The 65,929-nt window shown below is 35.9% G+C and overlaps 2 protein-coding genes and 1 pseudogene across 3 annotated transcripts; all 3 read left to right on the top strand.

Annotated features, from left to right (window-relative positions):
- The first annotated feature begins 10,889 nt into the window (after positions 1–10,889).
- On the top strand, positions 10,890–14,712 carry LOC120091934 (putative serine/threonine-protein kinase PBL23). Of its 2 annotated transcripts, XM_039050103.2 has the most exons (6): positions 10,890–11,311; positions 11,655–11,790; positions 12,627–12,808; positions 12,909–13,098; positions 13,441–13,832; positions 14,175–14,712. In XM_039050103.2, exons 2-6 carry the CDS (start codon positions 11,667–11,669, stop codon positions 14,487–14,489), a joined length of 1,203 nt encoding a protein of 400 aa, XP_038906031.1. In that variant the 5' UTR covers positions 10,890–11,311; positions 11,655–11,666; the 3' UTR covers positions 14,490–14,712. The 2 variants fall into 2 exon arrangements, with proteins under 2 accessions (XP_038906031.1, XP_038906032.1); XM_039050104.2 differs by lacking the exons at positions 11,655–11,790; positions 12,627–12,808 and having other exon boundaries at positions 10,968–11,311.
- A 9,815-nt stretch (positions 14,713–24,527) lies between these two features.
- Positions 24,528–26,636, top strand: LOC150032459 (uncharacterized; annotated as a pseudogene).
- Positions 26,637–42,576: 15,940 nt separating this feature from the next.
- On the top strand, positions 42,577–60,546 carry LOC120089848 (DNA polymerase I B, chloroplastic/mitochondrial-like). Its single transcript, XM_039047260.2, has 12 exons — positions 42,577–43,069; positions 43,823–44,663; positions 44,837–45,028; positions 45,769–46,448; positions 46,725–47,187; positions 48,372–48,467; positions 48,797–48,889; positions 49,050–49,244; positions 51,119–51,211; positions 51,284–51,496; positions 51,580–51,669; positions 59,943–60,546. The coding sequence occupies exons 1-12, from the start codon at positions 42,933–42,935 to the stop codon at positions 60,102–60,104; spliced, it is 3,255 nt and encodes a 1,084-aa protein (XP_038903188.1). The 5' UTR covers positions 42,577–42,932; the 3' UTR covers positions 60,105–60,546.
- The last annotated feature ends 5,383 nt before the right edge of the window (positions 60,547–65,929 follow it).

The raw sequence follows: 65,929 nt of genomic DNA on the forward strand, positions 1-65,929 counted from the left end.
ATATTAACTATCCTCATTTTAATTCTATTACTCTATTAATTTTCAATAAAATAATGTAAGAGTGATAATAATTTTAGTTTTGTTCATAAAAAAATTAACTTTTTAGAATAAATTAGGGTGGAAGATTTGGAACATGAACCTCTGGGTTCTTGGTACATATGGACGTCTCTTTTGGCCCTTACGATTATAAAATAACAAATTTTGAAATTTGGTTTTATAATAAATTAATAAAAAATTGTTTTACCTTTTTTTTCTTTTTAAGTAAAAAAACAAAATTAACTTTTCATTTTCAAATTTAGTTTACAATCGGATTTTAACAAATTTAGTTTTTCTTTTTCTAATTTACCCCTTTTTTTCTTTTTTTTACCATGAGATTTGTATTAAATAACATTCTTAATTAAATGATATTCTTAATTGTTTGTCCTTTTTTTTTTGCATAATTATAATTATTAGTGGAAAGCTGATTGATGCCTATTTTTTTTTTTATTAAACATTATTTTTGTTCTAATTTTAATTATCAAACTAAAAAAAATATTGTGAATGTGAGGGGCACAATAAGAATACAGATACCAATAAAATATAATATTAAAGTAAATGTAATACAATATAATATTAAAATAAATTAAATATAATATATAAATTAACAAAATATGAAGTAAAGAATTTCTCTAAAATCTCCACTTTCTCCAATTTTCAAGGAATTCGCCCAATATATGTGTCATCCAAAACCCACCAAATGCCACTATTTATAGGCAATTTGGCAAGTAGGAGATGAATTACATGAACACTAATAATGTATAATGTTGAGACACATGAAGAACACTTTGGAAAATAAGGGCATAACACATGGTCAATTGATACTAATCATGAACATCTAATGAGCATCATAATATTTATAATAAAAAAAATTTATTTAAAGAAAAAGTTTTCTTTTTCTTTTTTCTCTCATTTATTCCTTCTTTTCTTTTTGATCCTTCCATATTCTTCATTCAACATTTATGACAACCGCCAATTGGATATAGTCTTCATTCAACTCAATCGTTGATGACTAGCAGTAGGTGAGCAGCGATGGTCGTTAGGTAGTGGGCAGGGAAGAAATTTTGATGACTCACGACATGATTGATGCTACACTTTAGTGGTTGGAGCTCCGAAACAAGAGAATTTGAAATGGAGGAAGAAGAAGAAGGGAAGAGGGAGGAAAAAACCAAAAATCAATCACTAGGAAGACAATGGGTGGTCGACAGTGGGTATCAGCAGTGGGTACCAAAGCATATCTAACGATAAAATGATTTTTGTCACACTAAGCTTTTAGAATAAGAGAGTTTGTTTTTTATTGTAAAAAGGAAGAAGAGGAAAGGAAGGAGAAATCCAAGGGAATTAGGAGGATTGGATGAAAATGGAGGAAGGAGGAAAGATAAACTTTAGGGTATTCGTGAGTCGGGTTGGATTGAAACACTTTTTAGACTCAACAAAATTTTTGTGGTTATAAACTTCTTCAACCCAAATAACCTTATTAAAAAATGAATCCAACCCAATCCAACCATGAAATACTTGGTTTGAGCTAATTCAGGTTACTCAGGCCATTGATTTAAAATTTTGTTCTAAAAAGAAGTAGAATGTAAATACGTAAAGATCTGATTTAATTATTTTCATATATTGAATGAAGATTAACAATTCGATTTTAATTAATATAATGAAAGTTTTCTTTTCAAAGTGCTAAGAAACTACTTTTAAGAGTTGTTGGAGAATAAATTATTTAAACATGAAATTAAATAAAACTAAAATCAATATAGGTATAAACAATTGTATTATAAGTAACAAAAAAAATATATTTTTAAAAAAGTTATAATAAGTTCAAGTTGGTTTAGATTGGTTTGGGTTATATTAGGTGAACCTATAAACCATTTCAATCCATCAAATCTTTATTTATTTGAAGTAAACCCAACGCAAATGAGTTGATAACCCAACTCAAACCGCACGGGTTGGATTAGGTTGATCCATTTTTTTAGGTCTTTTCTGAACACCCCTAATAAAATTGAAAAAAAAATTTTAAAAGTCATCAATGGTTGTTGGTCATAGATGAGTGACCAATAGTCACTAGTGTATGGCTGGTGGCAATTATCGATAAAGGCAGTCGCTGACTAACAACAATCTTTATCGACGATCAGCTGACAGCGGGCGTCACCAACAATCATGATAGTCCTCCAACAATGGTTATCACCGATGACCAATGATAAAAGGTAGGAGTTTTTTTCTTCTTTTGTCAAATTCATGGCATTTCATTAAAAACCTTCAAATTCACAATAGGAATTTTCTTAGTTAAAAGATAGGGAAAATATCAATTTTGATCTTGAACATATTAGATTTATTAATTTGAATCATAAGCGTTCAGTATTTCATCAATTTTGACCTTAAAATTATATAATGGTTGTTATTTTAATCATAATTCAATTTTCACTAATTTTCCTATTGGTTTTTTTTAAAAAAAATATTATATATTTGAATGTATAGAGATTAAATCGTTACAAACGAAAATTCAAGGACTAAATTATTACTTCTAGGAAAAGAATTAGGAGTTATTTTTAACCAATTATTATATAATTAATTCCTTTTTCTTGAAGGAACTTGTTTCCTTACGAGTTTCCCCCATCTCCATCCTCTATTTAAAACAACTTCATTCATCACAAAAATAATACACAATTTATTTCTTAATCCTAATAATTCCTCCATTACAACTGCAACTCCTTTCTACTGCCGTCGGACTTATAATTAAAATGTCTTTAATTTCCAACGCAGAATTTGAATATCCATCAGTAGACTCTAAGCCAAAACGTGAGGTCATTGTTAAATTTGATGAGAATGAGAATTTGAATTTTTTTTTAATTTATCGAAGAACTCGAAATTCAGCTTGCTCAATTCGAGCATAAGCTTTGGTTTGATGAACATTATCCACTTCAACAACAAGAACACGAAGAATATCAAGAAGAAGATGAATATGAAGAACACTTCTCTGAAGAAAGCTTTGATGAGAACAAGAATCAGAATCAAAATTTAATTTTTTTCAAATTTATCGAAGAACTTGAAGTTTAGAATGCTCAGTTTGAGAGTAGGCTTTGATTTGATGAACATTATCCAGCTCCACAAGAATATCAAGAAGAATATGAATATGAAGAAAATTTTCCTAAAGAAAGCTCCGCCAATTGTTGAACTTTTTTTTTCCCTCTTCTTTGTTTTTTTGTTTCTTTTTTCTTTTTTCAATTTGATTTTGGATTCATCTTTCTCTTTTTACCAATTAATTGTGTATTTTGTCCCTACTTAAATAATCCATCAATATATTAGATCATTTTAAAATACGTTTACCAATTTTAAATACAACTGCTGATCATTAGTTACTAAAGTTTAAGATTTTAAATCATTACCATTAATTCTCTCTTGTTTAATTTTCTTCATAAAGTTGAACAACAAGCACCCATTATATTAAAATATAATTTTATAATATTAAAAAGGTATTAATACTATTTTAACATTTTATAAGTAATTATATAAATTTAGTCTTTATATACAAATTATTTTTAAAAAATATAGACATTAATTACATATCTTGGTCTAGAAAAAATAAAAACAAACGTAATTTACATATCTAAACATAAAGATTAGTTCTTTCAAATTTTAAATATGAAACGCTGGTTTGTTAATCATTTTATTTTATTTTATTTTTATTTTTTAAAATTAAGTATATAGACACTATTTCTAATACTAAATTTCTTCCTTTATTATTTACTTTTCACCAATTGTTTAAAAAATCAAATTTTGAGAACTAAAAAAAGTAGCTTTCAAAAAGTTTTTTTCGTTGTTAGAATTTGGCTAAAAGTTCAACCGTTGTACTTAAGAAAGATGCAAATCATTGTAAAAAACGTGGATAAAATAGGCTTAATAAAAAAATTAAAAAAAAATGGTTACCAAATTGGACATTAAATTTTTTGTATTTAATGTCTCTATTGTTAACATGAACATAGTTGACGTAACATAAAATGGTTCGATTACCTCAAGCTGCATATATTGTAATATGTTTAAATCTAGATTTTGGACAGAATTATTTGAAATTCTGAATGAATATTATTTGAAAACAACAGGTTTATGTTTTCTTTATATCTAGATTTTGGACAGAATTATTTGAAATGAAGATAAAAATATTAAGAAATATAGTGTACCATATTATAAACTGAATTCATTTTTAAAAGTATAAATATTTATTATGTAATGTATTATGGGAAAGTATGGGATTGAACCTCCAACCTCTAAGGTCGGAGTGCATGTCAATACCATTAAGTCGGGCTCACTTTGACGAGAATGAATATTTCAATGATTAATTCTATGACTATTTTTTTAAATTAAAAATATAATAATTTAAAGAAGTATTTGAATTATGCTAGGATATATAAACATAAAGATTAATTATTTCAAATCTTTAAATATTAAATGCTCATTTGGTAACCATTTTATTTTTGTTTTTGTTTTTTAAAATTAAGCCTATGAACACTATTTCTAACTCTAACTCTAAATTTATTCCTTTGTTATTTACTTTTCACCAGTTGTTTAAAAAATCAAGTCAAATTTTGAGAAGTAAAAAAAGTAGCTTTCAAAAAGTTGTTTTTGTTGTTAGAATTTGGCTAAGAATTCAACCATTATACTTAAGAAATATGCAAATCATTATAAAAAAAAAGTGGATATATAGGCTTAATAAAAAACAAAAATAAAATGGTTACCAAATTAGATATTAAATTTTTTGTATTTAATGTCTCTATTGTCAACATGAACATAGTTGACGTGACATAAAATGGTTTGATTACCTCAAGTTGCATATATTGTAATATATATGTGTATGTGAAACCTGGATTTCAATTTCCCTACTTAAGCAGGTAATTAAGAGAATTAACTAGGTATAAGTTAATCCTATGTTGAAGAGAAGAAAAATTTAAGTGTTGAATAGATTTTCCTTGAGTAGCTTTGAGATAAGCCTTAAACTAGTGAAAATTTGGCTAAGGGTAAAGCCAAAAGAAACCATGCGTTTGGTGTTAACACATAAGACGAGGCTGAGTAGAGTTTAAAGGAGTTAAGCATTGAAGCCAAGTGCAACCATGCTTTGAGCTTATCAGGTATGGATGCATGTTGGCCGAGGCATTGGCAAGAGACGTTGCCAAGGGTTACTCATGCATTGAGGCTGCATGAGCGAGAGAAGCTTGAGCTTAAGGTACTAGGCAGACGATCGTATAGCTATGGGTGGCACTGAGCGAAGCACTAGATGATCGTGTAGCTGTAGGCGGTGCTAAACTTTGTGAAGTGATGTGCTAGACGACGGAGCTATGTGATAGGCGATAAGAACTACACAATCAGCATAGGCGCTAGACGATAAGCATAGAAGCTAAACGATAGCGTTGGAAAATAGTGCTAAACGATGAAGTGGGCACTAGACGATAAGCTTAGGAGCTAGACGATGTGGGCGCTGGGCGATAGACCCAAGCGTTACATGATGGCGCTACACGATAGGCAGAGTGTTAAATGATGGGTGTTGCACAATAGACGCAGGCGCTGGGTGTTGGCGTTACACGATAAGCAGACGCATTAGACGATGGGCGTGATGCGTTACACGATAAGCGTTAGTGCTACACAATGGAACTAAACGATAGGCGCAAGAGCTATACGATAGGCTATGCGCTGAACGATGAGCGTTAGCGAGTTCGTTATCAGTGAGAGATGCATGCGATAGTAAGATCATTGAGAGCAAGATATCACTAAATGATTGAGCTATACAATTGGTCATAAGTGTTATGTGATAGGACGCAGGCACTAGACAATTGGCAATGGTGAGAGGGCTGGTTGTTAAGCAACAACGAGAGATTCATTAAATGATGGGGTTGTGCGATGAAGTTCAAGAGCTGCACGATAGACTAAACGATGGAGCGGTGCTGAAGCTTGCGTTATGAAAGGCTAATGAGCTCACCAGGACAAATGGCTATACCGAGAAAAGGTTGAGCTTAAGTTAGTAGGAGCTGGACGAATAGAGTTTCATGCAAAGAAAGTCTTATGCATGAGGAAGACAACTCATGTAGGTGAATGGAAAGGGAGTAGGTGGTGACAAAGCATGGTGCAAACAATTCAAAGTAGGAGGTGTCTTGCGTTGAGGCTTAGTAAAAATGAGAAGGATCAGTTCCTTTAACCTATAAATACCACCATAGAGTGTCTCTTCAATTCATAAGCCAAATCTTCTTCAAAGGATGTAAGGAAGAGTGTTAGAAGGTAGATTTAGATGAGACTATACGTTGATGATGAAGGCCATGCATTGGTAGCAAGACCATGTATTGGTCAAGAAATTCCAAGAGGAGGAGATGTTGTCAGACAGTGAAGTCTAGAAGTAGTATCAACTTGGGACGAGGAGTTCTCACAGAATACTCGTGCGTTTTGAATGATTCTAAAGCCACCTGAAAGCTCTGAGAGTCTGGTTTTCAAGGTAGGACTTCCGGAGAAGAAGCTTCAAGGAATCAAGCTAGAGAATTAAGAAAAGACAGAATGGTCGAGCTGTCGGATAAGCTTGAGCCAGTCTTGATGTTTTGAGAATTTCGGCCAAACCACGAGGAATTCTGAGCTAAGATTTTAAGGTAAGCTTCCTGAGACATTTTAGAGCATGTTTTTGTGGAAGGAAGTATCTTGAAATAAGCTTAGAACTATGAATAATCTAAGCTTGAAGTTGAATCTGGATTTTAGGTTTCAAAAGGGAGTTGAGGTAACCAAAGAACTTCTAGAAAGAAAGGTTCCTGCCTTATCAAGGTGAGTGGTATTTCCTTTAAGTCTTAAGCATATCTATTAGAGTAAATTGTATATGTTTATGTTATGACTGAGTAATTAACATTAGAATGAGATTATATATGATCAGGATGGTCAGGGGGTCAATAGACCTAGCTCCTAGGCCCCGAGTGGAACTTCACGGGATGGTCAAGGGACTGAAAGATCTAGTTCCTGAGACTGTGGGAGGAACCTTGTATGGAATGGTCAGAGGGCCGACAGGCCTAGCTTCTGAACCCATAAGCAGGAATCTATGTGCACATAGAAAACATGGGAAACAAAGGGAACGCAAGAGAGTAAGCGTTTATGATTAGTATCAGTTAACTATCTACCATGTGTGTAGATAGAGTTTGAGATCAAATTCATTCAAAGCTAAGGTTTGTGTATTAACCTCGTATATATGATATGCTTGTATTATTATGGCGTTGGGCGGTAGACCCAAGCATTACGTGATGGCGCTACACGATAGGCAGAGTGCTAAACGATGGGCGTTGCACGATAGACGCAGGCGCTGGGTGTTGGCGTTACACGATAAGCAGACGCATTAGACGATGGGTGTGATGCGTTACACGATAAGCGTCAGCGCTACACAATGGAACTAAACGATAGGCGCAGGAGCTATACGATAGGCTATGCGCTGAACGATGAGCATTAGCGAGTTTGTTATCAGTGAGAGACGCATGCGATAGTGAGATCATTGAGAGCGAGATATCACTAAATGATTGAGCTACACAATTGGGCATAAGTGTTATGCGATAGGACGCAGGCACTAGACAATTGGCAACGGCGAGAGGGCTGGTTGTTAAGCAACAACGAGAGATTCATTAAACGATGGGGTTGTGCGATGAAGTTCAAGAGCTGCACGATGGACTAAACGATGGAGCGGTGCTGATGCTTGCGTTATGAAAGGCTGATAAGCTCACCAGGACAAATGGCTATACCGAGAAAAGGTTGAGCTTAAGTTAGTAGGAGCTGGACGAATAGAGTTTCATGCAAAGAAAGTCTTATGCATGAGGAAGACAACTCATGTAGGTGAATGGAAAGGGAGTAGGTGGTGACAAAGCATGGTGCAAACAATTCAAAGTAGGAGGTGTCTTGCGTTGAGGCTTAATAAAGATGAGAAGGATCGGTTCCTTTAGCCTATAAATACCACCATAGAGTGTTTCTTCAATTCATAAGCCAAATATTCTTCAAAGGATGTAAGGAAGAGTGTTAGAAGGTAGATTTGGATGAGACTATACGTTAATCATGAAGGCCATGCGTTGGTAGCAAGACCATGCATTGGTCAAGAAGTTCCAAGAGGAGGAGATGTTATCAGACAGTGAAGTCTAGAAGTAGTATTAACTTGGGACGAGGAGTTCTCCTAGAATACTCATGCATTTTGAATGATTCTAAAGCCACTTGAAAGCTCCGAGAGTCTAGTTTTCAAGGTAGGACTTCCGGAGAAGAAGCTCCAAGGAATCAAGCTAGAGAATTAAGAAAAGGCAGAATGGTCGAGCTATCGGATAAGCTTGAGCCAGTTTTGATGTTTTGAGAATTCTGGCCAAACCACGAGGAATTCTGAGCTAAGATTTTAAGGTAAGCTTCCTGAGACATTTTAGAGCATGTTTTTGTGGAAGGAAGTATCTTGAAATAAGGCTTAGAACTATGAGTAATCTAAGCTTGAAGTTGAATCTAGATTTTAGGTTTCAAAAGGGTGTTGAGGTAACCAAATAACTTCTAGAAAGAAAGGTTCCTACCTTACCAAAGTGAGTGGTATTTCCTTTAAGTCTTAAGCATATCTATTAGAGTAAATTGTATATGTTTATGTTATGACTGAGTAATTAGCATGAGAATGAGATTATATATGATCGGAATGGTCAGGGGGTCAATAGACCTAGTTCCTAGGCCCCGAGTGGAACTTCACGGGATGGTCAAAGGACTAAAAGGTCTAGTTCCTGAGTCTGTGGGAGGAACCTTGTATGGAATGGTCAGAGGGCCGAAAGGCCTAGCTTCTGAACCTATAAGCAGGAATCTATATGCACATAGAAAACATGGGAAACAAAGGGAACGCAAGAGAGTAAACGTTTATGATTAGTATTAGTTAACTATCTACCATGTGTGTAGATAGAGTTTGAGATCAAATTCATTCAAAGCTAAGGTTTGTGTATTAACTTCGTATACACCATTTGAAATTCAATCTTTCAGATTTCATAACTTTATTTCTAGCATTCAATTAACTAAACTCCATTCAACGAATTTGTTCATAAACATCTTAACTTTTACTTACCTTAGAAATTGAGCATTACTCCCTATTGAGTTGATTGAAAACTTCCAATTTTTCTTCAAGCTAGCTGAGAACTCTCTCACTTTCTAAGCCTTCAAATGGTATCAATACTCCTTCTTGTAGGCGTAAGAAAAATTTTGGCAAACCATTCTCCTCCATCACTTGGCTAAATTATCTTTCAATTGACGTTTCCAAGGCTGCCACCTGGCTTACTTACCAATTAGTTAAGTTGAACTCCTCAGCTTAACTTCATCGCATGACCTTACGGCCACTTACGTCTTTTCTTGGTTGGCGCATACTTCTACGCATCTTCATATCTTATGAGCGACACCTTCAATGCATGATCTTCTGCTACCTCATTTGTCATCTTAGCCTCATTAGCATACAAGGTTGGTCGCATACTTTCTTCGTACTGCACTATCATATTTAGCCATAACGTCCCTTTCTTGGACCTTTGGCCCCATAGTTCAACAGAACTGGCCGCATGACACCTTATAACTCCAACGCATGGAGTTTTCTATTTTCTCTAAGTGTTAACTCTTTTCTACTTTACTCGTGAACTCAACATTCCATACTTAGCGTAATTCTTGCCCCTTTTTCCAGCTTGCCATTGTCTAAACTTCTCAAACTCTCTATGCATTAACGTGCTTACAACCCGAATGCATATACTCATAACACTTAGAAAATTTTTCTTCTATTAACATTTCAATCGCATCATTCATTTAGTATGTTTAGCTTACTTTTGCATTAATCTTGATACACATCTTCAATACATAATTAAGATAACTTAAACTTAATTAATTAGTAAAACAAGTTTAGGTGTTTATAGTAAGGGTATATAGATTTTGTTTTATGTTTTAGATGCCATGTATTAAGCAAATATGTGTTTGGTAGATGACTCGAATTTTGTTTCTAAAAACTTTCGGATTCGGTGGTACAAACGGTGCAAATTATGAAAACAACATTTTTATATTTTTATTGTATATCGCTTTTGAATTTTAAATTCTAAAATGAAAATTATATTAAATAAAGATAAAAACATTTAAAAGTACAATATATTATAGGGGACTTTCAAAAATAAAAAAGAAGGGAAATTATTTACACAAATAGCAAAATTTTAATTTACTTTGATAAAATTGATAAAGGCGAATAGAAGTTTATCTCTGATAGAAGCCCTTCATTAATAGACGCTGATATAAGTTTATCAGTGTCTATTAATGTTTTTTTTTCTTTTTGTTATTTTTGTAAATAGTTTGACATTTTTTCTATATGTGAAAATTTCCCTATATTAAATTATAAACTCAATTTATTTTTTAAATTATAATATGTATTATGTAATCGTATATTACAAAATAAAAATTTTATAATTTTTTAACAAAAATCATATTCATAGACTATGAAGAGATTTATAGAATAATTAGTGTTTAATTAATATTTGAGAATTAATTCGTTAATTATTTCCTTGTAAGGCTATAAATAGCCAACATAGGAATCTAAAATGAAACTTTTAATCATCCATTTCAAATGAACATCTAGTTCTTTGAGAGAGTTCTCTCTTTAGGGATAGATTTTCCTTATTTACCTCAACCCACTGCATCATAAATAAATTAATAATATATAATTTATTGTCAACTAAATATTAGTGGTTAACTACAATTAATTTTATGATTTATATATATATATATATATATATATATATAATCAAATAATTTTAAATAATTATTTAAATTATAATTCAATTTTCAAATCCGCTACAAAAGCATATCTAAAATATATGAAATTCAATTCTGTTTAAATTTTCTAAAAAGATGGGCCATGTTTTTTTTGACATACAAAGCAGGCCTTAAGTATGTATTCCTCTAATCTAAAGATGGTCAGCCCCTAGTTATCTCAGAATTCTGTGAAGGTTCTTCTTCCTCTAATTTTCTATCCAAGAATTTGTGAATACTTGTCGAACGTGAACCTCCCATTGATTTATAGTGTGGGTTGAATTTAGGGTTTTGGTGCAGCAACTGCCACCAGAAATTGGGAATCTCTGGACAGAGAAGCGTGAGAAACGCCTAATTTGGCTCAACAAGCTTTCTGAAAATGGAGGAAATCGCCACTTACACCATCCTTCTCAAATTAGCAAATTTGACTCAGTCTCTCTCAATTCCAAACTTGGGGGGTTTCCTACTCCAACAAAGAAGAAAAACAAGCTTCATGGTAAAACTTTAGCTCCTTTTTCCCGAGAGAGACCAGAAAAAAAGAGAAAATACGTCTGGTTTTTTTCTGGGAAATAGCTGTTTTTTTCTATCATATTTATCTTTTACATTGTTTTTGAAAAATTTTCCCCTTTTTTCATTTTTTGCCTTGTGGGGTTGAAGCTGAAGAGGGCATTTCTCATTGTTATGCGCTGACTTTGTTTCTTCCCCCTCCCCCCTCCCCCAATTGATCCTCGTGGTTTCTATTTCTGTATCTCTGTTGTTATGTGCTTTGATTTTTCAAGGATTTGTTCAATGCAAGATCTTGATTGTCATTTGTGACTGCTTTTGTGTTGTGAGAAAAGAGATAAAGGAAGATGAATTGCTTTCAATGTTGTATGTCAGAGGAGAAAGTCAGTAGGAAGTCTTTGAAACAGAGCATTAAGGAGTATCATGACACAAAAACTTTAGCCTCATTTGCCAACATTTCCTTTAAATCTGGTAGGTTCTGTCCCTTTGCTGCCCCACATTTGGATCCTGTGTGATATATATTTGCACTGGTTGCATGTGACTTGTTTGGGTGCAATCAATTTTAATTTCCTTGTAGGTTTTAGTAGTTGATTGGAATTCGAAAACGGGTTTTTGGGTTTGAATCTTCCTTACTCAAATGCGGCCTTTGAGCATTTAATCTTGATATTGTTTGAGGCATTTTGTGGTTTCCTTCTTAGAATGAAGTTATTTTTCTTAAGCAATAATACAGTCCAAGAATTCCCCTTGTAGTTTTTAGTAGTTCATTGGAACTCAGAATGTGTTTCCACTTTTTAGTCTTCCACACTCAAACATGATATTTGAGTTTGAGTCTCAAATCCTCGCTTTTGCAGAGGCATCTTTCTTTCTTTGAATAAATGCATATTATCATAACCCCTAAAACACACTTAGAATTTACCATGTAGTTTTTTAGTAGTTTGTTGGAATTCAGAATGTGTTTCCAGGATTGTATCTCCCTTGATTGAGTATGGTATTTGAGCTTCGAATCTTTATATGGTAGAGGCGTTTGCTAATTCTTTCTCCAAATGGATTTATATTTCTTAATCACTAATACACCTAAAATACTTCCTTATTCTCTAACTATCTTTTGGGAGTATTTATTTCGTTACTTCAAACAATACATGTATAGAGTGCTTGATGGATTGGTTCCTGAATTATTTCAGCTCTCTTCCTAGTAAACACATTCTGAACCTTGTTTAAGACTTTAATTGTTTTTATTCTTCAAAAATTAGTAGTTTAAAACCACGGATAATATGTTTAATTTGAAAAACTTGACTGTGAACTCGCAGATAGCAGTCGGCGAAGGTACATAACTGAGGAGATAAAAAAGTTAGGAAAAGGAAACATCTCTGCACAAGTTTTTACATTTTGTGAGTTAACTGCTGCTACAAATAACTTCAACCACAAAAATCTGTTGGGGGAAGGTGGTTTTGGAAGGGTTTACAAAGGCGTCTTTGAAAGCACAAAACAAGTATCATGACATAACCTTTACTTTCATATATGCCATCTATGCAAAATAGATTTGTTGTTGAGTTCTCTACTTATTTGTGTTTTGGTTTTGTCTTCCTTAGGTAACGGCCGTGAAGCAACTTGACCGAAATGGATTTCAAGGAAACAGAGAATTCCTTGTAGAGGTTTTGATGTTGAGCCTTCTTCACCATCCTAATCTTGTGAATTTGGTTGGGTATTGTGCTGATGGGGATCAGAGGATTTTGGTTTATGAGTACATGGCTAAAGGTTCCTTGGAGGATCATCTTCTTGGTATGACTTGATGATTCATTTCACATTCAGTTAGGAGCTCGAAATATGTTCGAATTATATTAGAATTCCCAATAAATGTTTAGTTTGTAGGTAGTCCTACAAAAAGATTCCATTTAACTGAATTTATCTAGATCTGGATGTATTTCATGTTACATTACAAACATAACATGTTTCCCTTCAGAAGATGGAATTCCATGATTTACAACAGCCTTTACATATATTTTTTTTAATGTGATCTTTTCATTTTAATAACCGAAATCCAATTCAAAGGTGCTCGATCTTAAGCTTGCAACAACAAACCTTTTTATACTGGGTTCTGAAGTTGGAGCCTCTTATTTTCAGATATAGCATCAGATAAGCCACCTCTGGACTGGAAGACAAGGATGAAAATTGCTGAAGGAGCGGCAAAAGGACTTGAGTACTTGCACGAATCCGCTAATCCTCCTGTGATATACCGTGATTTCAAAGCTTCAAACATATTGTTGGACGAAGAATTCAATCCAAAGCTCTCTGATTTTGGTCTTGCAAAGTTAGGTCCTACTGGGGACAAATCTCATGTTTCCACTAGGGTGATGGGAACCTATGGTTACTGTGCTCCTGAATATGCGCTTACAGGACAATTGACGACGAAATCAGATGTCTACAGTTTCGGTGTCGTGTTTCTGGAGATTATAACTGGAAGAAGGGTTATAGACAATGCAAGACCAACAGCAGAACAAAATTTAATTACTTGGGTATGCTTTTTTATGTTGTATACACTTCTCTCACCTGCATATATATTTGATCTTGATATTAATGAAGAATTGCGTTTGGTATTGTGATGTGATGTAGTTGTTGATATCTTGTTCCCAACTTTAAAGAAACTATCTTAAACTTTTCATTTTGTTGTCATTTCAACGAAGGCTTCTTCTTTTCCTAACATTCGTCGATATCGATACTTTTGTGTATGACATTGAACTTCAAATATTCTTAAACTCAACCAAAAGCTTTGTAATCCAAACTTTCTAAGCTTGAACACTGAATAATTTGTTGAAACTAAAACTTGTTAGTTCTCAACCATGTTTACTTCATTATAGGCACAACCACTTTTCAAAGACAGAAGGAAATTTACCCTAATGGCAGATCCAAAGCTAGAAGGAAATTATCCAGTGAAGGCTCTGTATCAAGCTCTGGCAGTGGCAGCCATGTGTTTACAAGAGGAAGCGAGTACTCGACCATTGATCAGCGATGTGGTTACAGCTCTTGAATATTTAGCTGCAAATAAGGATGTCGATTCAGATGTAGATGATGAATCAGATTCGGGATCGGTATCAGGATCGGGTTCAGCTTCTCCTGATAGAAGTAGTACCAATGGAGATAAAAATGTTGATGTTGAGGATGATGGGAGGTGATTTAGAATTGGACAAAACAAATAAGAAAAATGAAGATATTATGGATCTCTGGCACTTGTGATTGGGGCAGTTTGTCCCTCATTTTCCTCCCTTTGTAATATTTTCCAATATGACAAGGCCATTTTAAGGATTTTGGAGTAATGTGCAAAACGTAATTATGATAAGGGCAGAAAAGTAAAAAAAAAAAAAGTTGAAAAAATCAAAATGACATAATTATTCTTTACATATTCGTGTCTGTGAATTTTAAGAGATGAAAAAGAAGGAATCTGAGACATTTGCATTTAAAACAAAGAAACAAGGGAAGTGAAAATCTAAGGCTTAGTTTGATAACTTTTTTGTTTTGAAAATCATGCTTGATTTCACACCTTTATATATATAAGTTTTTCACAATTTTTAAAAATATATTTGAAATTTGAAGTGCATAACCGATCAATTTTTAAGATAATTTTGAATTAAACATTTACTTGATTTATTTTAAAATTAAATTTATATTAACCAAGGCTTTTGTACCTCATATTTAATTCATTTACTGTATTGCTGCTCATGATAATTATGTACGAACGGGAAGTTTTAACATTCAATAATCACAAATTTGATTGCAGTTCAATTTAAAAAAAAAAAAATGATTGTAGTTACATTAACATGAATAGTCCTAAGATTCACTCATTAATATGTATTGAATGAAAAATTTTGGACCAATCATAAATTATTACACATTTACCAAATTAATGACGAATTTACAAATCATCTAAATTAGAACTAATTAAAAAATTGACATGTGTCCTAAATTGAAATCGAAAACATAAATTGGCAAATCCCGATGATGCCACTTGTATTTATCATGACCGTTGGATAGAATCAAATAATTTAATTCAATTTGATATTATTATTTGGGCTAAAGTTCAATTGAGTCCAAAAAATAGGCTTAGTTTGACCCAAATGTCAAATATGATCCAAATGTAATCAGTTGGGCTCAGGGGCAAGGTCCATGGACCAACCAAGCCCAAACCCACAAAGTCCACCTATGAACTCTATAAATAGAGAAGTTCTCTTCATTTGCAAAGGTCAGCAATTTTACACTCCAGAGAGCCTAGAAGAAATTTTCTACGATAAAAAAAACTCCTTGACTCCTGAAGAATGAACCACTCGTTGAAACTCAAACTCTGAAGATACAAAGGTTCTTCAAGGACATCAAATTTCAAGAACACTACGTCCTTCATGTCACAATCGCACCTTCATAAGGGTCTCGAGGCGATTGTGCGGCACTTGTCCCGCCCTCGAACAAGTCAGCCAATCGAAATCCAAATAGTCAATGGCACAATGGGCATTTCAAACAACCTCCACCCCTGTTCTTCAAAAAAGGTTTTAGAAAACGGGTTTAGAGGAAAAGGTTTTTGCAAACATATGAAAGCATGTGTAAATAATGAACATTAGCCATACAGCTAGAAAGCAATAAGCAACAACAGGGCTTTATAGCATACAACTCACTGGTATGGGGATATGATGATTAGTCTTACCCCCATATAGTGCATTTTAAACAAAAATACATCTGTCACCCTTGCATATGGAAATGGTCGAGCGGTCACACACTAATAAAAGTACATAGAAAGTAAACTACTTAGCAAAAGAAAATACATAAGATAAAAGCATAGTAAAAAGAGGTGGAGGCGGACATGCGGCCATGGACAACACGTCCTGGACAAGCATGACCGTGAAATTCTCCCCCACTCAATTGGTTAACGTCCCCATCAACCGACTCGGCTCAAACTCCGCAAATTGTTGAGCAATTTCCTTGAGGTCTTCTGCGCGCTCTCAATGGACTTCTCTATCTTTGAGGCTTTTCCACCTCTCTAGGAACTCTTCCCAGCTTGTTCCTGGTCTTCCAACTCTGTCACTTCTCCCAGCAAGTCTTTCATTGACTTCTTCCTCTGTCATTCTCTTCGTCGTACCAGTCAGATGGGTCACCACACTAGATCACTCTTCGGCATGGTCAAGATGATAGGGTTTCAGTCTACTTACGTGGATGACAGGATGAATCTCCATCCACGATGGTAACTGCGCCCGATAAGAGGCTTTCTCAACCCATTCGATTACTTTCGTCCTCTAAAGCTGCTCGAGGCAACTTTCTTTTTATCCTCGACTTCGAAACTGTCCTAAGCACAAGTTTACCCAAACTCTATCCCCTGATAGGAACTCTCGGTGTCTAGGCTTCCTTCTTCTTCTTCTCCTCCTTTTTGGAGGTAGAAACTTATGTAACTTGTCCGACTCGACAACACGACACTTTTCTAAGACACATGGAAATGTCTCAAGGGATCTTCTCTTCCGTGGTTTCGACTGACTCGTGGGTAAAGTCCTTCTCCAGCTGGAGGGCCGAGATCATCCTTATCCCATTCGACTGTCTGATTCCGGCATGCACAATGGTGGGTGTAGACCCTGTGATCACTAGACACTTGGCGAGGGGTATCGATATTACTTGGTGCTCTAGCAAGAATTCCATCCTCAACACCACGTCAACATCATCCATTTTGACTATCACGAAATCGACAGGGCCACTCCAATCCCCCAACTTTACGACTACTCTCTTTACCATTCCTGTAATAAGCAAGGCTGCAGAGTTCACTACTTTCATTTTACCTGGGCCTCCTTCCTAACGGAGATTCAACCGTCTGGCTTCCGTTTCAGACATAAAGTTATGGGTGGCTCCCGAGTCGACCATGGTACTTATGGTTGATCTATGGTTGACCCAAGCATCAACATACATCAGTTCGCCTTTTTGGGATTCCTTTGGTTCTCCCATATTCTTCTAGAGGGCAGTTAAAAATCTTAGGGCCCCAACTCATGGGGTTCCATCTTCCTCGACTTGTACCTTATCGTCCTCTACCTGAACAGCTTTGCCTTTCCAATTCGAGACTAATAAGGCTTGAAAAGCGTTAAAGGTTACTCATTTCGGACATTCTCTCGCCTTGTGCTGCCTTTGCACATATTGTTAGGATTTGTGCCCTAAAGTCTCGTGTCCTGTAGTTTGTAAACAACTTTGTACGAACACTTGTGATGTATAATACATATGATATTTACTTCACCTCTTGACTTTGCACATTTAGATGTTTTTTATTTTACCACAAACCAATAAACTTAGTATCCCTGGTTGTCTTTATGTAACTTAAGTTGTATGTAGTGACATACAAGTGGATCATGTCTTAAGTGACAACTAAAATAGTCTGTAGTATATGGATAAAGGAGGGAAACCTTATCTTGATAACACTATGGATGCGACCCATTTTGTGGAATTGTTAGAAATGTTGTGACTTGTCACAGATGGTCTGATCCTGATAATTCTTGTAGTGGATATGCAAGCGGGGGCGTCCTATACAAAAAGTTTGTATAAGACCTAACCTCGAAGTATTAATGTTTTGTCATATAACTCCGTTCATGACTGAGACTTCACTTCACTAGGATGACCATAGGTAACATGACCTCAATCTTGAGTGAGTTGGGAACTCTTGCCATTGAGGGCGGTCCTTTGATTTGCATGGGTGCAAGTGGCCAGAGCACCGACTCAAACCTACCATTTTGGGGATTTGTTTGATTTGGGAGCTGGGAACTCAGCTTCACAAGATGGAGTTCACTCCTTTCCCAAAGTAGGGGTAAGTAGATAGATTGCTCTCTTAAAGACTGATCCCGGGGCTTAAACGATGTGGCGCCACACACCTTCTCATGGCCCAAGAGGTGTTCACACATAGTAGAACTATGTTGTATTATTCATTAAAGGGATCAGTGGTACTTAAGGAGGAAGATGTAATTACAGGGGCAAAACGATAAATTGGCCTGTTGTAATTACGAGCATATATGAAGGGTCATCGTATTAATGATTGGTTATATCCAATGGACATAGAAATATATCTATGGCAAGAAGAGTTCAACTATCGATCTTTAGTGGAATGCCTGGCAATTAACGAATGGTGGATATCGTGACTAAAGAGTTTAGTCAACTATTCACGTACCATTGGAGCTTCGAGCCATAGGTCCATAAGGTCCCCTTGGTAGCTTGAAAACAAGTTGAGAGTTAGTTTTTGAGTCAGATTGAAATGTTTAAATTGATAAGAGGGAGTTCGATTATATATGATATAATTGAACGAGTTAATTAAATACGATATAATTAACTTTATGTATGAGATACATTAATTTAGAGGAAAATGGATATAAATATGATTTATATCTAGTGAAGAAAAATATTATAATTAATATATGATATTAATTTATGTGTTATGAATATGATGAGATCACATTCATTGGACGGTTAAAAAGAAAATGGGACAGCATCTCTTCTGTTCTAATAACGGATGAGTGTATTGAAAGATCACTTTGAGACGCATAAATAGCTGATGGTGTGTTAAGCATGAGATGCGCGGACATTGTGTTAAAGAGTGTGTCATCGCTTAGAAAATCAGTGCCTATACGATAGTGCCTGCATGATCGCTTACATATACAATATTGCTAAGCGATCGCTTACCGATTACACCTTCACGCGCTATTAACTAAATGATCGTTTACCTTTTCCTAAGCGATCGTTTAGCTTCCGATATTTATTAAATGATCATATAGACAATCGCTTAGTTTTTCCTAAATGATCGTATAGACGATCGCTTAGTTTTTTCTACACGATCATTTAGACGATCGCTCACCCTTTCCTACATGATGGTTTAGATGATCGCTTATTTTTTTTCCTACATGATCGTATACTTCACCTAAACGATCAAGCATCCTGTCCATGTGATAGACGACCTCATCTCCCACTTGCTTGATCATTGTGTACGATCTCTCTTCCTCTTTCCTTCTACCAAATCTGAAAAAGCCTACACTTTGGATTCTCACTCCAAGAATACTGAGGGCTCTGAGTGGTGGTGTCATCTCCGTTTCCTTTTGTTCGAGTGGTGATTGTTCAAGGTAGACGGTTGGGTTTTAGACTCGCTGTGAAGAAGAAATCTTCAACTGGTATGATCTCTTGATCTCTTCAGTATTATGAATGCATATTAGTATGTTTGAATGTATATGTGGTAATTTTGTCACAATGAATTGAAAAGATCCTCTTCTGCTCATAGGTACTCTTGAATAAGAGTTCCTTTACATATAATAGGATAGAAGCCAATAGAAATTCTGCTGATTTTGCCCCGCCATGTATTTCCGGTCGTCTGCTTAAGTGGTTTCCCATCTCCACTAGTGTCCCTATCTCTCCCACTATTCCTCGGTGGGCTCGAACCATTACTCTTTCTCCCTCTATTAGGGGATCTCGACTGTTGCCTCATCTTTTGAGATTCCTCAATTAAGTCAAACAACCATTCGGTCGCCGCATATGCGGCTAGGAGATCTTGTATTCTCTGTTCATACACTTTTTCTTTGCCCACCATTTCAGCCCTTCAAAAAAATAGAAAACTTTGCATATGTAAACAATGAACATTAGTTGTACAGCTAGAAAGCAATAAGCAACAACATGGCTTTATAGCATACAACTCGCTAGTATAAGGGCATGATGATTAGTCTTACCCCCATATAGTGCATTCTAAACAAAAATACATCATCATTGCATATGGAAATGGGAGAGCGGTCACACACTAAGAAAAGTACATAGAAAGCAAACTACCTAGTAAAAGAAAATACATAAGATGAAAGCATAGTAAAAAGAGGTGGAGGTAGACATGCGGCCATGGGCAACATGCCCTAGACAAGTATAATTGTGACACTTCACTTCCTCAAGTCAAGCGTACATATTCAACCGAGAGAGAATCTAAGGATCAAGTACTAGAGATTGAACCACATCGCATTAAATCAACACAAGTTTAAGTTCAACTCCACGAAATAAATTTCTCAGAAAACCTCGTGTGAACAAATTGACACGCCTAGTGGGAAATTACTTCCTCCCATCTCTCCCTCAATGTTTAAACAAATCAATGGCACCAAAGAAAGCTGCATCCAAGGTAGCTGTTACAAGTGACTCCTACACGGGACCTATCACCCGCAGTCGTTCAAAGGAGGTTATGCAGAAGCAAGAGCAAGGTTTCGTCATCGTACATAACATCTTGAAACAGATGACAGAGTCCCCTAAAGATGGGATTGTCATCAAGAAAAATACTTTGTTTGACAACTCTACTTTTGCCTCCAACAAGTCAAAGAGGGAATCACACCGAGATGTAATGTCTGTCATGATGGCGGATGTAACGGCGGAGGTAGCCACGACAGAGATGGAAAGAAAGATAAATTTCATGATGAAAGCTGTAAAGGAGCGATATCACGAAATTGTTACCTTAGAATAGATGCAAGCTCGTGAAAACTGCTGAGTCAAGCCAAACTCTTGTTGTTAAAGCCAATGACAAAGGGAAGATCGTATTGCAAGAAAATCTGCCAAAGCAATCAACATCCATTGCTTCATTGTTGGTTCAGCAACTACAAGATATGATCACCAACTGCATCAGAGCTCAGTATGGAGGCTCATCTCAAACTTCTTATATGTACTCCAAGTCCTACACTAAGAGAATTGACAACTTAAGGATGCTTACTGGGTACTAACCACCGAAGTTCCAAAAATTCGATGGAAAGGGCAACCCAGAACAACACATTACCCACTTAATTGAAAAATATGAGAATACGAGAAACAGAGAAGATCTGCTAGTCAAGAAATTTGTCCAAACTCTGAAGGAAAATACTTTTGACTGGTACACTGATCTAGAGCTTGAGGTGATCGATAGTTGGGAGCAACATGAAAGAAAGTTCCTGAACCGCTTTTACGACACTGGGTGTACTGTTAGCATGATGGAGCTGATGAACGCTAAGCAGCAAAAGAAAGAGCTAGTCATCGACTATATCAACCGACGGAGAGCTCTAAGTCTTAACTGCAAAAACAGACTCAACGAATTGTCTGCAATGGAGATGTGCACCCAAAGCATGCACTAGGGACTTCTCTACATTTTATAGAGGATAAAACCTAGGACATTTAAAGAGTTGGTGACTCACGCTCAAGATATGGAGCTAAGCATCGCCAATAGAGGAACTAAGAATTTCCCGATCCTGAAATGAAGAAATATAAGAAGGAAGTAAAAGGCACCAAAAAAATTGGGAAGAGTGTCACAAAGGAATTGACGATTGTAAATGCGAACCCGCTGAAATTCTTTTCCAAAGGAAAGGAGAACAAAATTGAGAAGAGGGATGATGGAGGTGAAATGCGTCCCTTAACTCTAAAAGAAAGACAGAAGTAGGTCTATTCATTCCTTGATTCTGATGTTGTAGATATGCTCGAGCAACTACTAAAAAGAAACTTATTCAGCTGTCAGAATGCAAACGACCGGAACAAGTAGGAAAAATGGACAATCTTAACTAATGCAAGTATCACCAGGGTCGTTAATCATCCAGTCGAAAAATGCTTTGTGTTGAAGAAGTTCATTCTAAGGTTGGCTCGTGAGAAAAAGATTGAGTTAGATCTGGATGAAGTAGTTCAAGTAAATCACGCTACAGACGTAGTGACTCCAAGTGTTCCAACACCAAGTACACTTTATGATGAAAGATAATGCTTTTTTCAGTTTAGGACCCTCGAACCTGTAGTTATTTGGTTTCAACAATCGATCCCGATGACAGGTTCTAACAACAAAGATGAGTATGTTGACGATGATGACGACGGGGATGTATCCTTGTAACTTGCCAAAAGAAAAGAAAATCGAGTTCTACCCCAAAAGAGTCACGCTCCTATCAAAGGTATAGAAGAGTGAACAAGACTCGAAAAAGAAAGGAAAACAAAGAACGCTTGGAATCCTAAGCTTATTGAGAAGGAAGATGAGGACTTTTCTCGACTCAGAAGATAAATGACACTAGTGGATTTCTTTCCAAAGAACTTCTACAACAATTGTTCAAAGAAAACACTAGAAGTCATTGCGTGTCATGCTGTCAGTACGATAAAGAGTGAGGGAAATCCTCTGAGTTCTTTGGAGACTATGGAAGAACTGAAAGATTTACCATCGTTCAAAGTAAATGACTTGTTGTCACTTCCTCCAGGAACCAAGATGGTTCTCATTGATGTGTTGATAGGTTCAAACACATCTAGTGCTCCAACCTCTATGACGCACACATGTGCCTCTTACTGTACGTCTATAACCTTCTCAGATGAAGATCTACTATTAGGATCAGAACTTCATAATAGGCTATTGTATGTCTCAGGATACGTTTGAGAATAAAGGGTTGGTTGATTTCTCATCGATAATGGATCAATCGTCAATATAATGCCTAAGTCGGCAATGAAGAAATTAGGCATCTTGATGGAAGAACTAAAAAAAAAAAAAAAAACTAGAAATTCAAGGCTTCAATCAAGGCTGCTAATGGTCGATAGGCATGATACACTTAGAACTTATCATTAGCGGCCTGAAAGACCCACACATTATTCCATGTCATAGATATGAAAACCATATATAAGTTATTGTTGGGCCATCCTTAGAGTCACGAAAATAGAGTGATATCTTCAACACTACACCAATGTTTCAAGTTTTACCAAGATGGCATTAAGAAAGTTGAAGCATACTTCAATCCATTCTTAGAATATGAGTCTCACTTCGCAGACGTGAAGCTTTACTTGAAGAATGATGGCATCGATGAAGCAATGCCTATGGAGACCCTTTTCATAAAAGATGGAGGTGAACCCAAGCCAAGATCACAAGCAGTTGTAACGAAAGAAGCAAGTGACAAGGCAACTATCTCTCTAAAGAGAGTGAGGCCTCCACTAACACTACAAAGATTACAATTTTAAAAAATGAAAAAGCTTTGAGCCCTTCAATCTTGTATTATGTTACTTTGTCAAGACGTGGAAAGGACGAGTCGCCATTTGTGGAATGCTCGAAGGGGTTGACGGTTGGTGATATCGAAATCCTAAAAGTGAATTTTGTTACACCGTTCACAAGATAACGCAACAGGAGATCTATAAACCAAAGATAGACCTGACAAAAGTAAACCTGCCTGAAAAATGGACGAAAGATGGGTCGATCTTAAGGCTTACAAGCTGCTAGCAAAAACAGGTCATGATTTTGTAACTCACACTGAGTTTAAGAGCTTGAAGATCTATAAGCAACCTGAGCTTTCTTCGACCCAAAAGAGGCTTTTGCAGGAAGGACATGTTATACCTGCATCAAGAAAAGGACTTGGATATAAGTCATCAGAGCCAGTTCATATAACTAGAAGGTTAAGGGGGAAGGTGGTCGATAACAATCATATAACTGCATAGGAGGTCGATGATGCAAAAGAAAATGAGAGTAATAATCGAAGTACCTCAGCCTTTGACCACATTAGACCACCTGTCGCACGTGCTTTAGTCTTTGTAAGATTAAGTATGATGGCAAAAGAGAAAAGAAGTCAGCATCCAATGCCTAGCCTTGATCGGCACTCGACCTTTCGAAGGTTGACCAAGCCTTCATATAGAATCGTGTATTTAATTTATTATCTTTTGTATATTTATTTGTATCTTTATTTAGGTGTATCTAGTCAGTTGAGATAGGTTGTTATTTGTTTAGATTTTTTTCCCTAGTTTCTAATGAACCCTAGTTTAGCCTAATTATATCTTTAAAAGGCCTTATAGCTCTTTGAAGTAAATGAGAAATTATTATCTACTCAAAATTACATGGTATCAGAGCGGGAGGAAAAAAGTCTTTAAAAGATATATTTGGCGTTAGAATTTCCATCCATCCAAAAGACCCATCAAAAGATCTCTTTCTCCAGCTTGATTTCTTTCCTCTTCATCAGCGTAAATTCTTTTTCTTCCCAAGTGTGACATTTATACCCATCAAAAGAGAAACTCATGGAAAAAGTACCCATAATTATTTTTTTTTAAAAAAAAACCATCAATCTGCATAAAACTCAATTGAGTGCAACAAAATTTGAAACCCACAATTTCTTACTATGGATATATCGTCTGGGAGGAAAAAAAATCAATCAACCCCAACTAATAATATTACCACATTCGATCTAGCCTAGACCACCAAAAAAATCCCTGATCTCAATACCTCAAGTAAAATGGCAGGAGACCTTACAATTCACTCATCAATGCATATCATTGTGCATCGGTTGAATGGAAAAAATTAGCTTGAATGGGCACAATTAGTCAAGCTAGCCATTGACGATAGGGGAAAAATTGGGTTCTTAACAGGTGAATCTTGTGCTTCAAATACTGATGATGTTGCATACAAAACATGGAGGTACGAGAACTCCTTAATAACAGCTTGGTTGTTTAATTCTATGGATCCCTCAATTGTTAAACCTCACATGTTTATGGAGACAGCAAAGGTAGTATGAGATTTCGTTCGAGAGACCTACTCTGACCGTGAGAATGCTTCACAAATTTTTGAATTAAAAATTAATTTATGGCAATCAAAACAAGGAGAACGTGATTTCACAACCTATTACAATGAGAAGGCTGCATTGTGGCATGAACTAGACCAATACAGGGAGGATGTGTGGGAGAGCACAACGGATTTCACTCGTTATTAGAAGCGTGAAGAGAATAATTGTGTGTTCATGTTCCTTGCAGGTGTTAATCAGAGTCTTGATGAAGTAAAGGGTTATGTTCTTGGGCGTCGACCCTTGCCATCAATTCGAGAAGTCTTTTCTGAAGTCCGTCTAGAGGCAAGATTATGCATATAAACACTTCGATTTTTTAAAATAGTAGTAATACGATAGCCTTAATGACCCCTAAGTATGATTAAAGTGGAGATAAGAAGAAAAAGCCATAGTGTGATCACTGCAGAAAGTTTTGGCATACTCGTGAGACTTGTTGGAAAATATACGGCAAGCCTCTAGGATGGAAACCAAAGGATGAACGTGCCATACTATGATTGAAACTTCACAAGAACATCCAGTCAAATCAACTGCAACTCAGTTCACTCCGGAACAAATAGAACAAATCTTGAAATTACTCAATCTGACACTTCGCCATCGTGTTCGTTTGCACAAAATGGTAAATTATATTATGTGTTTTCCCTCTCAACAACAAAATCTTCCCTGGATAATAGATTCAGGGGCCACTAACTATATGACTAGTTCCTCAAGCCTTTTTTTCCTCTTATAAATTTTGTGCAGGGAATAAAAAAGTGAGAATGGCCGATGGTTCTTATTCTACCATAGTTGGTGTTGGTAATATTGCAATATGACGTCTTTGGTTCTATCTAATGTCTTATATATTCCCAATTGACTTGTAATCTTATATCTCTAAGCAAAATCACAAAAGACCTACCATGTCTTGCTAATTTTTCATCGTCACTCTGTAAATTTCAGGACCTGGCCTCGGGGAAGATGATTGGTAGTGCTAGGGAAAGTAATGATCTTTATTTTTTTGGATGAAGACTCCAACACGAATAATAATGTTCAAAGAAGGTCATGCCTCCAAACAATGTCTGTTTGTAGTAATGATGAAATTTATTTATGGCATTTTAGACTAGGTCATCCAAATTTCTTTTATTTAAAAAGATTGTTTCCAAACTTATTTCGTAATAAAAAATCGTCACTTTTCCAATGCGAAATTTGTGCATATGCAAAACATCATAGAAGCTCATATACTCCACATCTATATCAAGCATCTAGGCCATTTATGTTAATTCACTCTGATATATGGAGCCCATCACAAGTTAGAACATGTCCTGATAAAAGATGGTTTATAACTTTCATAGATGACCATACTAGAGTTTGTTGGGTTTATTTGCTAAAAGAGAAATTAGAGATAGAGAGCATTTTCAAACAGTTTTACCATATGGTTCACACTCAATTTAATACTAAAATTCAAATTGTTCGTAGTGATAACGGTCAAGAATATTTTGCACAAATTATTGGAAAGTTTTTTATGGAGAACGAGATAATCCAACAAAGTTCTTGCAATGATACACCACAACAAAATGGTAGGGCTGAAAGGAAAAATCAACACTTGTTAGAAGTAGCTAGAGCTCTCATGTTTTCTATGAATATACCTAAATATCTTTGGGATAAAGTTGTGTTACACACCACTTATTTGGTTAATAGAATGCCATCTAGAGTTTTAAATTTTAAAACTCCTATTCAAGTTCTCCAAAAAGAGTTTCCAAAAACCAGATTAATGAATTCAATGAATCTAAAATTTTTTGGATGCACAGCTAAAAAATCCTGGTAGGGGTATTAGTAAATTAGATCCAAAAGCAAGAAAATGTGTTTTTGTAGGTATGCTCCAAATAGAAAAGGATACAAATGTTATGATCCTACTGAAGGAATCGATGAAGGTCCAATGCAGAAGCGAGGATCAGTCCCAAATTTCAATTTTTACATAATAAGAATTTTACATAAATAAACAGGAAAAATTATGCATTAAATTTAAATTTACAGCATACCTTTAGAATTGAGAAAAGAGAAGATAGAACTTACCCTTGAAGATCAGATCTTCTTCGTGTATCCTCTTCTCCAAAAAGTAACGAATTGCAATGTACTCGAACCCTAATTAGCCACCACCAATCAGAACCTCCTGTATTCTCTATTGGGATGAGAATCACTAAGGAGATTTGTGGGCTCTTAGGTTTTTGGAAGAGAGGGAAAAAATTTAAGAGGAGTTGGAAGGGAAGGTCTGGTCTTTTCTGGAGATTTCTTGCAGAGATCATTCTCAATTGTCTGGCCATCCAATTTTGTGAAAAAGATGCAAATCTCATTATCACCTCCCTCACACGTAGTGAGTTGAGAGCAATTAGGGGAGTGAAATTATTTCCCTCCCATTAATTCAAAAATGAAAATAAAAATAAAAAATAAATTAATTTTAATTTATATAAAATTATATACATATATATATAACTATAGGTTACATGACATAAAACATATAACCTATGGTTTAATATTGTATCACATACAATATAACCTACAATTTTACTTCGCTCAATAATGGAAGTTAATATAAATCTTATTTATATTAAATTCAATTGTAGGAGTCCAATTCATATAATTAATATTTGAGTCATATTCAAATATTTATTTCCTCTTAAATAAATTTTATATTATAATGTTTCATATACTTTATATAATTATATCATATATAATTAAATTAAATTAATTATATCACATATTGTTCGCACGAGATTTCAAGAGAAATTTATTTCGTGGAACTTGAATTATGTATTCGTATTAATTTTGTGGAAAGTGAGTACAATCTCTAATACATAATATTTTGATGCTCTTAAAATAAACTATAGTCGAATGATCGGCCTTTGGGTTCGTTGATTTTCTTTGATGATCGGCCTTTGGGCTTGATGATCTTCTTGGACGATCGGCCTTTGGGCTTGTTGATCTTCTTGGATGATCGGCCTTCGGGCTTGTTGATCTTTTTGGAGGATTAGTGTTTGCACGAGGCATCCAGAGAAACTTATTTTATAGAGTTGAACTTGAATTGGTGTTGATGTTGATTTGATGCGATGTGGTTCGATCTCTAGTACTTAATCCCCTGATTCTCTCTCGGTTGAATGCGTACGCTTGATGTATAGAAGTGGGGCGTGTGGATGTTCTTAAGCTTCGAGTCTTGGAAGAATGCTTGTATCTTCAAAGGACTTCAGTCTTCAAGTGTGTTTAGAATGCTTGTATCTTTTTCAGCCTTTAAAATGCTTGCATCTTCAAAGGACTTCAGTCTTCAAGTGTGGTCAGAATGCTTGTATCTTCAAAGGACTTCAATCTTCAAGCGTGGTTGGAATGCTTGTATCTTCAAAGGACTTTGGTCTTTAGAACGTCTGTATCTCCAAAGGACTTCAGTCTTCAAGCGTGGTCAGCTTTAGGAGTCAATGAGTCTTCTGATTGTAGAGAATTCCCTCTAAGCTCTCTGGAGTGTAGAATTGCTAACCCTTCCAAATGAGGAGAGCTTCTCTATTTATAGAGCTCATAGGTGGGTTTGAGCTTAGTTGATCCATGGGTATGGCCTTTGGGCCCAATTAGTTGGACTTGGGCTTGGTTGGTCCATGGGTCTGACCTTTGGGTCCAATTAATTGGATTTAGGCCTAATTTGGCATTTGGGGGTCAAATTCAACCTATTTTTGGGCTTAGTTGGACTTTGACCCAAATAATAATATCAAATTGGGCCAAATTAATCTTATCTGATTCAAAGGATAAAACCACGTGGCATCATCGAAATTTGTCTTCAACTTCAATTCAGGACAAATGTCAACTCCTAATTGGGCCCAAATTTAATGATTTGGAATTTCGCCATTGATTTAGTAAATGACGTGGCAACTTGTGATTGATCTAAAATTTCTCATTCAACACATATAATTAATTCCCTCAATTAATTTGATTAATTCAAATTAATTCAAAATTGATTATCATTTAATCCCTATTGAGCTACAGAGGGGACCTCATTGACCTGTAGCTTGAAGCTCTAATGGTGCTTGAATAATTAATTAAACTCTTTTAATTTAATTATTCAACATCCATTAACTTTTCGGCACTCCACTAAAGATCGACAGCTGCACTCTTCGCACTACAGATATATTTCTGTGTCCATTGAATATAACTAGTCAGTGGTGCGATGACCCTTCACAAATTGCTCGTAAGTACAACTAGGCCATAATTACTATTTTGCCCATGTAGTTACATCTAACTCCTTAGTACCAATGATCCCTCTAATGAATAATAAGTCATAGTTCAACTATGGCCAAACCCCTTTCGGGCCAGGAGAAGGTGTGGCACCACATTGTTCAAGCTTGGAATCAGCCCTTATAGTAGCAATTTATCTATTTACCCTGACCTCGAGGAAGAAGTGAATTCCGTCTTGTGTAGCTGTGTTCCCAGCTCCTTAATCAGACGAATCCCCAAAATGGTAGGCTTATTGAGTCAATGATCTAGCCACTCTCACCCATACAAATCAAAGGACCGCCTTCATAGGTAGCAGTTCACATCTCATTCAGGATTCAGGTCATGTCTGTTGGGGTTGATGCCCTAAATTTCATAGGGTTCTATAGTTTGTAAACTTTGTATGAACAAACTCTTATGTGATTAATAATATATGATATTTTATTCACTTTTTCTATAAAATATTTGACATTTTAGTTGCATTAACCATAAACCAATAAACTAACATCCAAGGTTATCATTGTAACTTAAACATGTATGTGAAGACATATAGGTGGATCATGTTTAAGTGATAACCTAAATGGTCTATAGTATGTGGATTAGGTTGGGTACCTTATCCTGGTGATACTATCAGTATGACCCGCTTTATAAGTATTACAATTGTTGTAAAGTGCTACAAGTGATCTAATTCTGATCATTCATGTATTAGTGTGAGTGGGGATATTCTATACAAAAGAGTTTGTATAAGACCGGACCACAAAATGTTTAGTCTTATTATATAACATCGTTCATAATAGAGAATTTCATTTCACCAAGATGACCATAGGTAACATGACCTGAATCCTGAGTGAGTTGTGAACTCCTGCCTATGAGGACGATCCTTTGATTTTCATGGGTGGGAGTGGCCAGATCGCCGACTCAACAAGCTGAAGGAAATCTAGCATGAGGATTTCTATGAGCAACAGAAGGGATCGTTCCAAATTCCATTCAAATTGAACATCAGCCTAAAATGGAAACTAACAGGTCATGCAACAATAGAAATTACAGCATGCTATACGATGATACAAAGGATAGAGGATGCATACCTTTGAAGAACCATTCTTCAAGAATCCCTCGATTATTCTACAACGCATCCACAATAACACTCGAAGGCAACGACCGAAACACCATGACCACGAACACAACGTACACAACCAATAGCTCCTCGAATTCAATCGAGTCCAACTCGATTCACGAACTAAGTAAAGACACCACCACAATGGTTATCTTGGTGTTCTCGGTGTGAGAATCCAAGAATCGTGGGCTTTGTATGATCTTGGCTTGAGGAAGAGATTGGAGGTCTACGATCGAGTAGACGGTCGAGAAAGTAGGAGATAAGAAGTTGGTCTATCGCATAGACGATGTGGTCGATCGTTTAGTAAACAGCAACCTATTGTATAGACTTAGCCACTCGATCGTGTAGCAACGACCAGCTGAATGACTATTGTATAGTCAACTCTACACGACCGTTTAATCTCTGTCAATGCTATCGCTTAGTGAAAATCTTTCACTTGATAGCTTGTCTCCGTGAATACTTTTCGAATGAAACAACTCCTAAATTTAGGAAAATAATTTTCCTTTTATCTCAGGGTTACCATAAAAATTCCAAAACCTCTCACTAAATCGGTTATTAGAGAAAAAGAATTAATTATCATATAATTAATATATTATAAATAAATATGATAACCAACTTATCATATTATATTTATAACTTATAGTTTTAATATTTCATCATATGCAACATGTAAACTATAGTTCTTTTTCTATTTTATGGTACTTAATGTAAATCATATTTACATTAATTCCTCCAAGTAATGTATCTTATACATCACACCAATTACATCACATATAGTTGAATTTCCTCTTGTTAATTTAAACATTTCAAATCAACCCCAAAATCTGATTCTCAACTTAAACCCATTGAGCTACCAAGGGAACTTTATGGACCTGTAGCTTGAAGCTCCAACAGTACGTGAATAATTGACTAAACTCTTTAGTCACGGGATCCATCATCTGTTAACTATCGGGCACTCCACTAAAGATCGACAGCTGCACTCTTCTCATTACAGATATATTTTTGTGTCCATATTAACTGATCAACAGTGTGATAACCCTTCACATATCGCTGGGCCAATTTACCGTTTTGCTCCTGTAGTTACATCTAACTTCTTAAGTACCACGGATTCCTCTAATGAACAATAAGTCATAGTCCTACTATGACTGGGTCCTCTCTTCTAAAAAGAGGGTGTGACCACTATGTTTAAGATCCGGCATCAGCCCTTAAGGGAGAAATCTATCTACTTACCCCTGTTTCAGGGAAGGAGTGAATTCTGTCTTGTGTAACTGAGTTCCTAGCTCCCCAATCAAACAAATCCCCAAAAAGATTGGCTTGTTGAGTTGGCAATCTGGCCACTCTCACGCATACTAATCAAAAGATCGCCCTCATAAGTAGGAGTTCCCAAAACACTCAAGATTAAGGTCATGTCACCTATGGTTGTTTTAGTGAAATGTAAGTCTCAATTATCAACAACGTTATATAAAGAGACTAATCATCTCGTGGTCCGGTCTTATACAAACTCTATGTATAAGATACCCCCACTCGCATGTCTCCACATGAAGGGTCAGGATCAGACCATATATAGTAGTTCGCCGTATCCGTAGTGTCACCAGGATAAGGCATCCCTCTTGAAGGAACTCTTATCAAAGAGTACCTCTGAGCGGAAGCAAGATCATTCCAAACTCATTGTGACAGAAATGCCACGTTCACATTCAAACATACGAGTTATGTATTTAACAACAAATTACAACATGCTTTGAAACTTAAACAACAAAAGAGCGAGAGACATGCCAGTTGAAGAACTCTTCTTCGCTTTAAATCTCGCTCTCGTCAATCCAGCCAATCTCGCTGTCGCTGAGATCGTCAAGCCTATCGTCCACCAAATCTCACTGTCGTCTACCACCGAACGAACTTCTCATGAACACGGTAACAATGGAGGACAGACCACTCGAAAACCTCGATATTCTCAGAGTGAGAATCCAGGAGGTGTGAGCTCTGTTGGATTTGGTAAAGGGAAGGAGGAAGGAACGATCGTTTACCACGACCAAGCAAGTGGGAGATATTGGAAGTCTATCACATAGACGACTGCTTGATCGTTTAGTAAAAGGTGCACGATCATTTAGTAAAAGGGGCTTGATCGTTTAGACGATCGTTTAGTAAAACGCTCAAGCGTGCAATTGCTTAGAAAAAACTAGACGATCGTTTAGTTAAGACTATGCGATCGTTTAGGAAAAGCGCGCATGTATACGATCGTTTAGTAAACTTTGATCTATCATATATGCTCTCGTTTGCTAGACAATGGGCAGTGTACTAATCGGGGAGCGATTATCTAAAAATACTTGCAAATGAAAACCATTTTCATTTAATCCTTCAGTTACAAAAACTGATTGCAACCTCCCACTATCTCATTTGGTACGGAGAAAAAACAACCAACAATTATTTTAAAATTGTTTAATTAAAAAATAAATATAATCATATTATGGTTTAATATCACATCATATGCAACATATGAACCATAGTTCTTTTCTCCTCCACTAGATATAAATCATATTTATATCATTTTCTTCCAATTAATGTATCTCATACATCATGTCAAGCATATCATATATAATTGACCAGTTCAATCATATCATATATAATCAAACTCCTTCTTGTCAATTTGAACACTTCAAACTGACCCAAAAACTGATTCTCAACTTGAATCTATTGAGCTACCAAGGGGACCTTATGAACCTATGGCTCGAAGCTCCAACGGTATGTGAATAGCTTACTAAACTCTTTAGCCACAAGATCCACCATCTGTTAACTGCCAGACAGTCCACTAAAGACTGACAGCTGCACTCTTCTCACTACAGATATATTTTTTTGTCCATCGGATGTAACCAATCAACAGTACGATAACCCTGGTAGATGCTCATAAGTACAGCTGGACCAATTTACCGTTTTCCCCCTGTAGTTACATCTAACTCCTTAAGTACCACTAATCCCTCTAATGAACAATACAACATAGTCCTACTATGTATGGACACCTCTCGGGCCATGAAAAGGTTATGGCGCCACATCGTTCAAGCCCCGGAATTAGCCCCTTAAGGGAGCAATTTATCTGCTTACCCCTGCTTCGAGAAATGAGTGAATTTCATCTTGTGTAGCTGAGTTCCCAGCTCCCAAATCAAACGAATCCCCAAAGTGGTAAGTTTAAGTCGGCAATCTAGCCACTCGCACCCATGCAAATCAAAGAACTGCCCTCAAGGCAGGAGTTCCCAACTCACTCAAGATTGAGATCATGTTACCTATGGTCATCGTAGTGAAGTGAAGTCTCTGTCATGAACGACGTTATATAACGAAACTATAACACTTCGTGGTCCAGTCTTATACAAACTCCTTTGTATAAGACGTTCTCGCTCACATGTCTCCACATGAATGATCAAGATCAGACCATCTGTAGCAAGTCACAACACTTGTAACTATTCTACAAAGCGAGCCGCATCTGTAGCATTACCAGGATAAGGTTTCCCTCCTTTATCCATATACTACAGATCATTTTGGTTATCACTTAAGGCATGATCCACCTATATGTATCCACATACATGCTTAAATTACAATGACAACTAGTGATCTTAGTTTATTGGTTTGTGGTAAAACAAATAAAACATTTAATGTTCCATAGACAAAAGTGAAAAAAATATCATATATTATTACATCACAAGTGTTTGTTCAATACATTGTTTACAAACTACAGGACCCAACGAGAGTTTAGGGCATCAACCCCAATAGCTCATTTATCCTTATACTACAGACCGTTTAGGTTATTACTTAAGGCATGATCCACTTGTATATCTCATATACATGCTTAAGTTTACATACAATAACCACTGATCTTTGTTTATTGGATATGAGTAAATGCAAATAAAATAACTCTTATTTTATTAATAACAATGTGTACAAAGTTTACAGACTACAAGACTCCGAGAGAATTAGGACACCAATCCCAACAATCTCCCACTTGTCCTAATGCCTCGGGAGACTAATGTAAAATACATGAAAAAATCAGTACAATATACAATAAACTAGGGCATACTCTATACTCTAGTATCATCTCCCACTTGCCCTAGACAAGATACCACATGTCCCGTAGACCCAGACTCTCTAGATGACCCTCGAACACTTTAGTTGTAAGAGCCTTTGTAAATGGATCAACAACGTTGTGCTCCGACGTGATCTTCGTGACTATCACATCACCACGATGCACAATCTCCTTAATCAAATGATATTTCTGTTCGATATGCTTGCCTCTACAATGAATCCGAGGTTTCTTTGAATTTGCCTCATCCCCGCTGTTATCACAATAGAGTGTGATCGGAAAAGACATATTTGGAAAAACTTTCAAATCTGTAAGGAACTTCCTAAGCCAAACAGCCTCTTTAGCTGCTTCACAAGCGGCTACGTATTCAGCTTCCATAGTGGAGTCCGTGATGCATCCTTGTTTGATGCTTCGCCAAACTACAGCCCTTCAATTCAGAGTGAATACTTACCCTGATGTCGATTTTCGAGAACCTCTATTAGTATGAAAGTCAGAGTCTGTGTATCATGTAAGGATCAAATCCTTATCTCCATACACGAGCACATAGTCCCTCGTTCTTCGAAGATACTTAAGGATCGTTTTGACCGCCGTCCAGTGATCTAATCCTGGATTGGACTGATATCGACTGACAAATCCTATTGCATAGCAAATGTCAGGTCTAGTACATAATATTGCATACATTAAGCTTCCAACAGCCGAAGCATAGGGAATCCATCTCATCTCCTCAACCTCTTGAGGTGTCTTAGGACATTGATTCTTAAACAAAACAATTCCATGCCTGAAGGGTAATAAACCCCTCTTGGAATTCTGCATCCTGTACTTGATCAACATTTGATCAATATATGATGCTTGAGAAAATGCCAACCTCTTGTTCTTACGATCTTGAATGATCTGGATCCCTAGAATATACTACACCTCTCCAAAATCTTTCATTTGGAATTGGGCGGCCAACCACTTTTTAATGTCAGTCAGAAAACCTACATCATTCCCAATGAGTAGGATAACATCCACATACAGTACCAGGAAAGCTACTGAGTTGTTGATGATTTTCTTGTAAACACAAGGCTCATCAACGTTCTGATCAAAGCCAAACGATTTGATCGCACTGTCAAATCTAATGTTCCACGATCCAGACGCCTGTTTCAGCCCATAAATGGACCTATTAAGCTCGCAAACTCTTTGCTCTTGATTTGGAACAATGAACCCTTCTGGTTGAGCCATATAGATGGTCTCCTCAAGATTATCATTCAGAAAGGCAGTATTGACGTTTATTTGCCATATCTCGTAATCATAAAATGTGGCTATGGACAGGAGTATCTGATAGACTTCAACATGACAACAAGTATAAAAGTTTCCTCATAGTCCACTCCCTCAACCATCCTTCATTGCTTGCTTATAAGACAATGGATCATCGAACCCATCATCAGACATGATGTTTTGGGCCTCGATCAAACCCATGTAGCGTTCTGGTGGGTTCATAACCCTCCTACTACATTGAGGTAGTCTCAACTCTTGAGATGGTTGACTAGATGAACCGACATCAACAACTTTTGTTGATCTATCAATCTGTTCAACAACTCTTGTTGAACTTTTAGTAGTCTCACTAGAAATCTCATGTAAAACAAGCTTACTTCATGGCTTATGATCCCTGATGTGGTCTTCTTCCAAGAAGATAGCATTTGTCGACACAAACACTTTATTCTCACTCGGATCATAGAAGTATCCACCCCTTGTTTACTTGGGGTAGCCTACAAAGAGGCAAACTTTCGAACACGGTTCCAACTTTTTAGGGTTAGCCACAAGAACGTGGGCCAGACATCCCCAAATCCTAAAGTGGCATAAACTACCTTTACGACTTCTCCATAGCTCAAAAGATGTTTCAAAAACACTTTTCGAGGGAACATTGTTCAAAATGTAACATGCAATCTCCACTGTAAATCCCTAAAACGAGTCTGGAAGATGAGCATAACTCATCATAGACTGAACCAAGTCCAACAAGATTATGTTTCTGCTTTCTGATACACCATTCTGCTGAGGTGTACCTAGGGCTGAGAGTTAGGACGTGATTTCATGTTCTATCATATAGTTTTGGAATTCGAGGTCCACATACTCTCCATCACGATCAGATCGTAGTGTTTTTATCTTCTTACCTAACAAGTTTTCAACTTCAGCCTTATATTCCTTGAACTTGTCGAGGGCTTCAGACTAACGTTGCATTAGGTATAGATACCCATATCTTGAATAATCATCTATGAAAGAGATAAAATATTCATACCCATCTCGAGCTCTAACACTCATATTCATACCCACCTCGAGCTCTAATACTTATCGGATCACAGAGGTCTGAATGTATAAACTCCATGGTTTCTTTAGCTCTATAACCTTTTCCAGTAAAAGGTTGTTTAGTCATTTTGCCTTCAAGGTATGATTCACATACCGACAAGAAGTTTTCTTCTAAACTCTTTAGAAATCCACATTTCACCAACTTCTCAATCCTATTGAGGTTGATGTGACCTAACCTTAGATGCCAAAGATGGACGTTTTCCTCAGGAGAAACATTTGGTCTTTTTGTAGTTGTCATCATTCTGAACATTTCAGTATTAGCAAGGCTTTTATGACTAACAGTACTTATAAGTTATTTTTCATTGAACCAAAACCAATCTCCATACCATTTTTTAAAATAAACACTTTACTCTCAGAAAAGAAGACGGTATAACCTTGTTCAATGAGACAAGAAACCAAGATTAAGTTCCTCTTGATATGAGGAACTACAAAAACATTATCCAATAACAGATAACGTTTCTTGTCCAAAAATAACTTCAGCCTGCCTACAACAATAGCCGAAACAACCTCACCAGTACCGACTCGAATAGTCAACTCTTCTTCTTGCAACGTTTTCCAGGAACTAAATCCTTGATAGGAAGAACTTACATGGTTAGTAGCACTTAAATCAAGTATCCAGGCAGAATCATCATTCTCTACCAAACATGTCTCCAAGACAAATAAATCACATTTACTGTCTTTAGACTTCTTCCTCTTCTGGAGAGTAGTGGAATCAGTATCAGAACCTAAAAAGCTCCAAGTTCCATTTTAGAGAACAATTCTCATCGATGAACTTTTCCAAAGTCAGCAACAATTGCTTTCTCTTTTATTCCCTTGACATTCAAGAAAGACTGGAGGTTATCTTGGGAACTGACACTACTAGTTTCTTTGTCATCCATCCCTTTTTGCTAAAAAAGTGAGAACTGGCGTTCAAACAATTCTTGCAACGAGTCCATGATCTCACGTGCAATGACCATGTTCTCAACCATTTTGGCCAATGCATTCGGTATGCTAGCCAAAATGTGAAGTGAGGCCATCGAATTAGCCTTCATCCACAACTCATATGCATTACGAACATTTTGCGATGCATCAAAGGTCAGGACTTGAGGATACTCCTCAACCATGACACTCTCGAGGTCGTTTACCACGAAATATGTTTTAAAGACTCTTTCCAATGTATGTAATCGGTCAAATTAAAAGAGGCAACTAACGGAAATCATTCATGTTGCTGAAAAAACAAACACATTGATCTACATTAGATTTTAGCAAATACTCGATTAAAAACAACATCCAATACGGTTTAGCAAAACTGAAATGAATCCCATGTGAATTGAGACATTCTCAACCAACCATTAATACTAGAACCACTCTTGTTCCTAAATCCATATAGCAATCTCTTTAGCTTTATCAAATACAATTCTCGGGAATTTGATTTATATGTTTCAGGTACCTTAAATCATTGTGGGATTCTCATATAAATATCATTATCAAGAGATCCATATAAATATGTTGTGATTGCATCCATAAGAGGCCTATTCAGACTTTCATACATAATCAGACCAATTAAATATCTAAATGTAATTGCATCCACCACCGGAAAATATATCTCCTCATAATCAATACCAGGTCTTTGTGAAAACCTTGTACAACTAGTCTTTCTTTATACAAATATCATTATCAAGAGATCCATATAAATAGTTGTGACTACATCCATATGATGCATATCCAGACTTTCATATATAGTTAAACCAATTAAATATCTCAGTATAATTGTATCCACCACCGGAGAATATGTCTCCTTATAATCAATACAAGGTCTTTGTGAAAAACTTTGTACAACTAGTCTTGCTCTATATCTTGTGACCTCATTATTTTCATTTCTTTTCCTCACAAATACCCATTTGTACCTTACTGTTTGACATGTTATGATGTTTAGACTACTGATCCAAAAACCCGACGTCGATTGCTTTTCTCACTGAAGCCAATCATTTCTATTTTGACATTTTTTAACAGATTTTGGTTCATAATCCTCATTTTCAGATATAATATCAGTTATGTCATGAATTTCTCCATGAGTATTTACATCCTCAACCAAGTATTCTTGACTATTAATTATTTTTATTTTTGAGGATTTTTATCTTTAGAACCCACTGGTCTGCCACGCTTTTGGCATGTTACAGACTCATTAGTGACAACTTGTTGTGTTGGGATATCAATTTTCGATGGAATATTTGCAGTTGGTATATATGACTTAATTACTTTCTTTGTATCTATAAATGCATCTGGTAACTGATTTGCTATATTTTACAGATGAATTATCTTCTGAACTTCAAGTTCACATTGATCTGTACGAGGATCTAAATGAGATAATAATGATGCATTTCATATAATTTCTTTTTCCAACTTCTTAATTCCTCCCCCTAATGTTGGAAAATTTGTCTCATTAAAATAATAATCAGCAAATCGTGCAGTAAATACATCATCGTCAGGGGTTCAAGATATTTGATAATTGATGAGAAATCATATCTAAATATATATTCCTAACCTCCTTTGAGGACCCATCTTAGTACGTTGTGGTGGAGCAATTGAAACATATACTACACATCCAAAAATTCTCAGATGGGAAATATTTGGCTCATGGCCATAAGCTAATTGTAATGGTGAGTACTTATGATAAGATACCGGCCTAATGTGTACAAGTGACGTTGCATGTAAAATAGCATGTCCCTATACAGATGTAGGAAGCTTAACTCTCATGAGCAATTGTCTAGCAATTAATTGCAAATATTTTATGAATGATTCTTCTAAACTATTTTGTATATGACACATGAGTTACAGGATATTCAACACTTATTCCAATTGACATACAATAATTATCAAAAGCTTGGGATGTAAATTCACCAGAATTATCAAGAGAAATGATCTTAATTGTATAATGAGGAAATTGTGCTCTTAACTTAAATTTTTTGAGCAAATAATCTTGCAAATGCAAGATTTCGACTTGATAATAAGCATACGTGTGACCATCTGCTGGATGCGTCTATTAATACCATAATATATCTAAATGGTCCACTTTGTGGGTTAATAGGTCCACATTTATCACCATAAATTCGTTCTAAAAATGAAAGTGATTTAGTCCCCACTTTGGCTGGTGATGGTTTAATGATTAATTTGTCTTGAGAGCAAGCATCGCACGATAATTCATTAGATTGAAGAATCTTCTGGCTCTTCAATGGATGTCCATTTGAATTCTCAATAATCATAATTATTCTCATCATTATAGATCTTGGATGACCTAATCTGTCATGCCAAATTGTAAATATATCTGGATTCATGAAATTTAGGTTTATTGTTGCAAATGTTTCAATTACTTGTATATGAGTATAATATAATTAAAAAGATAAAGCAGACAACTCTTTTGGTATATGTTTTTCATATGAGATAGTAGATATGATATACAAATACTCCATATTGTTTTTATCGGTCTAAATATGATAACCATTGCAACATATATCTTTAAAATTAAGTAGATTTCTCTTTAATTGACTAGAAAACAATGCATTGCCAATTGTAAATTTTGTTTCTCTAGGCAAAATAATATTTGTTTTTCTAAACCCTTTAATTAGGTTTGTAGAACCTGATGTTGTATTGACTTTTGCTTCCAGCATTATCAGTTTGGAAAAATATTTTCTATTTGTAAGTATTGTATGTGTAGTTGCACTGTCTGCCAGACATAGATCTCCTTTACTCATTTTTTAGTCACCCAACATATGAAAATGATTCAAGTTTCTTCATTAAAAGAAAATAATTACAATAAGAAAAACAACATTTGGAATATACAAAGGTTAACATCTACTAAGAGGGGAAAAAACATGGAGATGAATAAAAAGACAACATTAAGTCTAGATATTTTCAAAGTCGAAGGAAACACTTAATGTTCATTAATTCTGTCAATTTTCTCTTTAGAAGATTCAAAGAAGTTAGCCACATCTAAATTTGCCATGTGGGATGGGTTAAATATATCTTGGTATACAAAATTTACTTCCACATTTTTCTCTTTTTCCTTCAGGGATGTTTGATAGAGATTAACTAATTGTTTTGACGTATGACATGTACATGACCGATGCCTAGTCATTCCACATAAGAATAATTTATTTCCAACACTTTTTGAACTCTTATCTTGTGGAGCTTTTCCTTTGTGATCATCATTTTATGTGGCTCTTTTGAAATTTGAATAATTAGAATGACCACCACGAAAATAATAATTATTTCTTCCTCTACCACAGTCACACCTCGACCACGACCATAACCTTAACCATGATTATTATTAAAATTCACAACATTCACTTCAAGAAATGGTGTCATCCCAGTTGGTCGAGATTCATGATTTTTCATTGATAACTCGTTATTTTGTTCGGTCACGAGAAGACATGAAATTAGTTCAGAATATTGTTAAAAATATTTCTCTCGATAATGCTGCTGCATGAGCATATTCAAGACATGAAATGTATAAAATATCTAATTTAACATATTAGTATCAACAATTTTCTCTCCGCATAACAACAGTTTCGAATTGATTTTAAATAATGTGGAGTTGTGATCACTTACTAATTTGAAATCCTATAGCCCAAAGTGCATCCACTCATGACGAGCTTTAGAAAGAATAACTGTTTTTTTTTTTATGACCATACATCTCTTCAATTTTTTCCACAAGATACGGGGATCTTTTATTGTAAGATACTCCATTTTCAATCTTCCTGGAGATGATGACATAGAAAAACCATAGCTTTTGCTTTGTCCTGACTATATGTCATATTTCCTCCGTTAATAGTCTCTCCAAGATTTATAGCATCCAAGCAGATTTCAACATCAAATACCAATGGCAAATAATTACTGTTGTTAATATCAAGGACAAAAAATTCTAATTTTGTGAGATTTGTCATGACAACACCATCACACAATATTGTATTTATATTAGAAATTTAATAGATATTAAATATGCAAAATAACATTAAATTTATTAATTATAATGAAGAAAAAAATCGACACACCTTTAGGACTTACCTTTAGCGAAGAAAACGATAGGAGCTCGAATAACGTGTTGTAAATTTGATGAGCACAATGGTGTCCAACGAGAAATAGAGATGTCCACGGGGTGGGGCGGGGCCGGAGATGCCATTCCCCATCCCTGTCCCCGCTCCCCATTTCATTCCCCATGAAATTTTCCACGGGGATCGGGGCGGGGATTCCCCACAGGGAATTTTTTCCCGTTACTTTTTTTTTTTTTTTTTTTTTTTTTTTTTTTGTAAAAAACCAATTAATTTAAATCACTAATATGAGCAAATTTTAATTAAATAGTTAACTTATTGCTAAATTATTTATTATAGTTAGTTTTATATGACAATTTGAATTTAAAAACTACTCAAATTTTGGCCTAAAAAGCTAATTGATTTTTTTAATAGAAAGAAATAAACATAAATCAAATTATTCACATATATAATCTAAATTTCTACATTTAATTTAAACATATTTATTATCTTTCCCAATAAATAATCAATTTTAAAATTTAAATATAATATTTATATAATAATAATAACATAACGTTAGATAACTATACTAAATAAATATGTAAAAGCTAATCGGGGTGGGGACGGGGAACAGCGCGGGACCGGGGCCGAGGAATGCATTACATGTCCCCGTCTCCGTTTAGCTCATGGGGATTCCCCACTCCCTTCCTATTCCTCGCCCCATTTGGGACGGGTCTCCATGGGGAAATTAGACATCTGTAACGAGAATATAGATATGAAGAAAATATAATATAATAATAATATATAAATATATAAAATAAATAAAATAAATAAATAACAAAAGTAATTAAAATAATAAAGAATGAATTTCTCCATTTTCTCCTATCTTTTTGGATTGATCACGTAATCTTGAGACAAATGGACTAATGAATAAGTGACGCACGACCTATGAATACTAATCATGGATATCTGCACCTAATTTAACATATTTATAATTGAACAAAATTCTCAATTTCATATTAATTCCTGTTGTGGCCGGCAAAATGAAATCACAAATGTTAATGGCAGCCATGAAAATTATACGTTAATTTTGGGGTTCTCTCATCATTCCCAGCCTCCCAGGGTTTAACATCGAGAGTCTCTTCTGCTCCCAACTATCCCCTCTACCATGGCCGTGCTCTGTACTGCTCCACTTTCAGACCCACTTGCCTGAAACAACAGATAACGTAAAGCCCTCAAAATTTTGGGATTATCTATCTGGGTTTAGCCCAAAATCTTTCAAAACGGCTCCTTCTATAAGCCACTGCGGGAGCAAGCTGGGCAGAGTTGCAGAGATGATGACTTTGGGAGTCTCCACTTCCCAGGCCTCTTCAGTCAGAACTCAATGGCCTTCTTATTTCTTTCTATGGCGGTCTAACTCTGTTTCTAACTCTTCTATTTCCATTTGCGCCTCCTCCAAGGCTCTCTACAGGTGACTCTTCTCTCGGGTTTATTCTTAACCGGAGATTTTTGTGTTATCTTTTTGTTGTTAATGGGGGCGTGAGAATATTTAGTCTTCTGTATTGGGTATTGGCTGGATTTTTGTGTGTGTGTGTGTGTGTGTGTGTGTGTGTGTTTGTGGTTGCTCATTCCAGTCATTTGTTAGAAGTTTTCTTGTTTCAAACTGTGAAGTGAGTTCCCCCCCTTCATGTGAGAGAGAGCTTGTGATATGGGGAAGAACATGTTTGGTGGATGTGATTTCTAAGAATTTTTAGTTATTATCATGATGATTTCTTAAAATTTTTAGCTATTCTGTTCACTTTGTTTTTTGTTGGTAGAATGTCATTGTTTGAATATGGATTTGAAACTATATGGCATGGTTGGTTAGTATGGGTTTTAAGGCCTTTGAATTCACTCAGGAAAAAGTTTTTCGGTTATCTCTCTAGGCAGTACTTTATCTGGAAGAACTTTAGCACTTTTCTCGTACATTGTTATCTAGTCCACAAAATTATGTCATATCATTTGGTTTCATCTATGAGGGCATTTACTCTTCCATATGACCATGGTCGTTACTTAGGTAAAAGGGCTCAAATTTAGCAGAAGCGATACTGGTAACTTTCTTGGGTCATCCATTTTGTTCTTTTAATTGTTTCTGTCTTACATTGCACAGCAGAATGATCAATTATAGGAGAGTATGGTTGTGAAGAACTCTGATCTTAATGTTTCTGAATATATTCATTTGCAGGGCTGAATTTAGTTCCCTGAAGAGTGTTGGTGGCGCTTCTCCAAATATGAATATGTTTCACGCTTCCTTTCAGTGTAGACAATGTTCTTTCTTGAGCACCACTTCATTTTTTGAAACTAGTAAATATGACAAGGAGAGGGCATTTCTCTCTGATGTAAAGGCTTGGTCCAAGAGTACTATGCAGCTGAAAGAAGAGAAGCTCCTTAGGTATATTGACACTGAGATCCCGACAAAGAACAACGAAGAAAAGCTAAGAAAAAAGGAAAATCTCACTGGGCATGGGACTTCGCATTGTTATAACAGTCCATGTCCTCCATATTCTAAGGTTCTGTCAAATTTGGGAAGCAAATGTTCCAATGCTAGTAATGATTCTGATTGTTTAAGGGTTCCAACTAATATGTTATCAGATGGATTCAGTAAACAAGAACCTATTAGTTTTGATCGAACTGAGAATGTTGTAACTATAGATAGGATGATAAGTGAAAGGGCACCCTTACTTGAGACAATTAAGGTTCCAAGTGGTCAATGTAATGGAGACATTGATTCTTTTGCTGGGAGACGGACCATGATCAAGCCTGAAAATAGTGATTTGCAATTTACTGAAGCTGCCAATGGGATAAAGAGGGGTGTAGCTGTGGAAGAATTTTCTAAAGTGACCATCAATGGAAGTGGCACCAAGGTGATGGGAGCACTTGGAACTGCTCACAAGCCAGATATAAAGGAGAGGCTTAATTGTGTATATGATAGCGTTCTTGTTGTTGATAGTGTATCTGCAGCGAAGGAAGTTGTTTCAATGCTTACTATTAAGTACAGGGATCTTGTGCATGCTTGCGATACTGAGGTGCTTATATCTTACTTTATTTTCATTGTACCTTTACTGCCTTGGAATAGGCTTACAGACCAATAATTCCAACTTAACTGTACAATTTACACCCAAGTTCTGTCATGCCATGATGGGCAGCATACCTTTGAAATTTTCTTCAATCTTCATTTTTTTTTTCTATTTTCTTTAAGGTGGGCAAGATTGATGTGAAGCAAGAAACACCCGTTGACCATGGTGAAATAATATGCTTCAGTATTTATTCAGGACCAGAAGCAGATTTTGGGAATGGAAAGTCTTGTATCTGGGTTGATGTTCTTGATGGTGGCGGTAAGGAAATTTTGCTTCAATTTGCACCATTCTTCGAAGATCCTTTGATCAGAAAGGTATTTCCTTTTGTTCCTCTTGGACCCTTTTTGGTAGACTATTGTAGGCCAAATTGTTTTGGATAAAGAGATTCCACTTTTTGGGACAAATTTACAGAGAATAAGAGTGTGTTTGGCATAAATTCCTAAGTCATTTTGGATAACTCAACTGTGTTTTTTTTACTTTCTAAAATATGCAATATTAGGTAGCAAATATAAATGACTTTTTTAAGATTTTATTTTACGTTGATTTTCTGAAAGGTGATTTTAAAGTGGTTGTGTAGTAATTTAATATTTGTAGAATCAATTTTAGATGCAGTACAATAAATCAATTTTAAGAAAATGTGACCAAACATCTCATTGTTTTAATTGAAACTACTTTTATTAAAATTGTTTTAAGAAAAATGATTTTAAAGAAGGTATGCCAAGACTCAGCCTAACTGCATTATCCATAGACTCACAATCAGCTAAATAGTTAAGACACACTGGGGGAGATAGCCAAAGCTTTGTCTCTTAGATGTTGGCCTTTTAACATATTGTTGATAGATTGTAAAACTGCTAATGATCGGTATTCTCATACATATATTGAATGCATTATAATTCTATTTCTCGATAAGATTGGTTAAATATTCTTGAGTTCTAGGACAAAATAGGTCCATTTGTTCACTTGTATTTGTTAAATTATGAGGCGACATGTGCACGTGTGCGGTATGTTAAACTCAGAAGATAGTTTGGTTTGACCAAACCTGCCTTCCTATTAGGTCTGGCACAACTACAGCTTTGACAATCACATTATTGAAAACTATGGGATTAAGCTTTCTGGCTTTCATGCTGACACGATGCACATGGCACGGTTGTGGGATTCATCAAGGCGAGTGAATGGTGGATATTCACTTGAAGCTCTTTCTAGTGATACAAAGGTCATGTCTGGTGCTAAATTGGGCCAGGAAAAAGAGTTGATCGGTAAAGTATCTATGAAAACAATCTTTGGCCGGAAGAAGACGAAAAAGGATGGATCTGAAGGCAAACTTATAGTCATTCCCCCTGTTGAACAACTTCAACGAGAAGAACGGAAACCGTGGGTATCTTATTCTGCTTTAGATTCAATATGCACGCTGAAGCTTTATGAGAGCTTGAAAAATATACTGTCTGACATGCCCTGGGAGAGAGATGGAGAAATGATTCCGGATCAAACAATGTTCAACTTTTATGAAGAATATTGGAAACCATTCGGTGAACTTCTCGTCAAAATGGAAACTGAGGGAATGCTGGTTGATAGGCCATATCTTGCCGAGATAGAAAAATTGGCCAAAAAGGAACAAGAGGTTGCTGCTAACAGATTTCGTAACTGGGCTTCAAAGTATTGCTCTGATGCCATGTACATGAATGTAGGAAGTGATGCACAAGTGCGTCAATTGCTCTTTGGTGGCACTTGTAACAGGTAATTAGTCTATTTTTTAAATAATATTTTTGGTTTTTTTTTAAAGAAAAATGTAAAATCCATGTTCTGGTCTAATCAGATATCACATATGAAATTATGAAAGCATATGAAGTCATGAGTTATCTACTATTTGTGGACTTGGAAACGTGCAAGTTGTTAGCTCTTTCCTGCATAATTTCATGCATTTTCCTCTTTTGATAACGAGCATGTTTCTGATGCTTTGGCTTCAAACTTGTTGATTCTTAGTTATGCTTCCTTATTTTTTTCATTTTACAGTAAGAACCCTGATGAGTCTCTTCCAACTGAAAGGACATTCAAAGTTCCAAACAGTGAAAAAGTCATTGAAGGAGGAAAAAAAACCCCCAGCAAGTTTCGGAATATTACTTTACATTGCATTGGTGAGAAGGCTTTTTCGACAGAAATGTACACAGCAACTGGTTGGCCTTCTGTGAGTGGGGATGCTCTGAAGATCTTAGCAGGCAAGGTCTCTGCAGAATTTGATGACTTCACTGATGACTTGCAGTCTGACAATGAGGTTGACAACGATTTTGGGACGATGCCTCATGAAGAAAGCAAAAGGCATATTATTCATGAATGTGCAAATATGTCTGATTATGGAACTGCTTTACAAGGATTTGAGTTGATGGAGGAGGGCAGGGAAGCCTGTCATGCTATTGCTGCTTTATGTGAAGTCTGCTCTATCGACTCTTTGATATCAAATTTCATCCTTCCCTTACAGGTGAAATTCTTTAACCAAGTCCCTTTTTATGCTCATTATCATTAATAATATCCTTCCAAAAGTTACTATAATTTATGGAACTTTAGCTGATTTTGACCCTGTTGCTGGTGGAAGGAGAACTTTAAAAGGTAGGTGCAAATATGAAATAACTATGTTTGTCAATTATGACTTTTATATGTTACCACCTTTCCTCTTTAAAAAATTGCAATGTAGCGGATATCTTAGATTGGTCTGGGAGTTCCCTCTCCTTTTCATTTGGGTCTGTCATCCTTTGTCCGATAAGGAAACAATAGACGTTAAGCTGTTTTGTCTTTGATAGGGAAGGTTGATTTGAGGATTGAGAGGAGGGATTGGCATAGTTGATGCCCTAACTCTTTGGGAGCGATCCATGTTCTTTCTTTTGTTGCTTATTGGACTCTTCTCCCATCTAAGATTGCTTTTTTGATGCTCTGAAGATCAAGATTCCAAAAAAGTTAAGTTATTTGTCTGGTAGGTCATCCATGCTCTCGTGAACTCTCTGGATCAGCTCTGGAGAAATTGACCTTCGTTGATTGACTTGTTTTGTTGTATCCTTTGTTGGAAGATGGAGGAGTACTTGGATCATTTCCTTTGGAGCTTCGTCTTCGCACGTTCCATTGTTCTCCTTCCGCTTTTAGGGAGAAAGATTGTTTCTTGTGGCTTGATGGAGTGTGTGTTATTGTTGGATATTTGGGATGAGTGTTTAGAGGCTTGGATCCGAATGATGCATGGTCTCTTGCTAGATGTCGTTTTTCTCTTTAGGCATCGCTATGAAGATTTTTTTGAAGATTTATTGTAATTATCCGATAGGTGTTATCTTATAGGATTGGAGACCCTTTCTTTATGGTCCTCTTTTTGTGGACTGTTTTCTTTTATGCTTGCGTATTATTTCAATTTTTTCCTCAATGAAAGGTCGTTTCTTATATATTAAAAAAAGTGCATGTAGGTTTAAGAAGGAACTAATTCAGAGTATTGCATACTGCTGCTTCACTTGATTTAAGCACAATTATCTGAAGGCATGTTGATTTTGATCGATGAACACACAGCTTTGAATTTCAAAGCATGAAATCTCTTTCTTCTCTGATCGACTCTTAATTTTCATAAGTTAAATTTTAAATTCTTGACATGATTTATGACTTGTAGTGAAATGGCTGTTTCAATTGCAGGGAAGCAACATATCCGGTAAGAATGGACGTGTGCATTGTTCTCTAAATATCAACACAGAAACTGGCCGCCTTTCAGCTCGGAGACCAAATTTGCAGGTTCACAGTTAACTTTTCTCAACCTTACTTGCATTTGGCACTGAAGAGATTATTTCCTTGGAAAAGTAGGTTTGCTTCTTCAATTAGACAGTGTCAGTTCATAGCTATTAGATGCTTAGAACCTCCATTATTGCAGAGGACTAAATCCTTCAACAGGCATGATGTAAAATATTAGGATTATTGCCAACTATTTTTTGCACCGATTTTCATTTAGCCTTCTGTATATGAGTGTGTTTGTCATCTCAGTTCCTTGTGATCTTTATGTTCATATATTCCTTTTAAACTATGATTCTAATGGAGACTTCGGTTGGTTATATTTTGTGTACCAGAATCAACCAGCTCTGGAAAAGGACCGGTATAAGATCCGTCAGGCATTTATAGCTGCTCCTGGAAATTCCCTCATTGTTGCTGATTATGGCCAGGTAATTTTGTTAATAATGAGAGAGGATTTGTTTATGTGGTGAGCAATTTCGATTTGCCCCATCTTCACCTGTTTTCTTTTTGTGATCTATTGGCTTCAACTATATAATCGTATTCGACAAGAGAACATTATTGACCGGGAAGTGTAAATCCATTTTGCAGTTGGAACTTAGGATTCTGGCTCATCTTGCCAATTGTAAGAGCATGCTGGAAGCCTTTAAAGCTGGGGGAGATTTCCATTCAAGGACCGCAATGAATATGTACCCTCACATTCGTAAAGCTGTTGAAGAAGGAAGTGTGCTTCTTGAGTGGGATCCTCAACCTGGGGAAGACAAGCCTCCAGTTCCATTGTTGAAGGTAAATTGATGTTTTAGCTAATTCCATTGAATCTCCCACTTTCCAGATTCTTCACTTGGGGGGTTTGCTCTTTCATTTCTCTCTGTATCAATCAATGTTTCTTCTTCAGCACTAGCGTCCAGAAGCCTTAATTCCCGAATTTCTCGATACTAGAACCACATATATAGGCTTTTAAGAGCAAGCTAAACTACCCAACTAACAGGCAAATAACAACCAGAACTAAAGAAGACCTAGACCAGCCGGTAAACATAATGAACTAAAATGCCCCTTGAAGATTACAAGAAAACCCCTCTGGATGTATCTGGGTACATCACCCACATATCGTAACAAGGCATGCGTTCCACTAACTAACCGTAGCTCAAGAGTTGACGTTTTTGGCCTTCCTTGAATACATATTCACAATTGGAAATCTCACATGTAGCTCAGCAAAATCATTACATTCACCATAGGTTATCCCTTAGAACTCAAGGACAACCTATAGAACAGCTCCTGTTCAAGTAAAGCAGTTAGGTTATCCCTTTAAAGAGTAGAAAAAGACTCTTTAGTTAAATTCTGTTTGGGTATTCTCTTAGAACTTAGAACTTAGTGGTTGGGCTGGAAGAACCACTTATTGTTATATGATACACCAAAGTTACTGAGTCTACATCTTTTTTAGCTTTGTCTTGAATGCATTAACTCCGTTTTGTCATTACAATTACTCACTAAAAGTCTCTTGTAAATTACTTGTTGATAGGATTTTTTGTATACATTTCGGCTTCTGTTTCCTAATAATAATAATAATAATAATAATAATCTGAATTCCAGTGGTTGAATACTGTGTGCTTTTCTTCACAATTTTGCCATAGAGTGACTAGAAGTTTCAGGGTTCGAGAAAGTCTCCTCATTAGAGATTTGTGAAGTCCAAGAGAATGTCTTCTTCCTAAACTAGTGTTTTGCACGCTTCCTTCTTGGTTATTAAAATCTTGTTCTTGAGTTTCTGGTGTCTTTTAGTAGGTTTGTGAATGTTTGGCTTTGGATTCCTTAATAGGTGATTTTGCATGCTTGAACTGTCTTCTTCATAATAATAATAATTCATCCTCCAAGCTAGTCAACTAAGTCTGAAATTTTCTTGTTCCATTTTTTCTTTATAAGAAATCAATTTCATTGATGTATGAAATGCTTTGTGTACCATTGAATCCTTGCTTTTACCAGTCATTGTTATTTACTTCAATCCAAGAAGCACGGACATGGATACGCCAAGGCGATATGCCAATTTTAAGAAAACTAGGACATGGTTATGTTGGGGATACATTCTTTTATTATTATTAACTTTTTAGGATATATATAAATTTAACATAAAATATTAAATGTACCCCACTAAAAAAAGAAAAATAAAATGTCATTAATTAACAATGCTACATTTATGTTTTTTACTTCACTTTTTTATGTTCATGTTTTTTGTCATTTGTTAAAGAATTAGGCTTTCCTTTTGTTTTCTTATCTTATTTAACATGTAATTGATTTGGGCTTTAAATTTGGGTCAAACATAAAACGTTGGATTATTTTCTCTTAAAAAAATCACAAGCGTTTACAAGGAGGGTCTCGATCATGTCTGAAACTAAAAGTAAATAAATAAAAACAGTACACAAAAATTTTCATGTTGGACGTGTCTGGACGTGTCCAAATGCATCTGTGTTCGACATGGACACTCCGCCTAAAATGTAGTGTCTGTGCTTCCTAGATTGCAATGTCTGACTGATTTATTTGCATTTTAAGTCGTAGCAGTGCCTTATCCTTTTCTCCATTCTTAGTCCAGCAAGAACAAAGAGCCATTTAAATGATCTCTTACTGATTTTTCAACTTCTTTTATCTGAACATTTCTCTCTTTTCTGCAGGATGCCTTTGCTTCTGAAAGAAGGAAAGCTAAAATGCTTAATTTTTCCATTGCATATGGCAAGACTCCTGTTGGCCTTTCCAAGGATTGGAAGGTATTTTCCAAAACCTACTTCCTGTCCCAATATCGTTAAGTTGCTAATCAGCATGGTTAACCCACCATACAGGTTACTGTGGAGGAAGCAAAGAAGACGGTTAACTTGTGGTATAATGAAAGAAAAGAGGTTCGTATGTGGCAAGATCTTCGAATGGAAGAGGCTGAGGAGAAGTCGTGTGTTCGCACGTTACTTGGAAGAGCTCGTCGGTTTCCTTCAATGAAGTTTGCTACTCGGGCCCAGAAAGGGCATATAGCAAGAGCTGCTATCAATACTCCCGTGCAGGTATGTTCATAAACTTCCATTCTCAGCTTTTCGTCATCCCAATCTCCAATATTAAATTTGGTTCATGAATGTCTCTGTTACAGGGTAGTGCTGCTGATGTTGCCATGTGTGCCATGTTGGAAATATCTAAAAATTCACGTTTGAAGGAACTTGGATGGAGGCTGCTTTTGCAGGTTATTCGTCACCATCTTTAATCTTCCAACTTGGTAGTTGTTACCTTTCCTGATGCTAAAGGCTTGTTCGGGAGACTGTTTTCAAGATACTTTTCTGCCTTTTGTTTTCAAAGCTGTTTTGGAGAATTACAATAGGATCAGGATTTGGCATTCAACTCACTATTTACATGCTGAAGAACAACTTCAATTATTTTGGAAAATAAACTTGGATTATTTTGAAAAATAAATAACTTAGGAAAAAAAGCAAGAGAACAACTTTTTTTTTTTAGAAACAGAGAAATGCATTAAACTAAGAAAGAAAGGAACAACCTAAGGGTAGGGGTTGAGGAACATCCCCCTTCCCCAAAGAAAAAAAAACGAAATCAAACAAGAAGAGCCCTCCAATTATTTAAAATCTTAAGGAGGCTATAATTACAAAAGAATTTAGTGTAATTTGTACACCACCAAGAGGCCGTGTTCTGAACTTGGACCCAAAAAGAATCAAAAGAGGTAAACTTATCATCAAACAACCTACTATTCCACTCGTTCCACAAATGCCACAAAAGCGCGTGGGCCGCACATTGCCAAAGAATTCTACCTTTAGCACAAAAGTTTCTACCATTCAGGCCTTCCATAAACCAATCATCAATCTACTTAGGGAGGCAACTAAGGACCCTGAACGTGGCAAGAAGACAATTCCAACCTCTAGACACAAAATCACAATGTAAAAACAGATGGTCCACAAACTCCATCTCTTTAAGACAAATAAGGCAGATGGAAGGGAAGAGGGACAAATAAGGCTTCCAGATTCCAATGCAAACTATCCCAGTATCTCTCACCACCCGATCGGTTAGCAACTGGGCAAGAGCAATGAAGCTACCCATCTTTCTGTCAAAAAGTCCTCTTCTTAACCCCAAATCCCACGCTTGGTTCAAACTATTCCAACAATCTGCAATGACAACATCCTTTTTAGTAGAAATAGCATAGATATCACAATAAAGGGAAGCAAGAGGTTGGGGAGTACACCACTTGTCTTCCCAAAACTTAATGCTTCTACCATTAAATACAACTTTGAAGCATTTTTTCACATTAGAGTTTCCTTCTCACCTTGGCGCATCACATTAGAGTTGTATTAAATGTGAGGGGGGAGTTTAGTTTAAATACTAAACTCCTTTTACAGCCTAAACTAAAAGTTACCAACGGTAACTTAATTTCAAGAACCAAGATTACACCCAAGATTTGCAAGAAACAAGATTACGAACAAATGTTCTGAAAATTAAAATAAAACCTAAAGAATCAACACAACACTAACAAGAAAAGACAAGAAGCAGCCTTCTGTTTTCAAGAAATACATCAAATTCCCCGTGTAAGTAAAATGAAACTCGTCCTCGAGTTTAGGCTGAAAGTTTGAGTTGATCTGGTGGGAAGTAATCGTTTAAATCAGCCACATTGAAGATAGTGCTGATATGAAGATCTCCCGACAGCTCAATTTTGTAAGCATTATCCCCTTATTTCTTTAGGATTTGAAATGGACCTAGCTTCCTCGGTTGAAGTTTGTTGCAAGTGCCAACAGGGAACCGACTCTTTTTAAGATGGACCATTACCAAGTCTCCTTCCTCGAACTCTCTAGGTCTTCTATGCTTGTCAGTTGCTGTCTTGTAATTGGCATTCATCTTTTCTAAGTGTTCTGTTACTTCTTTACGTAAATCAGCAACTCTTTCAGCCATAGCTTCAGCTTCCATGCTAAGATCAATGGAAGACGGTAGGTTAGTAAGGTCCACAGTTAATCTAGGAAGTTTAGTATATACTACTTCAAATGGTGACTTCCCTGTCGAGCGATTCTTCATGGGGTTGTATGCAAAGTCTGCTCGGGCTAAAGTGAGGTCCCATTTGGGTTTTTCCGCTCCAATGCAACGTATAGGATTACCAAGGGCCCGACTAGTGACTTCCGTTTGCCCATCGGTTTGGGGATGGCTCGTTGTGCTAAACTTGAGGCTAGTGTTGAACTTCCTTCATATAGTCTTCCAAAAATAGCTTAGAAACTTTACATCCCTGTCTGAAACTATGGACTTTGGAATTCCATGTAAGCACACAATTTTTTAAAAAAATAGATTCACAATATAAACGGCATTCAATGTTTTACGATATGGAAGAAAGTGTGACATTTTACAATACCTATCAACCACAACCAACACAGAATCATACCCTCTTTGAGTTTTTGGGAGTCCTAGGATGAAATCCATGGATAAGTCCTCCCAAATGCTTTCGGGAATGGGAAGAGGAGTGGTGTAAACTTGTATTTTGTTGCTGTCCTTTGGAAGTTTGACAAATGTAACAGTGTTTAATGAATTTTGTGACATCCTTGCGAATTTGTGGCCAATAGAATTTGTCATTGAGGAGCTGTAAAGTCTTGTCCATTACAAAATGTCTTGCTAGTCCATTGCTATGTAACTCTTTGATAAAAAATTCCCGAAGAGAAGTTCTAGGAATGCAAAGTAGGTTATTCTTGAAAAGAAAGTTAAATGAAAATTACCATAATTAACATGATCAATACATAAAGACCAAATGTTACCAAAATCAGGGTCATTTTCATACAAAGTGGGTAGGGAACCAAATGCAACTATTTGGCTTTTAAGAATTGTTAAGAGATTGGTTTTTGCTTAAAGCATCAGCCACAATGTTAGTATTACCCGCTTTGTGTTTTATGACAATATCAAAACGTTGAATGAAAGATAACCAACGTGCGTGCATCCTACTTATTGTCTTTTGGGTTTGCAGAAATTTAAGAGAAAAATGATCAGAAAATAGAATGAATTCATGGCCTAGAAGGTAGTGTTCCCAAACTCTTAGAGCCCTCACAAAAGAGTGAGTTCTTGTTCATAGGTACTCCATTTTTGGCGAGGCTTACTAAGTTTTTCGCTAAAATATTCTATGGGATGGTTTTGTTGGGAGAGGACAGCCCCATTGCATATCCTGAGGCATCTACTGCTACATCAAAAGGATTGTTAAAGTTGGGTAAGGCTAAAACAGGGGTATTGGAAAGTTTGTAAGCTCTTTGTTTGAGCTTCTGTCCAACAAAACTTACCTTTCTTTAAACATTCAGTTAGAGGGGCTCAAAAGAACTAAAGTTTTTGATAAATTTTCGATAAAATGATGCAAGACTTGAGAAACTTTGGATGTCTTGAACATTTTAAGGGGCCAATCTTTAATAGCTTGGACTTTATGAGGATCTATTGAAACTCCAAATTCATTGATGATGAAGCCCAAAAAGTTGATTTCCTTGACTAAGAACGAACATTTTTTGATGTTAATATATAATTGGTTGTCCGCTAGGGTTTTGAATAAGGCATGTAAGTGGGACATATGTTCTTCAAATGTTTTACTATAGACAAGGATATCATCAAAGTATACAACTAGACACTTGTTAAGGAAGGGATGTAGAACTTGTGTCATGAGTTTCATGAAGGTGCTAGGTGCGTTGGAGAGACCGAATGGCATAACTAACCATGCAAATAGACTCTCGTTGGTTGTAAAGGCTGTTTTCCATTCATCACTTGACTGGATCTTAATTTGGTGATAGCCACTTTTCAAATCTATTTTAGAGAATATTTTGGCTCCTCCTAGTTGGTCTAAAAGATCAGGAATTTGAGGGATTGGAAAACGATACTTGATGGTTATTTTGTTAATGGCTTGGCTATCAACACACATGCACCAAGTCCCATCTTTCTTAGGTGCTAAAAAGACAAGGACCGCACAAGGACTCAAGCTAGGTCTTATGTGGCCTTTCTCAAGTAATTCCTGCACTTGTTCTTGTAAAATTTTGTACTCATTGGGGCTCATCCTATAGTGGGGCAAATTAGGTAGAATCGATTCGGGAATAAGGTCAATATTGTGCTGAATGTCTCTCAAAGGTGGTAGGGTAGAAGGTGATTCTAAAAGCTGTGGAAATTCCTCAAGTAGTCTTTCTATTTCAATAGCATGGCTGTCATTAGTAGGACTAGTTTCGATGGTTTGACCTTTCACAATGATAGCCCAAACCTCATTATTATGCTTTCCACATATATGGCCACTATTAATAATAGAAAATAGTTGCTTACATGGCCACTATTTAATAGAAAATAGTTTCTTTTTAGAGTTAGAGGTACCCTTACTGCTCGTTTTTTCTGAGCTGCTGGTGGTGGGAAGAAGTTTGATTTTTCTGCCCATCCATGAAAATTCGTATGTGTTCTCCCTTCCCTTATGGATTGCTTGCAAGTCATATTGCCAAGGGCGACCTAATAAGACATGACACACATCCATATCAATAACATCGCAAACAATTTGGTCCTTATAAAGATTATCATTGGAAAGTGGATCTGTGCAAGTGAAGCTAATTTGTGCTTCTCCCCCCTTTTTGATCCAGCTGATTTTGTAGGGTTGAGGGTGGGGATCAAGCTTGAGATTCAAGCTTGCACAAGTTTGGAAGAGACCACGTTCTCACTGCTATCACTATCTATGATAACATTGCATACTTTCCCATTTATAATGCATCTTGTTCGAAAAAGGGAGTGTCTTTGTGGGTGGATTTCAGTTTTTGGTGCAAAGAAGAATTCTTTGGAGCACACAAGAAAGCCTTTCCCCTTCATCCGGTGCAAGTTCATCACATTCGTCTTCAGAATTTTGTTCCTCCTCTTCTTGTTGAGATTCTTCTCCATCTGGATACGACACTGTTCTTGAATTGGCCGGTGCACATCCGGTGCACAAGTGTCCCTGTTGGCCACAACGAAAACATTTGTCAAGATTTGGCCGTTGGTAATTGTTCGAACCAATCTTTTCTTGTGAAGGCTCTTGAATTCTCAACCCTTGACTTGATTTTGAAGTTTGTTCCTCCTTACTTTTGGAGCTACTTCCAGTGAGGTTTTGCTTATTCCCCTCCGTGTTTCTCTGTTGGTAATTGTTAGAAGTCCGGTCCCAAGTGTTTTTCTTGAAGCTACTAGGTCTCCCTCTCTTTTCCAACTTGATCTCTGCCTTATAAGCCATTGAAATGGCTGTAGGAAGTGTACCAATGGGCTGCAAATCCAATTGTTCTTGGATGTCTTCTTTTAACCCTTCAACAAACCTCGGGATTTGATAGTTCTCACTTTCATTTAGTCTTGTTCTTGCACCCAAACGGTGAAACTCCTCTGCATACTCGGCCACACTTTCATTTAGTCTTATTCTTGCACCCAAACGGTGAAACTCCTCTGCATACTCGGCCACACTCTTGTTACCTTGCCTACATCTTTGGTATTGTTGATACAAAATCTATTCATAATTGGCTGGAAGAAACCGGTCTTTCATCATCTTGAGCATCCGTAGCCAACTTTGAATAGGTCTTTTACCAATCAGCTGTCTATTCACTTGAATTTGATTGCACCAAGCTTAAGCACCCGATCTCAATTGAAAGAAACGAGCTAAACCTTCTTATTTTTAGGGGTATTCATATAATCAAAGAAGCTTTCAACATTCTTGATCCAATCAAGAAAGGCTTCTAAGTTGTGTCTCCCACTGAAAGTAGGCAAATCAATCTTCATCTTGTAGTCTTGTTGTCTCCCTTCCCGTTCATGGTAAAAAACTCTTGGAAACTGGTGTCTTCTTGCTGGAATTTTCCTTGGTTCTTCACTTTCTGATGAAGAAAATTAAGAATCTTGGAGCAATAATGGCTGGTTGGTTCCTTTCTGGAGAGGTGGATTCATCCCTAATTCTCTCCCTGATGCGTCTGCCCACTACTTCTTGGGCTGGTCTTCTATGAACATCATTTGCTCTGTTTTCTTCTGCACGTTGAGATAGGGCAGCCAAGACTAACTCCATTTATCTTGACATTCTTTCCATTGCAAGATTCAAACCAGCCATGCTATTTTGAATTTCTCCCACTGATTCTTCCACAACCATCAAATGGGTAGTAGTCGAACGTGGAGACAAAGGGTCTGGTTGTTCGGGTCTGGACTTAGCATCCTTTCCCTTGCCGGTGTTGGCACTGCTCTTGCCGGCCATAGAGTCCCAAATCGAGGGCTTTGATACCAAAGCTGATGCGACAAGGTGAATGTGAGGGAGGAGTTTAGTCTAAACTTCTTTTACAGCCTAAACTAAAAGTTACCAATGCTAACTTAATTTCAAGAACCAAGATTACATTTGCAAGAAACAAGATTACAAACAAATGTTCTGAAAATTAAAATAAAACCTAAAGAATCAACACAGTACTAACAAGAAAAGACAAGAAGCAGCCTTCCGTTTTCAAGAAATACATCAATCATGCTCGATTCCACTCTCATCTTCGAAGGGGAGCCACATTTTGTTTCCGCTGTAGAATGAATAACCCCTTTTTTAGGCAAGAATTGATCTTCTCTTCAACAGCAAATTTAATGCCTTTGTTCGCATGTGCTTTTGAGACAGCGTCCCTAGTCTCCTTTCAACATAAGAATGGGCTCTATCTTCTATAAGAATACTTTTGGATTGGGGTCCATTTCGAAGCGGCTCATCCTTCTCCAGATCGGAAACCTTGGCTCATTCTTTTATAACTATCCTTTTGGGCCAAGGCCCACTTCGAATCACCGCTTCTTGGGATACGGCAATTGCCTTTCCTTTATCCTTATCAATGGCCTTTAGTCTTCCTTCCACAAAGTGGGCCTGAACTGTGGCTTGGCCTTGAGAGGTGGAGGTTTCTCCACGTGATTTTGACTTACCTTGGAGAGAAAAAGGGCTTTTTCTTTTCGTCTGCAAAATTGCACTCGTCATCTGCACCAAATCAGTCCCATTGATCACTGGACTGACCCCTCTGTTCCCCACGTGCCAAACATCAATCGGGTTTGGATCTGGGCTATTGGGTCCTTTGTAAAAACGTTGTGCTTCCTCTAGATAGAAGGTTCCATGAACTTCGGCAACTCTATCGATCAACATGTTTGCATCCTGAAACGTAACCACTTGGACGAGGAGCTCTCTTCATCGTCAGACTTAATTTTAAATTAGAGGTGACGATTCCGCAGTAGTTTCCTCTGACTTCAATAGCCACTTCAAGGCATTCAATGAGGCTAGATTTTCCTCGGCGTAATCCATAAAGCCACCAAACAAATCACCTACTGCTTTGAAGATTCTCGAGTTCCATACCCAACCTCCATATGAAGGGACCACTGGCAGTCTACTATGTTTTGCACTATCCCAACGCTCCATCTTTAAAGTAATGGGGCCAACCGTAACCCATCCAATATTCGAAGAAAGCAAGCTGGCGTTTTCTCCATTCAGACACTTCAGAGGAGCTTTATCAGGTTGAAAAGGATTAATGATGAAGTGTTGTTCTGTTTGTCTTCGAATCTCCTCCAAGATTCTACTCCAATTGTCATGGAAATCCCTCTTTGTAACGAGAAGGGTGCCGTTCCAACAAATTTTCCTCACCTCCTCTCTTCTTTGAAATGACCTTCTAGCAAACTCATTAGAGATACTGTCGACATCAACTCAAAACCAATCTTTCATGCTCTCTTCATCTAGGACGCTTGCCGGAAATTTTCAATCACGAGAACCCTCCCGAGAGTTTTCTAGATAAAATTTTCAATTTTGTAGCGAATGTATGCAGCAAGATACACTCTGCAAGAGAGAACAACTTTGAAAAAAATATTGCCAAGCATGTTTTTGCCGAATTTAATTTTGTTCTCCGAAACAGATTAAAAACAGCTCCTAAACAAGCCCATAAGTTTTGATCGAGACATAACCTTTGTTAAAAGATGTGGATGTATGTAGAGAATAAGTACCACCCTGGTTTAGTTTGGTCTAGTGCTCAATCAGGGCTATTATAAATAATAAAAAACTTAAAAGAAATGGATTCAAGTCATACCGACTTCCTACCTAAGATTTAATATCTCAAAAGTTTGGTTGACAATTGAATGTAGTAAAGGTAAGACAAATTGTCCTATGAGAATAGTCCAATGTGTGCAAGTTGGCGCAAAATAAAAGGCCACTCAAAGATATTTAAAAGGGGAAGAAAAAAGGACCCTGTGGAATTATTAGTTCGACTCTGGAACAAATTGAGCAGAACTAACCTGTTGTTATGAGGAAAAACTGAAACCTGGCAAGAAAACCAACCACCAAAACTAAACCAAGTGCAAAATATTTTAGGTTTGAATATATTCTTTTTAATGGATTGGCTGACAATGACATATGTTATTTAAACTGTTTCAATTAGTTATTTTTCAACTTTAACTTGCATCCCTTCCTGCAGCACCCACCCGTTTTTTCTGTTTTTATCTGAAATACTTGCATGAATTAACACTTCTCCTGAAAGTCAGGTTCATGATGAAGTAATCTTGGAAGGACCGACCGAGTCTGCTGAGGTTGCTAAGGCAATTGTTGTTGAGTGCATGTCGAAACCGTTCAATGGAAAGAACATTCTGAAAGTTGACCTTGCTGTGGATGCCAAGTGTGCACAAAACTGGTATTCTGCCAAATAGATCTTTAACAAAAGAATTTCCGACTAAACTCAACATCAAATGCCATCAGTTCAACTAATGGATGCCTTCTGAAGGTTGTTTATGCTAGCTGATGTGAAATTTTCACCACCCTTCCCTTGATGATATTGCTGGTGATAATTGTTCAATGAAATGGGGTGGTTTGTGAGGAATGAAGATTCCTATTTCCTCATCTGTAGGTGGCATTCTGTAATTTATTTGTCTAAAGGTAGGCCTGGGCATGTGCTTCAGTGTATAGCAAGCTTTTTTTTGGCTCTCTTTGGATGAACTTGTTTTGAACAGATGTCTATGTTACTCAATTCTCCAAGTGTAATATTATGTAGTCGATAAAATAAATCTTGGTTAAAAGCATGCATTTTGCTGAGATTGACGTGTTTGGATGTACTTAATAGTACTATAAGAACATGAAAATGTTATTTCTTCAGGCTATTGTACATTGAAATTTTTGTTGGATGTTTGTTTCTAGGAGTTAGAAAAGGAATAGAAAAAATATCAAGTTATTGAATTGAACCAAATTGAATGGTGGCAATACTTTTCTGGGTATTGAACCGAACCTAGTCACCGGGGTTCTCATTTATGCTTAATAATTTCTAAAAATTGTATATTTAGCCTTTTTTTTTATTATTATAAATATCATAAAAATGGATGTCTAATGTTTAGTGTCTTAAAAATCATGTATCATTTTTCATGTTGTCTATGTACTTTGTAATAATTCATGAGTCAATATCCTACTTTTGTTATTTTGTCTATAAAGTGGCATTTGGATTTGGTGAATCTTAAAATTATAGCGAGAATAAAAAGAAAATTTCATATATTTCCTATTTCCATAAAATCATATTTTTTATTTTTATTATTCCTAATTCCATAAAATTATAATTTTAGTTATTATAAGTTTAGTTGTATTTTATTATTTTATTATTATTGTTATATTTATTTATTTATTATTATTATTATATATATAATATTTTCTCTATATCCGTTATGTTTCATTGTGTTCTTCAATTTCACAACACGTTATCAACACGAGCTCTGTTGCTCCTATCGCTGAAGGTAAGTCTTAAAGATAGGTCGGTTTTTTTCCTCTTTATTATAATTAATAAATTAAATGTTATTTTGCATATTTAGTACATATTAAATTTCTAATATAAATACAATATTTTGTGAGTGTTGTCATGGAAAACCTTACAAAATTAGAATTCGCAGCCTTTGACATTAATGGCAATAAGTATTTGTCATGGGTGCTCAATGTCGAAATTCACCTGGATGTGATGAACTTGGGAAAAACAATTAAAGAAGGAACTACCACATCTAGTCAGAACAAAGCAAACGTTATGTTTTCCCTTCGTCATCATCTCCACGAGGGATTAAAAATGGAGTATCTTACAATAAAAGATCCCCATATCTTGTGGAAAAATTTGAAAGAAAGGCATGATAATCAAAAGATAGTTATTTTCCTAAAGCTTGTTATGAGCGGATACATTTGAGGCTACAAGATTTTAAATCAGTAAGTGATTATAATTCCACATTATTTAAAATCAGTTCAAAATTGTTGTTATGTAGAGAAAAAATTATTGATACTGATATATTAGAGAAGACATTTTCTACATTTCATATCTCGAATATGCTTCTGCAGCAACAATATCGAGAGAAAGGTTTTAAAAAGTATTTTGAATTAATTTCATATCTTCTCGTGATCGAACAAAATAACGAGTTATTGATGAAAAATCATGAATATCGACCAATCGGAACGACATCATTCCCTGAAGTGAATGCTGTGAATTTTAATAATAATCGTGGTCGAGGTAAGAAATAATTATTATTTTCGTGATGGTCGTTTTAACCATTTAAATTTCAAAAGAACCACACAAAAGAAAAGTTCCACAAGATAAGAATTCAAAAAATGTTGAAAATAAATGATTTCGATATGGAATGACTGGGCATTGTTCACATACCTATTGTACGTCAGAACGCTTAGTTGATTTCTATCAAGCCTCCCTGAAGGAAAAAGTGAAAAATGTAGAAGCAAATTTTGCATACCAGGTTAATGATATATTTGACCTATCCCATATGACAAATTTGGATGTGATGGACTTCTTTGAATCTCTTGAGGAGAATATTGGCGCAGTTGATGGAATATCAAGTGTTTCTTTTGATTTTGAGAATATCTAGACTTAATGTTGTTGTTTTCTTTAATCTATCTTCAGGTTTTTTTAGTAACTTTTGTATATTTTAAGTATTGTCTCTTATTGTAATTATTTTCTTTTAATGAAGAAACATGGATCATTTTCATATGTTGGGTGTCTAAAAAATGAGCAAGGAAGACCTATGTCTAGCAGATAGTGCAATTACACACACAATACTTACAAATAAAAAATACTTTTTCAAATTGACAATGCTGAAAGCAAAAATAAATACAATATCAGGTTCTGCAAACTTAATCGAAGGTTTTGAAAAAGCAAATATTATTTTGCCTAGAGGAACAAAATTTACAATTGATAATGCATCGTTCTCTAGTCAATCAAAGATAAATCTTCTATGTTATAAAGATATACGTTACAATGGTTATCATATTAAGACTGATAGTAAGAATAATGTGGAATATCTACATATTATCTCTACTGTCTCAAATGAAAAACGTATATTGGAAAAATTGCCCGTTTTATCTTTTGGATTGTATTATACTTATATATGGGTAATTGAAACATATGCAACAATGAACCTGAAGTTCATGAATCCAGACATATTTACAATTTGGCATGACCGATTGGGTCATCCAAGATCTATAATGATGAGGAGAATTATTGAGAATTCAAATGGACACCCATTGAAGAACTAGAAGAATCTTCAATCTTGAATTATCATGTGATGCATGCTCTCAAAGAAAATTAATAATTAGACTATCATTAGTTAAAGTGAGAACTGAATTACCTGCATTTTTAGAACGAATTCATGGTGATATATATAGGCTTATTAACCTACCAAGTGGACCATTTAGATAATTTATGGTATTAATAGATGCATCCAGTAGATGGTCACACGTGTGCTTGTTATCAAGTCGAAATCTTATATTTGCAATATTACTTGCTCAAATAATTAAGTTAAGAGCACAATTTTTTATTCTACAATCAAGATCATTCGTCTTGATAATGCTGATGAATTTACATCCCAAGCTTTTGATAATTATTGTATGTCAATTGGGATAAGTGTTGAACATCCTGTAGCCCATGTTCATACACAAAATGGTTTAGTAAAATCATTTATGAAACATTTGCAATTAATTGCGAGACCATTACTTATGAGAGCTAAGCTTCCTTTATCTGTATGAGGACATGCTATTTTGCATGCAGCGTCATTTGTACGCATTAGACCAGTAGCTTATCATAAGTACTCGCCATTACAATTAGCTTATGGTCAAGAGCCAAATACTTCCCATCTGAGAATTTTTGGGTGTGCAGCATATGTTCTAATTGCCCCACCATAACACACTTAGATAGGTCCTCAAAGAAGGTTAGGAATATATGTTGGATATGATTCCCATCAATCATTAAATATCTTGAACCCTTGACGGGTGATGTATTTATTGCATGATTTGCTGGTTGTCATTTTAATAGGACAAAATTTTCTAACATTAAGGGGGGAATTAAGAAATTGGAAAAAGATATTACATGGAATGCATCATTATTGTCTCATTTAAATCTCTGTATAGATCAATATGAACTTGAAGTTCAGAAAATAATTCATTTGCAAAATATAGCAAATCAAATATCAGATGCATTTGTAGATGCAAAGAAAGTAACTAAGTCACATATACCAGCTGCAAATATTCCATAAAAAATTAATATCCCAACACAACAAGTTGTCACTAATGAATCTGGAACATATTAGAAGCGTGGTAGACTAGTGGGTTCCAAAGATAAAAATCCTCAGAAACGAAAAATAATTAATAGTGAAAAAGATTTGATTGAGGATGTAAATACCTATGAAGAAATCCTCAACATGACTAGTGAGGAAGGTGAAATATTTAAAAATAATAATGAGATTTCAATAAATTATGTCATAAGAGGAAAAAGATGGAATCAAATTAATGTACTTATTGACAACATTTTTTGTATATAATGTTGCTCTTGATATTATATTTGAAAATGAGGACCCTGAACCAAAATCTGTTGAAGAATGTTGACATGGAAAAGATTGACTTTAGTGGAAAGAAGCAATCACGACAAAATTAACCTCACTTTCAAAACAACAGGTTTTTGGACCAGTAATCCGAACACCAAAAGATGTCAAACCTATGGGATACAAAAGGGTATTTGTAAGAAAAAGAAATGAAAATAATGAGGTCACAAGATACAAAGCATGACTAGTTGCACAAGGTTCTTCACAAAGACATGGTATTGATTATGAGGAGACATATTCTTCAGTGATGGATGCAATTACACTAAGATATTTAATTAACTTGACTGTGTATGAAAGTCTGGATATGCATCTTATGAATGTAGTCACAACATATTTATATGGATCTCTTGATAATGATATTTATATGAGAATCCCATAATGATTTAAGGTACCTGAAATATATAAATCAAATTCCTAAGAATTGTATTCAATAAAGTTACAGAGATCGCTATATGGATTGAAAAAATCAGGACGAATGTAGTACAATCGCTTGAGTGGATATTTGTTGAAAGAAGGATATCAAAACAATCCAATGCGTCCATGTGTTTTTATAAAGAAATCACATTTATGATTGCTATTATAGCTGTATATGTTGATGACTTAAATATAATTGAGACTCTTGAAGAGCTTTAAAAGCAATAGAATATCTTAAGAAATAATTTGAGATGAAAAATCTCGGAAAACAAAATTTTGCTTTGGCTTGAAAATTGAGAATTTAGTAGATGTGATATTTGTTCATCAGTCAACTTATATAGGAAAAGTTTTTAAAAGATTTTATATGGACAAAACACATCCATTAAATATTCCAATAGAAGTCTGTTCATTGGATTTAAAGAAAGATATATTTCGACATCGAGAAGATAATGAAGAACTTCTTAGTCTGGAAGTACCATATCTTAGTGCAATTAGTGCACTTATGTATCTTGCTAATAATACAATACAAGATATTGTATTTTCAATAAATTTATTAGCTAGATATAGTTCTTCTTCTACAAAATGACATTGAGACGAAATTAAGCTGTTATCTCTGAGGAAAAATCTATATGGGTTTGTTTTATTCAAATAAATCAAATTTTGATATAGTTGCTTATGCAGATTCTCGATATTTATCCGATCCACACAAAGCTAGATCTCAAATAGGTTATCTGTTCATATGTAGAGGAACTGTTATATCATGGTGATCGGTGAAATAGACCATAACGACCACTTTCTCAAATCATGTTGAAATTTTTGCAATTTACGAGGCTAGTCGAGAATGTGTATGGCTAAGTCAATGACTCAACCCATTCGTGAAATGAGTAACTTGACTTCCAATAAAAATCTTCCGACAATATTATACGAAGACAACATAGCTTGCATAGCCCAAATTAAAGGAGAATATATTAAAGGAGATAGAACAAGGAATATTTCACTGAGGCTTTTCTACACTCAGATCTTGAAGAAAATGGTGACATCACTGTACAACAAATTTGTTTGAAGGATTATCCGACAGACTTATTTACAAAGGCATTATCAATCGCAACTTTTGAAAAATTTGTGCACAACATTGGAATGCGGCGACTCAGAGATCTTAAGTGATATTTTCGTGAGGGGGAGTAAATATATTATATTCTTTTAGGAGTATGTATTAT

This window comes from Benincasa hispida, chromosome 11 (assembly GCF_027475165.1).
Source record: "Benincasa hispida cultivar pf3 chromosome 11, pf3_genome.v1.1, whole genome shotgun sequence".
In the NCBI taxonomy this organism is placed as follows: Eukaryota; Viridiplantae; Streptophyta; class Magnoliopsida; order Cucurbitales; family Cucurbitaceae; genus Benincasa; species Benincasa hispida.

What these genes read in the sequence shown, in the direction of transcription:
- LOC120089848 (XM_039047260.2), top strand. Translation starts at nt 42,933, where the DNA reads ATGATGACTTTGGGAGTCTCCACTTCCCAGGCCTCTTCAGTCAGAACT. An exon ending in TGCATGCTTGCGATACTGAG is followed by an intron (nt 44,664 to 44,836) that starts GTGCTTATATCT and finishes ATTTTCTTTAAG; the next exon opens with GTGGGCAAGATTGATGTGAA. An exon ending in CTCCAGTTCCATTGTTGAAG is followed by an intron (nt 49,245 to 51,118) that starts GTAAATTGATGT and finishes TCTTTTCTGCAG; the next exon opens with GATGCCTTTGCTTCTGAAAG.
- LOC120091934 (XM_039050103.2), top strand. Translation starts at nt 11,667, where the DNA reads ATGAATTGCTTTCAATGTTGTATGTCAGAGGAGAAAGTCAGTAGGAAG. An exon ending in TCTTTGAAAGCACAAAACAA is followed by an intron (nt 12,809 to 12,908) that starts GTATCATGACAT and finishes TGTCTTCCTTAG; the next exon opens with GTAACGGCCGTGAAGCAACT. An exon ending in CTTGGAGGATCATCTTCTTG is followed by an intron (nt 13,099 to 13,440) that starts GTATGACTTGAT and finishes TCTTATTTTCAG; the next exon opens with ATATAGCATCAGATAAGCCA.